The 60,948-nt window shown below is 38.6% G+C and overlaps 1 protein-coding gene across 9 annotated transcripts; it reads left to right on the top strand.

The window, feature by feature from the left end:
* Positions 1-6,418: 6,418 nt before the first annotated feature.
* CAPRIN2 (caprin family member 2) lies at positions 6,419-55,917 on the top strand. 9 transcript variants are annotated; one of them, XM_080809944.1, is made up of 19 exons: positions 6,419-6,620; positions 7,748-8,013; positions 10,177-10,239; positions 22,375-22,461; positions 26,998-27,236; positions 28,768-28,850; positions 30,604-30,771; positions 32,114-32,157; positions 33,042-33,716; positions 36,373-36,495; positions 37,672-37,753; positions 39,145-39,200; positions 41,783-41,887; positions 43,929-44,075; positions 47,167-47,335; positions 48,720-48,899; positions 49,617-49,717; positions 52,099-52,162; positions 53,458-55,917. In XM_080809944.1, the coding sequence occupies exons 2-19, from the start codon at positions 7,762-7,764 to the stop codon at positions 53,526-53,528; spliced, it is 2,709 nt and encodes a 902-aa protein (XP_080666070.1). In that variant the 5' UTR covers positions 6,419-6,620; positions 7,748-7,761; the 3' UTR covers positions 53,529-55,917. The 9 variants fall into 9 exon arrangements, with proteins under 9 accessions (XP_080666070.1, XP_080666071.1, XP_080666064.1 ...); XM_080809945.1 differs by having other exon boundaries at positions 48,777-48,899; XM_080809938.1 differs by having other exon boundaries at positions 53,502-55,911.
* The last annotated feature ends 5,031 nt before the right edge of the window (positions 55,918-60,948 follow it).

The raw sequence follows: 60,948 nt of genomic DNA on the forward strand, positions 1-60,948 counted from the left end.
CCCAATGTGGGACTCGATCCCGGAACCTCAGGATCATGACCTGAGCCAAAGGCAGTGGCCCAACCAACTGAGCCACCCAGGCATCCCTATTTTTTACTTTTTTAGAAGACTTTATTTATTCACAAGAGGGAGAGAGAGAGAGAGTGAGAGCGAGATAGGGCACGCAAGCAGGGGTAGAGGCAGTCAGGGAGAAGCAGGCTCCCTGCTGAGCAAGGCGCCCAATGCAGGACTGGATCCCAGGACCCTGGAACCATGACCTGAGCTGAAGGTAGCCGCTTAACCAACTGAGCCACCCAAGCAACCCAAGTTGTACTCTTTCAGGATAACTTTTTATTTCACTTAGGATTCTTGCCCTTTTATGAGAGAAAGAATTATGCAGATTACCATTTACTCAAATATTTACTATCATATATTATTATTGTGGTTCCCATTTGGATGATTAACATTTCTATTAAATAATGAGCTATCACCTAAAAGCTTATTTTTCTAATTTCTAATTTGTTCACAGGAAAGTAAAAAGAAGAGAATAAAAATCATATGAAATTCTATCTCCTAAAGCTAACTCAGAGTTAAAATTTGTGGGGCACCTGCCAGGTTCAGTAGATAGAGCATACAACTCTTGATCTCGGTCTTTAAAAAATTTTTTTTTATTATTTTAATTTTTTAAAAAGATTTTATTTATTTATTTGAGAGACAGAGATCATAAGTAGGCAGAGGCAGGCAGAGAGAGACAGAGAGAGAGAGAGGCAGGGTCTCTGCTCGGCTCGATCCCAGGACCCTGGGATCACGGCCTGAGCCAAAGGCAGAGGCTTTAACCCACTGAGCCACCCAGGCACCCCTATTTTTATTTTATTTTTTATTTTTTTTAATTTTATTTTTATATTTTTTAAAATTTTTATTTTATTTTATTTGACAGACAGAGATCACAAGTAGGCAGAGAGGCAGGCAGAGAGAGAGGGAAGCAGGCTCCCTGCCGAGCAGAGAGCTCGATGCGGGGCTCGATCCCAGGACCCTGAGATCATGACCTGAGCTGAAGGCAGAGGCTTAACCCACTGAGCCACCCAGGCACCCCTTTATTATTATTTTTTAAAGATTTTATTTGTTTATTTGACAGAGAGAGACAGAACACAAGCAGGGGGAGGGGCAGAAGGAGAAACAGGCTCCCCGCTGAGCAGAGAGCCTGACCTAGGACTTGATCCCAGGACCCTGGGATCATGACCTGAGCCAAAAGCAGAGGTTTAATGACTAAGTCACCCAAGCACCCTTTTTAAAAAATTTTAGAAAGGGGCACCTGGGTGGCTCAGTGGGTTAAGCCTCTGCCTTCGGCTCAGGTCATGATCTCAGGGTCCTGGTATCGAGTCCCACATCGGGCTCTCTCTTCAGCAGGGAGCCTGCTTCCCCATGCCTCTCTGCCTACTTGTGGTCTCTCTCTGTCAAATAAATAAATAAAATCTTTAAAAAAAATTTTTAGAAAGATTTTTATTTATTTGAGAGAGAGAGAGGGAGGGAGAGGGAGAAAGCACCAGCAGGGGGAGCAGCAGAGGGAGAAGTAGGTTCCCCCATGAGCAGGGAACTCAACTCAGGGCTGGATTCAGGCTCCATCCCAGGACCCTGGAATCACAACTGGGGCCGAAAGCAGACGCTCAACCTACTGAGCCACCCGGGTGACCCTGATCTTCAGGTCTTGAGTTCAAGCCCCATGTTGGGTGTACAGCTTACATTAAAAAATAAAAAGATAAAATTTGTTTTAATAGAAAAGTAGTTACTATATTTTAAGTGAAAATAGAATTTCTATATATGTTTAGTTCGTTCCCATTTTGTAAATAAAATTATACAGGTATTTGCTTGGAAATAAATCTGGAAGGTAAGCAAAAATTAATAGTGGTTACCTTTGGAGAGAAATTTTTGTCCCTTTTGATATCTAGAATAAACATATGCTATAAACAACAGGAAAATATCTTCTAGCCTTTTCTATGCATATTTAAAAATTAAGCATTTTACAAAATCACAATTGTACTATTTTTTTTTTTTTTAAGATTTTACTTATTTGACAGAGGGAGAGAGACAGAATGCACCAGCAGGGGGAGTGGCAGGCAGGCAGGCAGAGGGAGAGGCAGGGTCCTAGATGAGCAAGGAGCCCAGTGCAAGACTTGATCCTAGGACCCTGGGACCATGACCTGAGCTGAAGGCAGACACCTGACTGAGCCACCCAAGGGTCCCTGTACTAAATAATGTTTTATGTCATGTTATTATCCTGTCTTTTAAAAAAAAAACTTCATATAATACCATGTTGTTGAATATTCTTTAAAAAGGTTATTTGTATTGCTGGAATTATAATTCATGCATCAGAGTCATCTTATTTAGCTATTACTCTATCACTGAATGCCTAGGTTATCATTTTTCATCACTAAAAAATGCTATAATTAACATTTTAATAAATAAACTATTGGCTACATCTCTGCTTATTTCCGTAAGGGAGGTTCCTAAAATAAGGACTATGGGGTCAAAAGAGAAGACTGTTTTAGTTAAGTCTTACTGACTGAATTCCTTTGAAGAAGTAGTAATACTGAATTGTTTACTCCTTTCAGCTTCAATTCTGCCAGTGTATTTAATTGCCTACTTCTGTATTTCCTATGGAAGTAGCAAGGAAAAAGGGTGAAAAACTTGGGATGCCCATTGCACTAGTAGGCAGAGACCTAGATTTTTTAGGTCCTGGAAAACTCCCAGAAGTCCAGAAGCTTTATTGGTCTTATCTTCAAGATAAGGGAGGGATTTCACAGTCCTAAAATTCTCTAGTTCTCCTCAGGCTACCAGGAGAAATGTGGGGCTCTGCACTGTCAGAAGAGCAGCAAATGGAAGATACCCCAGTGAAGGGTATGTTTTCGTGGTCCCTTACAAAGAGATACGGTTTTCTTTCTTTCTTTTTTTTTTTTAAAGATTTTATTTTGAAGTAATCTCTATACCCAACGTGAGGCTTAAACCCACAACCCCAAGATCAAGTCGCATGCTTCAAGGACTCAGCCAGCCAGCCCTCCCCAAGATATGTTTGTTCATAAGTTAAATGAAGTCTTTAAAAACACTGTTAAGCAGGTATTATTATGTCTGTCTTATAGCTCAAGGATCTGAGGCCCAGAGAATTTGAGTAATTTGCCCAAGGTCACTCAAGTAAGGGGCAGAGGTTGAAATGAAACCAGTTTTGTGTGGCTCCAAAGTCTGTGTTGTTGACACTTTACAATATTTGGAAGTTGGACAGAAATTGTTTATTTATGGGACTGATATCATTGACTACACACACATTTGCAAATTCTACACTGATCCTTTCTCTCCCAAGAATTTTTATTCATACGTATATATAAAGTTTATTTTTTTCATTATCTCCACACTCAACGTGGGAATCAAACTCATGACCCCAAGATCAAGAGTTGCATGCTCCTCCAACTGTGCCAGCCAGGTGCCCCAAGAATTTTTATTTCAAAGGGCTTAAAAGGTGAAGCATTATTAGTACATTAATTCCAATACCAGAAAAACAGTATAAACTGAACCACTGGGAATGTGGTTTTATAATTTTATGAAAAAATAAGCCCGTATGAATATTAACTTTAGAAGCTAAAGGAATTCTCTCAAAAATGCCTGAAACTATTATGGCAATCTTTTTTCTGCCTGAAGTCTATATTGGCCAGTTCTTTACTTTCCTAAGTTTCTCTCCTCAGATATTTGAAGACACCTTATGAAACTGAAAGCATGTGAAAGTGCAATATTTTAAACAGTTTTACTTGGTTAAATATTTCCTGAGAATCTCTGTCTTTCCCAGCCTTCTTGTTATTTTTCTTGGTCTCTCTCTCTCTTTTTTTTTTCACGTTAACACTTTGCAAAGCCTTGTAGAGCCACCTTGAGAGGCGGATTTCTATCACCCATAACAAAAAAATTTTAAGATCATTTCTTGTATCTCTACTCATATGCTTCCAGCTTCAGCATCCTTTGGTGAATTAATCTTTCTAGTTTCAGTAACATGAAGCTACATTAATTTTAAGTGACTACAGGATAACCAGCCCTGCAGGAACCACACGTTTGACAATGCATATTTAACCCCTTCACATTTTCAAGGATTGTAAAATTCAGCTGTTTTTATAGAAATCAAACAAACCATTATAAGTCTTTAGTATTTTTGTTTTTCTATTTTATTGACTTGGTTGTTTTTGCTATTTATTCCTGCAGTTTTTTTTTTTTAAAGATTTTATTTACTTATTTGATAGAGACACAGTGAGAGAGAGAGAGAACACAAGCAGCTCGAGTAGGAGAGGGAGGCTTCCCACTGAACAGGGAGCTGGGACTCTATCCCAGGACGTTGGGATCATGACCCAAGCCCAAGGCAGAGGCTTAACAACTGAGCCATTCAGGCGCCCCATTCCTGCAACTTTTACTGAATTCCCACTCAGCTCCAAAGAGAGCAGGGGCTACGTGTGTCTCACTCACCATTAGATCCCTATCACCCAGCACATAACATATGCACAATAAATATTTGTCTCCCCCGGGTTTACTGAGATGTAACATATAATGATAAATATTTGTTGAATGAATAAATGTTGTGTTCTTTCCCTATGGATTGGAAATGACACTTTAAAAAAAATCGTATTTTAAATGTAGTATTTCTTTGCTAAGCTTGGACATGACTTTCCACAAACATTTGCCTCATAGTTGTCAACACAAATCATGGCGCTGTAGAAAACAGGGAATGGGGGAGAGAAAAACAGGCGATAAATTTTTGCTTTGGGCTTGTCGTTCTAAAATAAGCCAGATTCACTGGCTTAAAAGATTTTCTCTAGCAGGAAAGCTTTTTTTTTCTGAATTACTTTTTTCTTTTTTTCTGAAGACATCACTGCAACATTATCTACTTCTACTGAGTTACAATCTCCTGCAAATGGTACGTTATGCCGTACCTTACTGGACTTGAAATTTAATTAGTTCTGTTTTTGCATTCTTTCACAATTCATTTTCTGAATCCATTTTGGGAAATAAACCCATACAGATTTACTGCAAATTGTTCCATTTAATGGAATATTTAGGACATATGGCCAGATCTATATGATGCAAGAAATAGTTTTTTCCTGGTCAATTACAAGGCAAATATATCATGATTAATATGACTGAAATACCATTCTTAATTATTAGTTCAGGCTACAACAGTCATAACCTGTGCTGTAACTTTGTGCCTTCTCATTGATCCAAAAGTGTGTCCTTCACATCTTTTTTAAAACCATGTCCAGTTTTTTGTTTCATGTTCAGCAGCTTCTGTTCTCTCTAGTTACAATGAAACAAATGGACAGTTTAATATTTGTCTTACCCTCAAGGTCACATATGGGATTCAGGGATTCAAAGCCAAAAATGCAACATTCAGGTACATTACTTCAGGAGGGAGTGAAGAGAACACAGATAGTAGTAAGTGGCAAAATACTGTATCAAGAAAATCACGGTAATTTTTGTGTGGGCTTGGCTGACACTTTTTAAACTGAACCACTGTTTCCTTGATTGTATTTTTGATGTTTCTTTCTTCTTTTCTTGCTGGTCTCAGAAAATTTTATCAGAGCCTCAGGGACAGGACCTAAATAAATTCTATGTGGTATAATAGAGGGACACAATTTGGGGCCCAGATGTTGCTGGGTGGTCCCACCCCCTTATCTGTTTGGTATGAGAAACGCCTGTGTATTTCCAGCTTTTTCCGTTAACTTTATGCAACCTTACCAGGATTTTTAATCAGTCTTTTCTCTGAGCGCCAAAAGATCCAAAGCAGCAAATGACATAGCCTAAATAAACATAATCTTATATCGAGGACTGCGCGGAGTCTCATTCCGTTCTTACAGCAGTGCTGATTCGAGGCATTCTGCTCTCACAGGCTGAGTCCTTTCGGAAGAAACAGTGATTTTTTTTTCCCCATTCTACTGCGAAGGATGGAATCTGGGAGGGCAAAGGCACGCCAGCATTTCAAGAATGCGCACCTAAACCCCCAGAGGCTCAAGCTCGTTTCACTGGCAATTCCACGAAGGGCGTGCTGCCCTTTTCCGAAGACCGAAATCACCTGTGCAAGGTGCAAGGTCGCACATCCACTAGTTACCGCATGCAATCAGCAAGGTCGGGCAGGGCTGCTGGGTCTATGGCCGCTTGGCTCTCGGCGACACACCGGGCCCACCGGGGGCCCCCCGCAATCTGCGCAATCGCGGGGAGAACGCGCCCTCTCGCGACCGAGTTCACGCCGCAGCCGGGACTAGAACAAACGCCCTCCCCGGCTGAGCGAAACCCGCGGCGGCGGCGGGGACTGGGGCACCGGAAAGAGGCGGTGCCGGGGCGGCCCGAGGATGCGCGTGCGGGCGGATGGGGGCGGGGCGCGCCTATATAAGCCCCGCGCGGCGGAAAGGGCGGGCCTGGGCGAGAGCGGCTGAGTCGGCGGAGCGCCCGGCGCCGCAGACGCAGCCAGCGAGGACAGGGAGGGGAGAGGGAGGAGGCGGGAGGAGGAGACGCAAGTGCGGGGTGGCGCCGGTCCACCTCCGCAGCTCTCCTGGCTCCCGCCGGCTTTCGAAGGCGGGCCCGGGCTGCGGCAGCGGCAGCGGCCTCGGCGGCCTGCGGAGGTGAAGCCGAGCTGCGGCGGCCTGGGTCGACTCGGCGTGGGGAGGCGGCACCCCCGCCCCCTCCCCGGCCAGGGTGGGCAGAGCTGGGTGGCCGCGGCGGCGGTGAGGTGGAAGGGCGGCTCGGCATCCTCGGGGCGGGGCCGTCGAGGGCAGGTGGCCAGTGCGTTTTCTTCCAGGTCGACCTCCCCAGAGGCACCTGCAGAAGGGGTCCCAGCCTGGTGCCTCGGCGTCCGGAAGGCTGAGGGAAGGGCGGGGGTCGGTGCCCTCGGGGCGCTGAAGTGGCGCCTCGTAGAGGCGACTGTCACGCCGGCCCCTGCGGGGACTGAGGACCAGCGCTGGCCTGCGTGGGGCCTGTCACGCCCTTGGTTTGGGGGTGCTCCGGAAGGGGATGCGCGGGGGTGGGGGGTGTGTGAGGACCACTGACCAGGGCGGTGTAAGGCTCGCGAGGAGGAGCCTTTAAACTGGTGTGGTGTGAATGGTTATGGCTTAGTCCAAACGGAACAGAAAACCAACCCGGGGCCCTTGCAAGTACCTCGCTACAAATGTCCAGTGGTGACGGACTTGCCTTGTAGGCCCCAGAGCAAGTGAAAGGAAGTTAGGGGTCTTGTTCAAGAAGCCACTCTTGAGTTAGTGAATGAGACTTTAAAAGAATTGAGTGTTCGGGATGTTCTCTTAAATGGCGTTCTGATTGGGCTTGGGGCTAGGGGTGAGGGGTAATGTAAAGAGATTTGAAAGGCTGCCTTACGGTTCTAATGGGGAAAACTTATTTTTTGTGTGTCATCATTTGACTCTAGAAATTATTCAGAATGTGGATTGCCCTTACGAGAAAAGAGGAGCTCTGAAGCCATTGCTTGATTAGCAGTTCTTCCTCTGTGGAAAGTTGAATTTCTGGAAACATCCTCTGTATTGTAGATTTTGCCTACGTAAAGGCACTAGTGCCTGGCCTAATCGCCTGAAAAGTAGTGAAATGGAGACACAGTACCTAATGCATAACTGGGTTTTGAGCTCACTTCTGTGGAAAAGAATTTTGAGGGATTGGGTCTAGACTTCACAGGGAAGTTCAAGCTTCTTTGTATTCCTCTGCTCTGAATTTACTTTATATCTGACTTTTTTCCTCCTTTCTTCAGCTTCATCTGTTTCAATGGTGCAACTCTCTTCATCTCCTTTTGGTTACCAGTCACCTTCAGGCCGTTCAGAGGAGGGAAGAGAGGGGAATATGAAGTCAGCCAAGCCTCAAGTGAACCACAGTCAGCATGGGGAAAGCCAGCGGGCCATGAGCCCCTTGCAGTCTGCTCTCAGTTCTGCTGCTTCTCCTTCCCAAGCATATGAGACATATATTGATAATGGACTCATATGCCTTAAACACAAAATTAGAAACATCGAGAAAAAGAAGGTAACTTTCTCCACCTCCCATCCCCATATATGTACTATCTTTAATAAGGGTCAGGGAACTGACGTTTTTGCTTTCTGTCAGGGCTCATAGATACTCTTTCATAAAAGATGTAACTAACCTTGGGATTTAGCTGGCTGAAAACATAAAAGCAGGTTAAATATTAGGTATATTAAACATTTTCTGTTTGATTTTTCAGCATAACTAAATACAGATATTCTTCATAGTAAAATTATGATGTATGCTGCTCTTGAAATACTTGAAGAGCTAGCAACTTGATGTCAGATTAATTCTTTGAGTGTAGTATTAATGTTTCTTTTCATAGATAAGTAATAGCCTGATTTTTTTTTTTAGCTTGTTTTCCCTGTGACTTTCTGCAGCAGTTGATATTGCAGTAGAGCTGCTGCAGTCTTTGGAAGCTTCAGCGATGGTAGCGCCAGAAAATGTTTTAGCACTAGTTTTTGTGTTGCTAGGTGATCCTTCAAGATTGGTAGGTGAAACATTGTAGAAAGCCTTATAAAGAGACTCCTTGTAATCAGTCTAACGTTACAGCAAATGCTGATGTAAAGAATCCAACTCATTGCTTGTTTCCTGAGTCATGTAGCCTGTGAAACAGTACTGCACGTTGCTTTGTTGTGTCATGATTCTCTTTTGCTTATGATAGTAAGGTGAGTGAGTGACTATCTGAACCTGGGAACTCTTACATATTTTTATTCTATGACCTAGTTCAACCTTAGGAAAGTTGCTTTAATGGAGTGTGGAGAGATTAAGTCTAGTTGACGTTTTTTTTCCTTCCCCCACCCCAAGGTAGTGAAGATAGTGAGGAAGGCCAATTACTAATGGTTTCTCTGTAGCCCTAGCTCTCACCAGTTGTCTTTTGAATGCACGCAGTTGCAGTTACGCAGTTGATTGCAAGTGTGATAAGGTGAGCTTGCCTGGGTCAGCACAAATTCCCTGCCACTATGGGAAACTAGTCAAAGCAGGATCTATTCAAAGCAGGATGTGTTGATGGAGACTCATTAATGTCTTCCTCCCCAGGCAGAGAAACTACGTGAATACTAATTCATACTCTCTAGCTTAACTATAGTACTTCTTATTAATTTGAATACTTATCTGGTCAGTACTAATGCTTTCATTTCGAGCTTCTGGGAAAGTACTTTAAAGCTGTAAAGCCAGTATGGGAGGAGCCTAAATATTGCTTTTAGAATACCATAAGTGGCTCGTGTCATTATTATGGGACAATAAATGCCATTTGTCATGTGCTGAAATAATCAAATTTAATATGAAAAATAGCTTTGAGTTAAGGCTATTATAATGCTAGAGAAAATACCTTTTACATTTCTATACTCCATTAAGAAGTTTGCTATTGGAGGGGCGTGGTGGTGCAGTGGGTTGAAGCCTCTGCCTTGGGCTCAGGTCATGATCCCAGGGTCCTGGGATTGAGCCCTGCGTTGGGCTCTCTGCTCAGCGGGGAGACTGCTTCCCGCCCCCCCCCCCCCCCCCCCCGCCTTCTTGTGATCTCTGTCAAATAAGGAAATAAAATCTTAAAAAAAAAAAAAAGTTTGCTATTAGACAAATGCCACATAATTCAACAAGTAACTAATACTTCAAGCATGAGGTTGGAGCAGAATTTCTCAGCTTAAATGCCATCGACATTTTGTGCCAGATAATTTTGTTGGTCGGGGGAGGGGCTATCCTCTGGATTGTAGGATGATTAGCAGCATCCCTGGCTTCTACCCACAAGATGCCAGTAGCACTCTCCACCTCCTTTCCATCCTCCAAGTAGTGAGGACCAAAAATAATCTCTAGACATTTCTGTAGATACCTGAGGGTCAAAATTGTCCCTGATTGAGCACCACTGGGTTAGGGGCATAGGATTGACTAGTTAAGTCCTCTGTGTTAAGTAGTCTGATTATAAATAGGGGCCATGAAGAGAAGAGTTTTGTTATTGCTTAACCTTTTAATTCCAGATTAATGTTGATTGTATTAATATATTTTCTGTGACGAACCTTACCTACAATTGCTACTTGCCTTACATATAGTAAACCATATTTTTACAGATTAATAACTTACTTCAAGAACTTTGTTTTCATTAGAAGCAGTCTGTTATTTCATTCTTCAGAGTTTTATATCAGACTATAATAGATACAAGTTTCTCTTTTGTAGCTCAAACTAGAAGACTATAAGGATCGCCTGAAAAATGGGGAGCAACTTAATCCAGACCAGTTGGTAAGTGGTTTATGATCCTTCAGTCACACTTGCTGGTTTTGTTTTTTGTTATTTGTTTTTTTTTCTGAATAAAACTTTAAATGGGTTTGGTGAGACCAAATATTTGATAAGACCAGTGAAGAAAATCAACTAGATTTTTCAAAAGACTGTTCTTGGGGCGCCTGGGTGGCTCAGTGGGTTAAGCCTCTGCCTTCGGCTCAGGTCATGATCCCAGGGTCCTGGGATCGAGCCTCACATTGGGCTCTCTGCTCAGCAGGGAGCCTGCTTCCCCCTCTCTCTCTGTCTGTTGCTCTGCCTACTTGCGGTCTCTCTCTGTCAAATGAATAAATAAAATATTAAAAAAAAAAAAAAGACTGTTCTTATGAGATCTTACAGACTTCTTTTGCACTAGCAGATGGTATGAATGGGGGTGTGGATTGTTAATTTAAGAGTGAAATGTAGACCATCACTAAGATCACTAAGATCACAAGCCTATAGATTTAAACTTTCGCTGGTGTGGACTGAAGGAGAAGTTGGAGGGAAGACTAATTTTCCACTCTTTACTGATTTATTCTAAAGTGGTCGTCTTTCTGCTGTAAAATGTTAAAGAATATTTATTCTAGCTTGCATAGGTTTTCTCCGTTTGCTTCACCTTAAGCCCTTTTGTGTTTCCTCCCTACTTTTCTAGATTGCCATGTCACCTCTCAGGAGGCATGTTTATCTGATACCTGGCCTTTTTCTTTTTTAAACCTTACTATAAAATATTTGCAACTTTTAAAAATATTGTTTATGGTATACCTGGTAACTGCAAGTTTATCTAATGTTATAAAAGTTTGTGCAATATGGAATTTTTTTAAAAGTGCTTAATTGATGTTTGCCTGTTCATATCTCTTGGCTAAGAAGGGACAAATTTAAGTTATTTGATCTAGTCTGTAGATCTGTTGTCTTCATCTTTTTTAATTAAAATTTTTGGTTGTGTATCACGGATACTGGCATTGAAGGTCTTTTCCCTTGCCATCTTGACTCCTCTTCACTGGCCTAGAATTTTTGTAATGTGGTAAATTATAATTTCGCTGAGGTACAGATTTGAATTGTGTGAGCTCCGAGAATGATGTGCTCACATAGCTGGTGAGAGGACTTAGCTGGACATCCAGCATTTCAACATAGCTTTGTTTTCAAGTAGTAATGGTATGTTCAATAATTTTTAAAGTGATAATACTCTTCTTTGTGTAAATATCCTTGAAGGAAGTGTTCTGTTAGAGTAGTATGTAATTTTTGGGAAGTAGAGGGTTAGGGTTAGGGAAGTAGGTGGTCCTCTTGGTAGCTCTATATGTCAAGGATAAGCTATATTTCTGACTTCCAGCCAGGCAAATTCTGATCTCAGTCTTTTATTACTGTCTTCATAGCTACATGTTGCTTCTCTAGTAGTCACTTTGGTTTTTTTAATAGTACTTTTTTTTTTTTTTTTTTTGGTCAGAGAGAGAGAGAGAGGGAGCAGGCAGGCACAAGCAGGGGGAGAGACTGTCAGAGGGAGAAGCAGACTCCCCGCTGAGCAGGGAGCCTGATGTGGGTCTTAATCCCAGGACCCTGGGATCATGACCGGCGCTGAAGGCAGCTGCTTAACCGACTGAGCCACCCAGGTGTCCCTATAGTATTCGCTTTGAATTCTCGAGTTGAATGCTAATAACTGCCAAATTTACACTGCCAATAGATAAGTCCTCAGATTCCTATGTTCAGTTGCCTATTTGGCATCTCCTGACTTCACCCTGACCTGTTCCTCCTCTAATCTTAGTGATGTTGGTTAATGGCTTGAGGAACTAGAAGGACGGAGTTGGCCAGAAACCTTGGGGAATTTCTCATCTTTCTCCTGATACCACACATGTAGCCTATTAGCAAGGTCAGTTCTACCTTCAAGGTAAATCCAGAAACCGGCCATTTCTCAAATTTCACTTCTGCCATCCGGTCCAAGCCACATCATCTTTCATCTACATTACTGTAATAGCTTCCTCACAGGTTTTTCTATTTCTGCTCTTTCTCTAAGTCTGTTCTCAACATGGTAACTTCAGTAATCCTCTTCAGATGCAAGTCAGTTGGACATTCCTCTGTTCTGGCCGCCATTGGTTCCATGGCATGGTGGCAAAATGTCCTTCCTGTGGCCGACAAAGTCCTATGAAAGATGCTCCCTATTTCCTTTCACGTCTTTATTGTCTTTCTTGTGTCCCTTATTAACTTCATTCCAGCTACACTGGCTTTCTTACTGTTCCTCAAACATCCAGGCACGCTTCTGCTTCAGGGCTTTTGCACATGCCGTTCCTAGTGCCTGGTGTGCTTTTCCCCCAGATGTCTAAATGGCTCAGTTTTCACCTCCTTCACCTTTTTATTTGAAGGTCATCTCTGTAAGGCTTGTCCTGACAACATAATACCTTCATTCCCCCATTCAGACTCATTAGCGCTTTGTTTTTTTAAGATTGTTTATTTATTTGAGAGAGAGAAAATGAGCGTTAGAGTTGGGGGGAGGGACAGAAGGAAAGGGGGAGAGAGACTCAAGCAGACCCTGCACTGTAGTGTAGCGCCTACTCGGGGCTCCATCCCATGACCTTGAGATCATGACCTGACTCAAAATCAGGAGTCAGATGCTTACCTGACTGAGCCACCCAGGCGCCCTGCCCTGCCTTGCTTCTCTGACCAACTGTAAAGTTTATTTTGTTTCTCTTTCTCTGAAAATATAGGTCCATTAAGGTAGAGATTCTGTCTGTTGCTGTTTTCCTAATACTTAGGATAGTTTAGAGCATAAAGTAGACATGTAAAATACTTATTACGTCTAGATTTACTAAATATAAAATGATTGAATGTTAGGTTTTTAGATATAATTAACCATATAGTTTGCAGTACTTTTGAGAACTAATATCTCATACAAGCAATGTATATTTGAGGTAGAAATTTAGAAAATGTGGATAAATGGGAAGAAGAAAAATTTGTAATCTGACTCCTCAGAAAACTACCATCAGTAGTGTAGTATTTAAAAAGTTCTAAGTTTTTGTTTCGTTTTGTTTTTTTGTGTGTGTGAGTAAAGTGATAGAAGTTTATTAAGTGAAGATAGAGAAAAAGCTCTAAGTAAGAGGGGTCCCAACAGGGTTGCCAAATGTGTGCCTTTAGGGTTGGTCTTCTATATAGAAAGCTAACCCAGGAACTTAAAGCCTTTTAACATCTCTATTGGTAACACCTTCAATGGCTTACTTCCTTTTTAAGGGGCTGATTATTCTTTGTTGGTTACAGGTGATTATCATAAAGACACCCACCCACACACCTAAGGCTGGGTGGTCAGATTTGTCCCCTTACCTCTGGATTCGCCACACCTCCATATTTTGGGGTTTCAGTGAGCCTGATCACATAGCCCCCTCTGTATATCTCCCTACCTAGCCTCACCTGTCCCTCGCTGATCCTCTCCCTGAAATAGTAACCTTCACTGCGTGTTAGGCAATGGGACCATGACCCCTCTGGCTGCTTCCTGCTGAAATGGAGCAGTGAGCTGTGTGGCAGTTCCAACATATCTATGGGCCGGTCCAGGAGCTTGTGGTTTGGCTTCAGGGTTTCACGATGAGCAGCAAACAGTATATGCATCAGCACGTGCAAAAGGATGAACATAAAGTATTGGGCTCAGAGTTATGATCACATCCCTTAGATAAGATTACCAATTTCCATTTTTGTCAAATAGATCAGTGGATATCTTGATCTTATTTAATTGATCACAAATTCCTTTATTAACTAAGTTTTAAAGTTGGTAATAATTCACATAGTTCAGAAATTAGGAAATATTTTTTATCTGTTTTTTTTGAAGGTTCTATTTACTTGTGAGTGTGTGTGCAAGCATGAGTAGGAGGGAAGGGTGGAGGGAGAAGCAGACTCACCACTGAGCACAGAGCCAGATGTGGGACTTGATCCTGGGACTCCAGGATCATGATCTGAGCTGAGGGCAGTTGCTTAACTGACTGAGCCACCCAGTTACTGTAACACCTTGTTACTGTATATTGTTATAATTGTCCTATTTTATTGTTGTTAATTTTTACTGTGCTTGATTTATAAATAAACTTCATTGTAGGAATGTATGTATAGGGAAAGAAAAAGTATATGTGAGGTTCAATACTGGAGGGCCTGGGTGGCTTATCAGGCTCTCTGCTCAGCGGGGAGCCTGCTAACCCCCCCCCCCTACTTCTGATCTCTCTGTCAAATAAATAAATAAATAAAATAAAATAAAATAAAATAAAATGTATAAGGTTCAGTACAGTCTGGTTTCAGGCATCTGTTGGGGTCTTGGAACACATCCCCGGTGGATAAGGGGGAACTATTGTAATGATTCCTAGTAGATTATGTATCTTTCCAGACTTTGTCTCTATAAGCAAGCAAATATTCTTTTCCTTGCCTCCTTCTCTTCCTTCATTTTCTATACAATTTAGCTTAGCTATAGATGCTTTGGGGGACTTTATTCTTGCCCTTTCCTTTTTTTTTAATAGACTATTTTTTGAGTGGTTATGGGTTTATAGCAACCCTGAACAGAAATTTAGAGTTACAGCCGCTGATCCCATATGTGTACTGCCTCCTCTGCCATCAACATTCCTTACGAGAGTAGTAACGTATGTTGTAATTGAACTTACATTGACACATCTCAAGTCCATAATTTACGTTAGGGTTTAGCTCATAGTTTTGTACATTCTGTGGGTTTTTGACAAATGTATAATGGCATGTATCCACCATTATAATATTATGTAAAATAGTTTCACTGCTCTAAAAGTTTGCCCTGCTCTGGCTGTTCATCCACTGTTTCCTTTTTTAATACCATGTCAGTGTTTCCATGATACATTGTCTTTAAGGACTGAATTGTTCTCTGAAACTCTCTGAGCCTGGTTCTTTTTCTGAGTGGGAGATTTTTGAAAATATTCTCTATTTCTCTCTCTCTCTCTCTTTTTTTGAAATTGATAAGCTTTTTTCTTTTTTTTGGAGTCACCTTCTCAAAACTTTTCTTTGGAAATCACTTATTTCATCCAGTTTAAAAAATTTTTTTGCACAGTTTGGGGCAAAGTAATTTTTGGTATAAGTCTATGTTACTTTCTGTTTATTTCTAGTTTTGTGTGGTTCTTTTTTAAGTTAGCTAGTTTTTTGTTGTTTTTTTTTTAAGCTGGAGTCTGGATTTAGTTTTTCTCTTCTACTCCTTTTATCTTTCTGCTTTTCTTTGGTTTAGCTTTTGCTTTATTTCCTAACTTTGAATTGAGTGCTCAATTCCTTTGTTTCCTTTTTTCCCCCATTGGCCTGCATTTAAGGCTGGGAATTTTCCTTCAAGCATTGCTTCAGCTATAAGTTGGATACTGTTTTTTCAGTATTATAGGTTAGAAATTTGTAATTTAAATTTGTATTTCTTCTTTAACCCAATATATGTTTTTAATGTTGTAAATAAAGCTGTCTATGATCTGCATGGCTATTATAACATTTTTTGGTAGTAACTTTGAAGTAACCTGTCAAGACTAAGCTAAAGGCTAAAAAGATTTCATTCAGATTTTTAGCATAAACCTAGATTTTTCCTTTGAAACAGTGAGAAGATTGTGGTGGTGGTTTTTTTTTTTTTTTGTAAGGTTTTTTTATTTGACAGAGATCACAAGCAGGCAGAGGCAGGCAGAGAGGAGGAAGCAGGCTCCCGCTGAGCAGAGAGCCCGATGCAGGGCTTGATCCCAGGACCCTGGGATCATGACCTGAGCTGAAGGCAGAGGCTTTAACCCACTGAGCCACCCAGGCGCCCCGAAGACTGTGTTTTTAAGATTTTATTTATTTAAAACCAGGAGAGGGAGCTGACGAGGGCAGCAGCGCTTGAGCAGGGGGGAGGGGCAGAAGCTGACTCCCTGCTGAGCAAGGAGCAGCCTGTGGGTCTCAGTCCCCGACCATAAGATCATGACCTGAGCTGAAGGTCGGGGTTTAACTGACTGAGCCACCCAGGCACCTAGTAAGAAGATCGTCTTTTTTTTTTTTTTTAAAGATTTTATTTATTCATTTGACAGACAGATCACAAGTAGGCAGAGAAGCAGGCAGGGGGCAGTGGGGAGCAGGATCCCTGCGGAGCAGAGAGCGCAATGCGGGGCTTGATCCCAGGACCCTGAGACCATGACCTGAGCCAAAGGCAGAGGCTTAACCCACTGAGCCACCCAGGCGCCCCGAGAAGATCGTCTTAATGAGGTTTTTTAAAGTCCCACTTAACAACTTTAATGTCTATTTTGATTCAGCCTGGATTTGAAATGGGGAACTGAGATTCAAGTGAGTGAGTGAGCAAATAGCAAGGGGCACTTTCAGCTTCATTTAAGTTTTTATTTTTAAAGAATTAGGGTTTGGTACTCCTCTCTAGTTGCTAAACTCTGACCCTGTGTTATATTTACTACATAATGCAAAACTCATTAAATAATATGGAATCTCTTCTGCTTTGTAGTCCCATAGCAACTGGCCTAGTCCAGGCACACCTATGTAGCCTTCCTAATTAATATCCTTGTCTTGAGACCTTCCTTTTCAGTTCACCAGTCCTATTCCCACTAGTGTCCTTCTCTTTTTTTGGTTTTGAAACCAAAGTCTCAGAATATAATACTGTTCAAAAATTTTAAAATTCTGTTTAGAATCTTTAGCATATTTGAGGCTATAATCATGTTCTGAACTTCATTTTATTATTTCAACAATAATACATTAAGTATTTATGCTGGGAGGTTCTGTGCTTAATGTGAGGGTTATAACCTAAGGGGCAAATGTGATCCTTGTCTTCATGGATATAGTGTGCTGGAAAAGAGAGGTGGGGAATAAGTAAATACAAATGTGATGGATGTTAGGGTGAAGTACAGAGTGATAATGGATTATAATGAGGAATCTAACCTAGTTTGGAGAATTGAGGACAGCTTCCTTGAGAAAGAAGTGCTTTAGTTAAGACCTAAAAAATGAATAGGACTTAGCAAATTAAAATGGGGAAGGAGGAAGAGCAGGCTAGGCAGATGCCAGGATGTGTTGAGGGCCTGAGTAGGAAAAGAATATTTTTACAAAGAGCCTTTCTAGGAAACTGGAAAGAAAGACAGTATGGATAGAGTAATGTAGTTAGAGGGGGGAGGCCACATGCACATCTTTGTTTGCCATTTAAAGACTTTGTGCTTTTTCTTAAGGTTATCAGAAATGATATGGATAGGTTTTAAGCAGAGTATGACTACAGATTTATAATTAAAGAAAATAACTTTGTAGCATGAGTAATGGTTTAGAGATGGTAAGTGTGGGTATAAGGAGACCAGATAAAGGTTGACTATAGTCTGGGTCTGAGGCTATAGGTATCTTGCTGGTACCAAGGCAGCAGCAGAGGGGTTTGAGTAAGGTAGCTGGATTTGAGACGTAGAATTAACATAGCTTGGGGACAGGGTGTAGGAGTAGAGGGAAGAGCCAAGAATGGTTTCCAGGTTTCTGGCTCGAACACTTGGATGGATGGCAAAAACCATTTTTTGGGCCTGGAAACGGTGGGGGAGAAGAACACTGGCCTGGAAACACTGGGAGGCTAGGATAAAGAGCTCAATTTTGGACGGTTGATTTTAATGTGCCTGTGAAACATTAAGGGTTGATGTGTAGTATTTAAGATACAGGTCTGAAGCACAGAGGATTTTTTTTTTTTTTTAAGATTTTATTTATTTATGACAGAGACACAGTGAGAGAGGGAACTCAAGCAGGGGGAGTGGGAGGGGGAAGAGCAGGCTTCCCGGTGAGCAGGGCTGGGATCCCCAGGACCCTGGGCTTATGACCTCAGCCGAAGGCAGGCGCTTAACAGCTGAGCCACCCAGGTGCCCTGGAGCAGAGAGTTTAGTCTACAGATTTGTCATCTGTATGGCTGCTAATTAAAACCATGAGAAAAGATGAGACTGTCTTGGGTGAGAATGTAGAAAGGAAAAGAGCCTAGGATTATTGATACTTGATGTTTGAATAATAAAGGCTAAAATACTTCTAGTGAACTTACCTTAGGGGTCAGGCATCATTTTGAGTGATTTATAAATTATGAAATCATTTGAGTTGCCCAACGTCTCTCTGTTGTAGGTCCTGTTTATTTCATAAATGCTAAAAACTGAGGTGATAGAAGATAATGGAAAAATTACTGGTAAATAGCTGGAGAAATGCGAGAAGAATGGAAGTGTAGTGTTATTAAAAACAGATGTTTGTAAAGCCAGAGGATGCCTTCATCTTCAAGTCTTCTGAGAAGTAAACCAAAACAAGATCTGTGGGTTTGAAAGGTGGTATTGACATTGCTGATTTCGGCCAAGACAATTCTGGTAGAATGGTAGAAACAGAGTCCAGGTTGATTAGGGCTGAAGAGGAAATGGACTGTGTAGACGTTTTTGAAATTTTTCTGAGACTGGAAGGAGGTGGTTGCCAAAAAGGCACTTTTTATTTTTCTATTTTAAGCTGGGGGAGACTTGAACTGGTTTAAGCAGTAGGAAAAGAAGGAAAAACTCAAAGATTTTTAAGCGGGAATCACAGAGTAAGATTTCTTATGAAAGCATAATTGAAAAGCATCCAGGGCACATGTAGAAGGATATGTCCTCCAGTAAACAAAGAAAGGGAGGACGAAAGGATGGATCCACATTGGATAATGGAAAGTTGAGGTAGTTCCATCTGATAGTGCTTTTCTTGAATCAAAGTTAATACCATTTGGGATAAATATTGTGGGGGTGGGGGGCGGGGAATGTATTCCCTTCTGGTTTTAACATACCTCTGAGGGATGTATACTGATTGTGTTGTCTGTGCATTCTTGGCTCAGTAGTTGGAACGCTTCTTCATTGTTTTTATTATGAAACATGATCCCAACGAAGTGCTGCATTTAGGTTATATTGCATCATAAAGCAAACATCAGAATGCACCACTCAACTCCAGCAGTATGTTACCAGCACCACTGAAGCTCCTTCCAGTCCTTTATCTTTGCTGTAGGCTGACTCTAAACTCCCCACCACCATTTCCTTGGTTTATTTATTTATTTATTTATTTTTAAAGATTTTATTTATTTATTTGACAGATCAGAAGTAGGCAGAGAGGCAGGCAGAGAGAGAGAGAAGCAGGCTCCCCGCTGAGCAAAGAACCGGATGCGGGACTCGAATCCAGGACCCCGAGATCGTGACCTGAGCCAAAGGCAGAGGCTTAACCCACTGAGCCACCCAGGCACCCCTCCTTGGTTTATTTTAATATTTTAATAGCACTTGTTTGTTGCCCTGAAATCTGTTAGAATTGCTCTCTTCTATCTTTTATTTACTTATTTATTTTTTAAAGAGTTGATTTATTTGACAGAGAGAGAGACAGCGAGAGAGGGGACATGAGCAGGGGGAGTAGGAGAGGGAGAAGCGGGCTTCCCGCTGAGTAAGGAGCCTGATGTGGGACTCGATCCCAGGACCTCGGGACATGACCTGAGCGGAAGGCAGATGCCTAATGACCGAGCCACCCAGGCACCCTCTTGTATCTTTTAATAAATGTTACCTTATTATATGTTCTGCAGTTTGCCTTTTTCATTCATTAAGTTTAGGATTTTTATATTAATGAAAGTAATTAAATTGCTTTACTCAGTAGTAGTTTTGTAAGTAGACGACCTTCTACTTCGAGCAGTCTTAGCACTTGTTACTGAAACACAAGGGCAAGGTTTTTTCAGGTTTTATACCTATCATGGGCTGCAGAGTATGCCCGTAGTTAACTTCATAACGTAAAAATGCCATACTCTTCCAAAATGATTTTACTAATTTGTGCTAATACTGGTAGTATCATAGGAGTTCTTACTGTTCTGTATCTGTAAAGATCAGGGCACCTGGGTGATTCATTTGGTTAAGCATCTGCATTCGGCTCAGGTCATGATCCCAGGGCCCTGGGATGGAGCCTCGGGGGAGGGCGGGTGCTCCCTGCTCAGTGGGGAGTCTGCTCCTCCCTCTCCTCTTGTTCCTCCCCTCTGTTCATGCTCCCTCTCTCTGTCAAATAAATAAAAATCTTAAAAGATTTAGTATTATCAGACTATGTTAAAACAGGTTTTTGGAGTATCATGTACATAAAATTAACCCATTTTAATTGTGTATGTGAATGATTTCTAGTAAATTTGTAGAGTATGCAATTTCATGACAGTCCAGTTTTCAAACACTTCTGTAACCCCTCCAAGTTCCTTTTTGTGTCCTTACTTGCTTTCTAACTCTGTAAGTTTCTTTTCTGGATCTTTCTATAAGATAGTCTTTCCCACATGGTTTCTTTGACTTAGCCTTGTTTTTGAGTTTCACCTTTGGTATAGCATGTATCAGTAATTCGTTTCTTCTTATTGCTGATGAGTGTTCCTTTGAATGGTTATACCACATTTTGTTTATCTGTTTACCATTTGCTGGGTATTTGGATTGTTTTTATTTGGGGCCATCAGGAATATGCTGCTATACAAATTTGCATGTAAGTCTTTATGTGGACAAATGTTTTCATTTCTTTTGGGTAGATAGCTATAAGTGGAATACTGTATTTATGAAGACTTAAAAAAATTTTAAGGATTATTTATTTGACAGAGACACTGTGAGAGAGGGAACACAGGCGGGGAAGGGGAGGGGGAGAAGCAGGCTTCCTGCTGAGCAGGGAGCCCGATGTGGAACTCAGTCCCAGGACCCTGGGACCATGACCTGAGCCGAAGGCAGACACTTAATGACTGAGCCACCCAGGCGCCCTTAAAATATATCTTTTATGTGGCTAGATAATTTCCCTATCTTCTTCTGTTTCATATTATTGTTCTTCCATATAGATTTCAGTTAAAGTCCCATTAAAAAAATCTGCACTTTTTCTAATTACCAACTTTGTTCACCAGTGAAATCTTTTTTTGTTCATCTATGAAGTCTTAAAAAAAACCCTTAAATTTACAGTATTTCTGTTACAGTACTTAGTTTTGTCTGTTACAGGTAATTGTTTACAAATCTTTTCTACCATAGTATAAATTTCTTTTTTTTTCCTTGGGAAACTATTTGAGAGAGAGGGAGAGTGCCTGCATTTGGCAACGGGTAGAGGAAGAGAATCTTCAAGCAGATTCCCTGCTGAGCATGGAGCCCAACATGGGGCTTAATCCCATGACCCATGAGATCATGACCTGAGCCAAAACTGAGAGTTGGATGATCAACTGACTGAGCCACCCAGGTGCCTCAGATTTTTTGAAGTTGCTTATTCATCTGTGTGATCCTCACTATACTTCTTGTGTACTGTATTTGAGTAGTGAATCAGTATTGACAGGAATTCTCTTGGCTTATTGCTCCTAAGAACAACAGGTCTCTGTGACTTTATACCTTATAGATAGGAACTCAGCTTCAGCTCTGTTATTATAGCTCAGATTTCTAGTATAAAAATTGAATTTTTAGAGCACCTGGGTAGCTCAGTCAGTTAAGCCTCTGCCTTTGGCTCAGGTTGTGATCCCATGGTCCTGGGGTCAAGCCCCATGTCAGGCTCTCTGCTCAGCAGGGAACCTGCTTCTCCCTGTCCCTCTGCATGTTCCACCTGCTTGTGCTTTCTCTCTCTGTGTCAAATAAATGGATAAAATCTTTTTAAAAATTGAATTTTTATATTTAGTTTTTAGATTCTTTATTTGGAGGGGGTGGGGGCAGAGTGGGAGAGAGAATCTCAAGCAGGGGCTCAGTCTGACAACCCTGAGGCCATGACCTGAGCCAAAACCAAGAGTTAGACACTTAACTGATGGAGCCACATAGGCACCCCTAAAAACTGAATTTTTTTTTAAAGATTTTATTTATTTATTTGACAGACAGAGATCACAAGTAGGCAGAGAGGCAGGCAGAGATAGAGGAGGAAGCAGTCTCCCTGCCAGGCAGAGAGCCCGATGTGGGGCTCGATCCCAGGACCCTGGAATCATGACCTGAGCCGAAGGCAGAGGCTTAACCCACTGAGCCACCCAGGCACCCCTAAAAACTGAATTTTTAAATTTAACTTTATATAACTTCTATTAAATGCTCTATCTCCTTCCTGCTTTTTTGAGTATGTATAGTAAATGACTAGTTCATAAAGTTTTAAGTCTTCTCTATTATTTTTATAGGAACACTTAGATTCTGACATATTGGTACTTAGAAGTTAACAGAATTGATGTTTTCTTACCCTATTTGGTAGGAAGCGGTAGAAAAATATGAAGAAGTACTACATAACTTAGAATTTGCCAAGGAACTTCAGAAAACCTTTTCTGGACTGAGCCAAGATGTGAGTATGTTTTCTTTGCTTTTTCTGAAACCACTTTATTGATCTTGAGGAAAATGTTAGTGTCCATTATTGATGTTCAGTTATCATCCATCTAATGCCTGCTAATATTTTATTGGGATTGACAATAGCTAATGAAGAATTACTGTTTCCAGATTTCTGGAATCTCAAGAAAACACAAATGGTATCTGAATATGAGATACCATGAATAAATTAGTTCTCTAAATGTGTATTCACTGTGGTGTTACAGCGACCATTGAGAAGGGTAATAAAAGCTATTTAATGAATACATTTATGAGCAAGATTTTATTTATTTTTTTTAAGCAGTCCTTTTTTATTTTTATTCATTTATTTTTTAGAAAGGTAAGAGGGAGAGGGAGGGGCAGAGGAAGAGAGATAATATAAACAGGCTTGAGATCATGACCTGAGCTGAAGTCAGGAGTTAGACACTTAGCCGACTGAGCCACCCAGTCAGTTCTTTGGAAGAGATTTTAGAATATAGGTTTATAAATTTATGTAGCATAGGCTTATAAGTTTAGCATTATTTAACATATTAGGAAACACAATTGGTAAACTTTTTCTTGAGAACATGATAGTTAATACCAGGAAGATTTGTGATTGTTGTTAGAGTTGAGTCTGGTTTCACAGCTTGTTATATTCTTTGTGTTGGCAGTTGAAATTTTTATCTCTGACATATTTAGTTAGTAATTAATATGAAGACTTAAGCATTCATTAATGAAGTATTCTTAGCTGCTTTAGAATTGTATTAAAAGGCTCTTTAGAGATCATGTTTTAACAATTAAGGAAATTTTTTTTTTGTAAATTCGTTTCTGGGGTGGGGAGCATACTTCCTAAGATAGTGTCTCACTTTTTGGATATTTTTTTCTTTTTCTCCCCTCCCCTCTGGTTTTTATTTATTTTGAGAGAGAGACAGAGACAATATGAGCAGGGAGAGAAATAAGCAGATTCCTGGAAGAGTGCAGAGCTTAATGCAGGGCTGGATCCCAGGACCCTGAGGTCATGACCCGAGCCGAAGTCAGATGCTTAACTGATGGAGCCACCTGGGTGCCCCTGGATATTTTCTTCTTGTATGGTGAACTAAAATTCCCTTTTTTATCCTCTGGCATCAAAAAAACCTCCAAAAACAAAAAAAGCTAACATAATAATTTCTAGGCTGAAGACATCTACCATCTCAATCCTTGTAATATCCTTGCTTTCTCTGGATGTTTGACTTAACTTTCAGAAGGTAGTGTATAAATGTAAAGTAGCTGGATACAGAGCTATTACCTTCTGTTTTCTGGATAATTCTGTTAATGCAAGTTTAAGATTGGGGCACATAGGTGGCTCAGTTGAGAAGAGCCTCTGACTTGATCACAGGGTGGTGAGTTCAAGCCCCACATTGGGGGAGGACCCTACTTTAAAAAAAAAGTCTAACGGGCGCCTACATGGCTCAGTTGGTTAAGTGACTGTCTTCGGCTCAGGTCATGATCCTGGAGTCCTGGGATCCAGTCCCGCATCAGGCTCTCTGTTCAGCAGGGAGTCTGCTTCTCCCTTTGACCCTCCCATTCTCGTGTTCTCTCTCTCGATCTCATTCTCTCTCTCAAAATCTTTAAACAAAAGATAAAAACATAAAAAATAAATTAAAAAAAGTCTAAGGTGATACTAGTTCTTTTTGCCAACCATAGTGTATTTTAACTCAAGTTTACTCATATATCACTTAATTTTAGTACTTTCTGTGAATTCCACAGTTACTTAAATATTTGTAGGCTATTTTACATACTACTTTTAAATCAAGTTTTTTCTTATACATGTATGATTACCCCTCCCATGTTAGGTTTATTTGGTTTTGACCCACTTCACTGTAAGTAAATATTTCATCTCTTTCCTCTGGTTGGATGTTTGGAAGTTTACTTTTGTAATACTTAAAAAAAAATACTTTTTTTTCTATTACCTCTCTTTACTTGAAGTTATTTGATAATTTTAGTTTTTTATTCAGGTGTTTATTTTTTCAAAGTATGGTGGTTTTTTAAAATTTTTAGATTTAAATTTTTTTAAAAACACTTCCATGTACCAGGTACTTAATGTAAGTTCACTTGATTTTTACAGCAACCTAGGAAATAGATACATATATAGTGCCATTTTATAGATAAGAAATGTGATGCTCAGAACAAAAGGAAAAAATCACATTGCCAGTTAATGGTAGAGTGACTATAGGGCCCTATTTTTTGCTTCTAAGTACTGTGTTCTTTATACTAGGATATAGAATCTTTCTATATACATGTTCTTCCACTGCTCTTGTCTACAGGTAGTTACCAGTTCACCAAATTTTACTGATAACCATTAGGTTATTTTTTTTCTCATTTATACTGTGGGTTTACTTTCACTTTAGGTGAGGTGTTAAAGTACATTGGAACATACCTTAAAGCTGCTTGCCAGTTACCTTCTAGCATAGTAATTTTTGGACTTTCCTTTTACTAGAGTTTTTCTTTTGTCATATCTCTTTTTATGGGAGTCAGTTTTGCAGTGTATAACATTTTCTATCCCTTCAAACTAAATTTGGAAGCCTTTCTTTTCTTCCTAGCTGTATCTGTCTTCATGACATGAGCTCTGTCCATTGGTGATTTATCATTCTAAGAGGAATCAGAAGATAAATTTTATTATTCCATATGATTTGTTGATAGTGGTTTACTTCATGTCATCTTCCTTCTTTACAAATCAGTCCTCAGCTGAAAGAAGAGAAGAAAATGTAACCCAATATCTTAGTTTTTATAGAAATAAGGAGAAATAGGCTGTTGTCCGTAGTTTCCTGATTATGGTGTAGGAAACAACATACTTTCTTAGCACTTGATTGGTTCAGTAAATATTTGAGGTTCTGTCATCTGTCAGGCTCTCTGCTGGGCACTATTGATACATATTGGTAAACAACAGAGATATAGTCCCTGTCATCACAGATCTGAAACCTAATGGAGATACATCTAAATAAAAAGGTAACCATTTAATGTAATAGGTACTTTGATAGGGGAAGTTCAGGGTATCCTGAGCCTGTAAGAACATTTACTCTAGCCTTGGGAATGGCTAAGAAGAGTTCTGAGGTAATCATAGGATATAAACTTGAAGATGCCCTCTGTGTCAGTTGCTTTTCCTTGTACCATCATGAAATTGTCCCAGAAGAATCCCACTGTCTTGGAGAACTGGAATTGCCACCTCTATTCTCTTTCCTCCTCTCAAGCAGAAATTGGGAATCCTGTAGTTGTGGTAAATGTTATTGGCGTAAGTCCATATTGAGGTCTTGGAAAAAGCATTTCTGAGCCTTTGCCATCCTGAAAATATCCTAGCCCACATAACGCCAACCAGTCCATTTCTCATTCTCAGAATTTTACCTTCACTTTCTGTCTCTTGTCCTTGGTAGTAGCACAAGTTAAATTTATTAAGTGACTTTCATACACCCCAGAAAGGAATTAATAATGCCATAATGAATCTTTCCCCGAGGTTTCCTCCCATCTTAATCTGTTAGGATTTATGAACATGTCTTTTGTAGAGTTTTAAATATGATGATATACCAAATGCCTATATGCCTGCATATAGGCAAAATGTTCTTTTAGATTGTTGTTTTGTTCTCTTAATCTTCATAACTTGGAAAATATCCAGTATGATGGATATTAGAGGAACAACTGGGGAGAAGAGACCTTCTAGGTTTCTTACTGGAAATAGATGATACTTTTTATTAATTGGTAGTTTATAAATGGGAAGTGACTTCTGGGGCCCATGTGTTATGTCAGACTTTAAGGGATTATGGTTCTGAGCTTTAGAGTAGACTCAGTGCTGCTCTGTCTGCATATATATTTGTTTGATGGAAAATTTATGTTCTGCTAACTGACCGTATATGTTTGGTTAGCTAAATAATGAAAAATACAGCTCCATCCAGACTGATGAGCTATTATGAAAATATCTCAGTTTAACCTAAAAACTATTTGGCATGGATGTTTTAGCATTATGCTTATAAGACATTTTATTTCTGTTTGGTTTTCAATTCCTTATGCTTTGGCCAGTCACCTTCAGATTGTTGAAAATTGACCATTTCAGTTGGAAATATTTTCCTAGAATGAGAAATTTAAAAAAACCCAGAACTTTAAAACTGAAGCATTTTCTTAAAATCCTTGGCCTAAAAAAGGTTTGATATACATAAATAGGGAAAAGCTACATTTTGGGATTATTGTGTGTATCAGTGATAGGTACTTTGTTTCTTATCATGGTGGTGTCAGAGGTACTAAATACAACCTGGAATTTGGAGATGTTTGAACATTCTCAGCTCTGGTTACCCGAGGCATACCACCTTAATACTCTGTCCCTTCCTCAACTGAAAAGGAAAGGGGTTAAATGAACCTGTCAGTTTCACTGTGTGTGTGTGTGTGTGTGTGTGTGTTTGTATGGCATTTATCATCTGATCTCAACCCTTTGGAATTAGACTTTTGTGGGCTGTGAACTGCTAATATGGGGTGGTAGAGAGCTGTCAACTTTAATGAGCATTTGTTTTAACAGCTACTTAAAGCTCAGAAGAAGGCCCAGAGAAGGGAGCACATGCTAAAACTTGAGGCTGAGAAGAAAAAACTTCGTACTATACTTCAAGTTCAGTATGTATTACAGAACCTGACACAGGAACATGTACAGAAGGATTTCAAAGGGGGCTTGAATGGTGCAGTGTATTTGCCTTTAAAAGAACTTGACTACCTCATTAAATTTTCAAAACTGACCTGCCCTGAAAGAAATGAAAGTCTGAGGTAAGCTAATGAAAATATTTTCCTAAAAGAAAACATAACAATATTTTAGCCTATTTTTAAATTTTTTATTTTTATAGTATTTTTATATATATATACACATACAGATGTATGTATTAACAGTATATATGTATAGAGAGATTGAGAGAGAGAAATTAAGAAAATATTCATTTCATTTACCCTGGAAACATTGGCCAGACCAGACTGTGACAGGGTTGATATTGACGGGCTAGAAGGAAAGTCAGTTTGAATGATCTCACTAACGTGCTTTTTTAATTGTAACTTTGATTTAAAAAATGATACAAGTTTGCCTCTGTACAAGTATTAATTATAAGACTGATTATATGTTATACTTAAAGTTTTTTTTTTTCTTTTTTTTTTGTAATTACCTCGGGCACTTGTATTACCTGAGAGTCTTTGCCTTCTTACTACTGCTGTACTTAAGTGGAGGTAAATGGAATTTAACTTGGCCAGTATCACTAAACTTTCAAAGTGAGAATTATTTGGTGGTTGTCTTATGCTGTGAATAAGTACTGAGAAACAAATCTGATAATTTAAGAGACAAAGTCAGCAAATTGAGGCTACCCAATTTTTCCCCCTATGGCTATCCATTTGCTGTTTCTGGTTTGATGGAGGAAATCAGCTAATGAGTAGATCTCTGTGCTTCTGCTTTGTTAGATGCAGGTCCTTCCCGTGTTGTGTCTGTTGGCCATGCTAACGCACAGTCAGATTTCAGTTGTTACTGGAAATCAGTCCTGTATCGGGAGAAAAAAAACCTAATAAAACTTAATTTTAACCTATATATAGCCATATTTTTTTTATTTCCATTCTGATCGTCTAGTCCATCTATCTATTTGGTTGTTTCCTTCTCTTCACTTTAATGGATTTAGGGAGCGTGGCTTACTTTAATATGTATAAGTGAAATATAATTTGGAAAATGAACTGCTGTCTTTATTTTTTTATTTTTTTAAAAGATTTTATTTACTTATTTGACAGAGATCACAAGTAGGCAGAGAGGCAGGCAGAGAGAGAGAGAGGGGGAAGGAGGCTCCCTGCTGAACAGAGAGCCTGATGCAGGGCTCGATCCCAGGACCCTGAGATCATGACCTGAGCCCAAAACAGCGGCTTTAACCCACTGAGCCACCAATGCGCCCCTAAACTGCTGTCTTTAAAGTCAAATGTAGCTCTTAATATTGCCATTCCACTGTTCTTTCATCTAGGACATATGGTTGATAATTAATGACACTGCACTGACAGCCTTAAACTCTGCTTTGTCTATTCCTTAATAGATCTATTTGGTAAAATATTTTGTTTTAAGGGAAAATGTTTACATCTGAAATTCCTCACTGGGTATTTAGTCATCTTCTATAAAATTTGAACTTTTTCATTTTGAGAGAGTAAAAAGACAAAATTAACATTGAATGTCTTGACTGTTGATGAGCTATACTGTATAAATTGTATTGCTCCATAGATATGTATATATATGTATATATCTTTAAAACTACTTTGTGCTTCTGCTGCTTTTCCTTGTCAGTGTTGAAGACCAGATGGAGCAGTCATCCTTGTACTTTTGGGACCTTTTGGAAGGTAGCGAGAAAGCAGTGGTAGGAACGACATGTGAGTTTTCTCCTCTCTGGACTTATGCAGTAAATACTAGACTTCGTTTCGAAGTTTAGGGCTGTTTTGTTTGTTTTGATATTGAGGGCTGAAACTGTCAGTCCATTAGAATTTATATGTCAGGCAATACTACCTTCATTTGGAGAATGATCTCTGTTTAGTTCTCTTAAAAGCAGCTATTGTAAAAAAAAAAAAAAAAAAAAAGGCCGCTATTGTGCAGTTACACTCACTAGAATGGAACCTAAGTAGAGTTTTGAAGTGACAAGTCACTATGATTTGGGAACAAGAGCTAAAGACTCATACTGGCTTAACCATTTTGGGGTTCAGTTCTCTGCATGGTAGTACCTTTTCTGTTTAGGAATCTTAAATCCACACATTGTTAATAGTAAGGCTTATCTACCAGATCTAAGAAAATATGAATGGTATGGGTACATGGTTTATTGAAACATTGTTGTCTATCGATCTGGAAATGATCTAGAGAGAAAGAGTCCTTTTGGCTTCCTAATAGACTTTGGCCAAATGACCAAGTACAAATAGACATGAAGTGCATAGGGGTTTTTTTTTTGTTTTTTTGTTTTTTTTAATAAGATTTTATTTATTTGACAGAGAGAGAGGGAACACAAGCAGGGAGAGTGGGGAGGGAGAAACTGGCTTCCTGCTGAGCAGAGCGCCCAATGCTGGGCTCCATCCCAGGATCCTGGGATCATGACGTGAGCCGAGGGCAGACGCTTAATGTCTGAGCCACCTGGGCACCCCGAAGTACATAGTTTTGTGTACTAGCTTAGGATAATGAAAATGCTAGAAGTGAGTAAACATTTTTGTTACTAGCGATTGCTTCCTTTTAAAAAATAAGTATGCAGTATAACTATTCAAAATTCCTAAGTCCTTCCAAGTTTAAATCATAGAAATTTTTTTCTTGGTTACAATGCAAAATGATACGAATAACTTTGGGGGACATAGTTTGGTGGTTTCTTATAAAATGCTTACCATGTGACCAAGCAGTTACACTCATAGTACCCAAGAGAATTGTCAACGTACATTCACATAAGTACTTGTACATGAATGTCCATATCAGCTTTATTAATGATAGCACCAGACTGAATGCAGCCTAGATGTACATCAGTTGATAATTGACAAACAAAATGTGGTATGTCCATACGGTAGGATGTGCTCAGTAATAAAGGAATGAAATGTTGATACATGCGACAACATGGATGTGAATCTCAATAATTATGCTGAGTGAAAGAAGCCAGACCAAAAAATGAGTACATAGTGTATGATTCCATTTATATGGAATTCTAGAAAGGATATAACTAGAATGATAGCAGGTCCGTGGTTCCCCAGGGTGTAGGTGGAGGGGATTGATATAAAAGGGGCATGAGGGAACTTTTGAATTGATGAAAATGTTTTATATCCTGGTTCTGGTGGGAGTAACGTCCTATGTTGTATCTGTTAAAACTGTACACTTAAAATGACTGAACCCATTTCAAATGGTGGAAATGGAGGCCCAGAGAAACTTAAGTGACTGCTAAACTTTGAAATTCTGATCTTTAAAATTTCTTGGGGTTCAGCATAAAACAAAGATGTACTGCGTATTTACTCTTCATGGTACTGACCAGTTCTTTGAATTCCCCCAGTGTAGGATATTATGGCATACTATAACTAGGATAAAATTATGTTAGGATTTCTGTCCAAATAATTTTCACGAATTGTTAGGTTATGTGATAACTAAGTCTTAATCACTCTTTCTTAGACAAACACATGAAAGATCTGCTGTCTAAATTGCTGAACTCAGGCTATTTTGAGAGTATCCCAGTCCCAAAAAATGCTAAGGAAAAAGAAGTATCATTGGAGGAAGAAATGCTAATAAAATCAGAGAAGAAAAAACAGTTATTGAAAACTGAATCTGTCAAAGAGTCAGGTTTGTTGTGATCTCCGAAATTCTTTAAAGTGGTTGCTTTTTTAATACTTAACACAAAATGAGTCAAATCATTGTAAAAAGATTGCCTTATTTTGATTTGTCAGTTTCTATATGCATGGAAATACCTATTTGCAGCAGGATAAACTTAGGTTTAGAATATGTCTGTAGGCTTTATTACCATATTTACAGATTGAACATTAGCAGAAACATAAGGTTATTCTTTGTTATAAGAGAATATACTGTTCAAATGAGGCCTTTATAGAATTTGAATGGATTTCTTTATTAAACTCTTAGTAAGATAATTCAATTTAAAATTGTGTAAAATGCTCATAGTAGAATCCAGAATGGTGGTAGAATGAGAACAGAAATAAAGTTAACATATTTGGAAAAAATGTGTCAAAGTCAGTGAAGGGAATAAACTTTTCAAAATTCCACTTTTCTGGGGGGGAAGAGATACTTTGAATCAGTGTCACTCTTGTTCTTGTTTGTTGGGACTCCATTTATTTAGAAAATTCCACTTCTGTGTAAGTAGTCCAGGGCAGGGTTCCAGTAGCCTCTACTAGCACGGTTCACGTTATTTCTCATGTTTATTTTCTCTTAGTTCTCTCTCTCTTTTTTTTTTTTTTTTAAAGATTTTATTTATTTATTTGACAGAGAGAGATCACAAGTAGGCAGAGAGGCAGGCAGAGAGAGAGGAGGAAGCAGGCTTCCCGCTGAGCAGAGAGCCCGATGCGGGGCTCGATCCCAGGACCCTGGGATCATGACCTGAGCCGAAGGCAGAGGCTTTAACACACTGAGCCACCCAGGCGCCCCTATTTTCTCTTAGTTCTTAACACTAAGTCTGATGCTTTATTGTCTCCATTCCCTTACCACCTTCTATCCTTAAACTGGCTTTTAGGAGGCCTTTAAGGGCCTCTAAGAGGCTTTTAAGGCCTGTATTTCAAGCTGAGATGACTAATTTTTACCCCATGGCTTGGAGCTATAGTTTCAACTTGAAAGGAGTTGTATTTATGCATAAGAAGTGATAGCCTTATTTTCTTTCTTTCTTTCTTTCTTTTTTTTTTTTTTTTTGACAGTCTTACTTTCAATCAAAAATCAGTTTATAGCTGGAACTTGACTTTAGAAAAGTGGCATTTAAGGAGAGTTACTACCTTCAGCTAGCTTCAGACCACATGCTTTTGACCAACAAGCAATAGTGGGGATTACTCCCGCTGTAAATATATTTCATTGTACTATCCTTTTCTTCTTACTCTTCTGAAATATGTCACTAGAATGACTATAGTTGTAATCAGTCTAAAAACATTTGGTTTATTTAGTACTCAAGGGAGTATTATCTTTCCAGAGTCTCTTATGGAACTTGCACAGCCAGAGATACAACCTCAGGAGGTAAGTTTCTGAAAGGTAATTTGCTGATTTTGGTTTTTGAGACTTTTGTATAGTGTGTTTAGGAGCTGAGGCTCTGACACTAGATTTCTTAAGCTTGAATACCAGCTTGCAGCTTACTTAGCTTAGTGACTTTGGGTAAGATGTTAAGCCCAACTGTGTCTGTTGTCCTCATATATAAAATGGGGATACTAATAATGCCTGCGTCATGTTACTGTGAGGATTAAAGGAGTTCAGTTCTAAATTGCTTAGAATTTGGCCTGGTACACAATAACTGCTCAAGTGTTAGCTGCTGTGCTTGGCCCTTGTGTTAGAATTTAAGATGGGTAGGATTTTGCATTTGTCAGAATTTACTCACATTGGTAATTGAATATTTGTTCTCTTTCTGAAGTGACATTAAAATTTTTGGAAGCTGAAAAGAATGGAAGAGTCAGAGTCAAAGTACAATTGATATGTAATAGAAATAAAAGGCTGGTAATTCAGGAAACGTAACACTTAAGTTTAAATAGTGTAAATGTGTATACTTGAACTATCCTCTGCCTTAACATTTTAGGGAGTCAGGTGGGTAGAGTGGTCTAAGGTTGGCAGAGGCAGAACAACCATGGTAAAAGAGCCTGAATCAAGCAAACTTGGCACTGTGATGTATAGTTTTAGGTGAGTCAGGTATAGATTGCTACTTTTGAAGTATTGAAGGTGGTATTTCTGTTAATTGATAGAAAAGGAATGGACAAAAAAGTAGGATGGTCTTTTCAAGTATGATAGGGACGGAAATTTCCCATTAGCATAGTGACTCAGACCAATGGACATAGGAATACTAACAGAATTCAGTGTTTCCCTCAAGGTCTTTTACACATTTTGTGACTCAAGCACGTTTTTTTCTCTGCTAGTTTCTTAACAGACGCTACATGACAGAAGTAGATTATTCAAGCAAACAAGATGAAGAGCAATCCTGGGAAGCAGATTATGCTAGAAAACCAAATCTCCCCAAATGCTGGGATATGCTTACTGAACCAGATGGTCAGGAAAAGAAACAGGAATCCTTTAAATCCTGGGAGCCTTCTGTTAAGCACCAGGAGGTATCAAAGCCTGCAGTTTCCTTAGAACAGAGGAAACAAGATCCAAAACTCAGGTCCACTCTGCAGGAAGAGCAGAAGAAGCAGGATGTCTCCAAACCCAAGCCAGCTCCTAGCCAGTGGAAGCAAGAAGCTCCTAAATCCAAAACAGGATATATTCAAGAAGAACAGAAGAAGCAGGAGACACCAAAGCCTTGGCCAGTTCAGCTGCAGAAAGAACAGGATCCAAAGAAGCAATCTCCAAAGTCTTGGACACCTTCTGTGCAGAATGACCAAGACATCACCAAGTCATGGACCACTACCGTGTGTGAAGACCAGGATTCAAGGCAGCCAGAGACTCCAAAATCCTGGGAAAACAATGTTGAGAGTCAAAAACACCCCTTAACACCGCAATCACAGATTTCTCCAAAGTCCTGGGGGGTAGCTCCAGCAAGCCTCATACCAAATGACCAGCTCCTGCCCAGGAAGTTTAATACAGAACCCAAAGATGTGAGTTTGTTCTTATCAGTCTGCTTTGGTCAATGTAGGCATAAATAAAAACTTGTAATAATTTTTTAGTCCTCTTAAAAAAAAATCTGTGAGACCCATGTTAAATATATAAATTATTTCACTTAATTCTTTAATGCATAGTTTATTGTTTTTCCTAGAAAATTGGAAGTAGACCTAGTTTGTGTTTTGAGCCTAACCTGAGATGAAATTTCCACAGTTAGAACATACTGTTTGAATGCCATAATTTTAATGACATGGTATGACATAAAAATAGTGGATGGTTTGGACAAGATCATAATACGAACAAGTCAGAAAAATAAAAGCATGTCATAGGATGAGGGGCTTTTTTTTTTTCTTCCATTTTTTTTTTTTTTTTTTTACTATATTTCATTCATTATCTTCCACCTGGCACACAGATGACTTCTTCTGACAGAAGTTACACTTTTCTGTATTTTCTTGTTTCTCTTTCACTCATTTGTAATCATTCAGATTAGTCTGTATTCTTTGGTGGTTTTGTGGTTGCAGATATTCCAGAAGGTGGGGTAGGACCTGAATTAGTTTTGTTTCTGTTTTGAAATGAGAATTTTCTGGAGATGGAAACTATAGATTTTAGTATTCTGTAACTAGATTTTGGAGTATGAGATTTAGTTCAAATATAAGACCTTATTCTATTAATGATAAATAACCCATTTCAGGAAGATAAGACTTATAATGAATAATCCTTGGATGTACTGCTACTTAGTTTATTAAATTACAAGGTATTTACTCCTATTGAAATGTAAAGTTATTTCAAGCTTGCTTGCTAAGAAATGTGAACTTCTCATCTTCCCAGTGTTTTCAGTCTCTAGTCTCTTTTTCGTAATGTTCCCTGTACTTCCATGTCGTTTTACCCAGAGGCTTTCTGATAAATCTTTGGTCCTCTAACAGTAGGAAGAACATTTATGTGGAGAAATCAAAGCATTGCATTTTATAAATAAATTGTCCCTACCTTTTGGCAAGAGAATTTTAGTGTTGTCTCCTTTTGCTTGCCTTTCTTCCTCTTTTCTTCAAATGCTGGTATCAATTTTAACTTCTTTCTGACCCTGTAGAAGATTGATAGTCTTGTTTCATTAACCAGACATCACATAACAGTAATTGTGATATGATAACTATTTTGAGAAACTTATTTTAGAAACCAGTTTAGTATTTTAGTAAAGCTGTTATAAAAAACCTAATTTAGGGGCGCCTGGGTGGCTCAGAGGGTTAAGCCTCTGCCTTCGAGCCCTGCATTGGGCTCTGTGCTCAGCGGGGAACCTGCTTCCCCCACACCCCTACCTGCCTCCCTGCCTACTTGTGATATCTCTCTCTCTGTCAAATAAATAAAACCTTAAAAAAAATTAAAATAAAAAACCCAATTTAAAATTCCATTGGGGGGGGTGCCTGGGTGGCTCAGTGGGTTAAAGCCTCTGCTTTCAGCTCAGGTCATGATCCCAGGGTCCTGGGATCGAGCCCCACATCAGGTTCTCTGCTCAGCAGGGAGCCTGCTTCCCCCTCTGCCTCTCTGCCTGCCTCTCTGCCTACTTGTGATCTCTGTCAAATAAATAAATAAAATCTTAAAAAAAAAATTCCATTAGGTATTGCAGTGCTGAGCCTTTACCATACCAGAATATTATGCTATTTGTTGAATAACGTTTAAAATCAGTGCTTTGTTGGAAAGGCCGAAACTCATTTAGTTTGCTTTTAATGGTACAGACGGCATTATATTGAAGTTGCAGGGCCTTTTCAGTGACTGAGAGGACACTTTTCTGTACAGTCTGTCTCTCTGTCTTGCAATCTCAGCTGTCTAGAACATGAATAAGTACAGTCAAAGGCAAAATAGAGTTCCAAGTTAAGAGACTAGATAGATAATGTGAAATGAATCACTAAAGCTTGTACTTTCCTCTTAAGAGTCTTTCATACCTTCACTTAGGGTCTCTTAACTCTTATGACGGTTTGGACAGACAACTGTGTGACTTCCTGGTGAATTAGAAGGTGAAGAGCTGGTCCGGTAGGGGGAGGCACACTGGCAGCTGTAAGAAGTTAACTCTACAAGCATTAGGTCTAATTCAGGGTATACAGCATTGTAAGTGATTTAGTGTAAAGGCTAGCCTCTTTATAAACATAAGTAGCCCCCCAAAGTATACTTACTTGGTAACAAAATGTAATAGCATATTTCCTCAATTTTAGGATGTATATGTACATATTTTTACACCTTAATGTTTCTGAAATCAGATGTTTAACAATGGGGTGTATATTTAACGTGGTAGTAATTTTTCCTCTGGGAAAGAATCATTTATGTGTCTTACAGTTAGTGGCATCTTAAAAGGACATAAGCTGATTATCTACAATGAAAAAATTTTGGCAAGGAAGTTCTGTTATTTTCGTTCTTCCCTTTAAAAAAGGGTGTTTTAGAAATATTCCATTAAAGGTGTTCTGAAGAGGAAAAAAGTGTTTAAAGTTGGCTTAAATTATTTAGAGAATGCATTTATGTGGAAATTCTTCATCTAAGATAAATCTGATAAATGGATTTTGCTATGTGTCTTGATTTCATTAAGATGCAGCGATAGCTAGCTGAGTTTACTGAATTAGGATGTTGGATGTGAATTTCACTCTTACACATTATGGATTTATTTTGTAGGTGCCTAAGCCTATGCATCAGCCTGTAGGTTCTTCCTCGACCCTTCCAAAGGATCCAGTATTGAGGAAAGAAAAACTGCAGGATCTGATGACCCAGATTCAAGGAACTTGTAACTTTATGCAAGTATGAGTCATTCTTAAATGAATCTTGATTGATATTCCTGGGCCTACTGGTTTCTGATCTTAAGCATTACAATGAAATTGTTAAGAGCATAGATTTTGGTGTTCAGAATATGGGTGAATCCTGGCTCTGCCGCTTCCTAGCTCACACAGCTCAGGAAGGCTACTTCACTGTTTCAGTGTCTTTTGAAAAATGAGTTCTTATTCCTAAGTTTGTTGTGAGCAATGAACTAAACATTTAAAAAGTATAAGTGCTTAAATAATTTCTGCTGTAGATCATTGGTAATTTCCACTCAGACTATGAGGACCTGCTCTGCTTGGTATCTGGTAGGTGCTGTTGTGTGTAGAAAATCCCAAGACATTTATTGCCTTCAAGAAGTTGTTACTCCAGTTGTAGAAGATTGTAGTGTTATGGCAGTAGTTAGGTGCTAAATTGTGTTGTACTGAGTCTTACAGAATTTCAGAATAGTATGGTAATTACTGAGGGAAGAAGTAGACAAATAAGATATTTTTGTGTAGTAAAAAGATCCTGAATTCTGGAAGTAGACCTGTGTTTAATCTCAGTTCTGCTATTTACTAGTAGTAAAATCTGTGGCAAGGTATTTAGCCTGTAACCCTCTACTTGTAAAATGATGGAATTCCTTGCTTACTTAGGTTACTTGAAGATAAAGGAAAAAACTAAAGTGGTTACTACAAGGGTAGCTTAAGTATTCAAAATGTTGGAAACATTTCTGGGAGCACCAGGATAGGCAGATGGGAGAAGAGAATGGTTTCTCATTAGGAAAGGTTTAATAACAGCATGAGCTAGTTTAGTGGTTGAGATAAGATAATTAAACCCTCATTGGTTGGGCATAATAAAAGTGAGGTTATAGGATTAATGCTTATGTTTAAGAACTCAGGTCAAGTGGGGTTTTTTTTGTTTTTTTCCCCTCAAGGTAAGCCTTGGTATTACTTGACATAATTTTAAGGTTTTACAGTTACTTAGATTTTATTTTTAACTCTTTTTTTTCCTCTTAATGAAGACTAAGTTATTAACATTTTGTGATAGTTACTAGCTAGATTCTTTATAGCTAATAGCTATGGATGACATCATGAATAATTTAATGGTATTAGCTTTTTTTTTGTATTAGCTTTTAAATGAATAATTGTTTCTAGTTATGATTTAAAATCTTGTCTTTAGGAATCTATTCTGGATTTTGACAAACCTTCAAGTGCAATTCCATCGTCACAGCCGCCTTCAACTACTCCAGGTAGCCCTGTAGGTATGTACTCATCCTTAATATTCAGAATAAACATGCATAGGTTTAATAGTTGTTTTCTTTTACAAATAATTTTATAAGCGTTAGACTATGTCTTTGTGCTAATTTATTCTAAATGTATCTATATCTCATCAGTTATGTAAGGGTAAATTACCATTAAGATACTAGTATACTCATCTGATCTGTTTACATTTCATTTTATTTATTTATTTTTTAGAATAGTTTTTTTAAAGATTTATTTATTTGTAAGAGAGAGAGAACATGAACAGGGGGGAGAGGCAGGCAGAGTGGGAAGCAGGCTCCCTGCTGATCAAGGAGCCTGATGCGGGACTTGATTCCAGGACTCTAGAACCCAGGTGTCCCTCTGTTTGCATTTTAGGGAAAGTCTCCAGATGTTTGAATGGAGATGTGCAATGGCTGTTTTTGCAATATATGTTTTTTTGAAGTGACTGGAGTCCTTTCCACTCCGTAAATCTAGTGCGGAAACTTTTCAGTCCTCATTATGAGTGAAATTGCCTCATATTAACTAATGATGCAGCTTAGAATTGAATCTGATCTGTTGTTCAAACTTCAGACTTCTTGCTCTATACTCATTTATCTCAGGGGAGGAATGAGGTAATTAAAGCCATAGTCCAGTTTGTAGTGAGGAGCAGACACCAACTAGAAGATTGGTATAGTAATTCATGGGTGAAGTAAGGAGAATAGAGAGTAATTAACAAAAGTGATGGACATTAACAAGAAGAAACTAAACCAAAACTGTATAATTGAAAATTAATATACATGATCAAAGAGGGGCTCCTGGGTGGCTCAGTGGGTTAAAGCCTCTGCCTTCGGATCAGGTCATGATCCCAGGGTCCTGGGATCAAGCCCCACATCGGGCTCTCTGCTCAGCAGGAAGCCTGCTTCCTCCTCTCTCTCTTGCCTGCTTCTCTGCCTACTTGTGAACTGTCTGTCAAATAATAAAATCTTTTTTTAAAAAAATATACATGATCAAAGAGAAAAAAATCTGGAAAGACCTACGACTCAGCTAAGACTTACTTTGAAACTTGGAACTTGACTGTAAGTAGTTGATTACTATTCATGATAGCTCAGATTTTATCTTCCAGATTACTATTACTAGTTAGTTTTTAGAGTAGTAGTTCTTTTGGGAGACTTGGAATGCTGCTTTTGCCCCTCTAACCTTAAAGCATCATTATATATTATAGAAGGGACTAGTATTCTGTTCATCACTGATCCTCTGACTTTTTAAAGCTCTAATAGAAAATTCATGGTGAATTTGGGATCTAGTTCTTCCAGCACTGCTTTTTTGGTAAAGTGATAACTTTACTTTCCACTCAGTTGATATGCATAAACTTTTCTCCTCAGTAGTTTACTGTTGATTTCACTCTTCGCAGCGTCTACAGAACAAAATCTATCCAGTCAAAGTGATTTTCTTCAAGAGCCATTACAGGTAACTTTTCTAAAGTAATCTTTTTTGGCTATTCAGGGAGGAAACTCTTGGTTGGGTAAGAATGATTAGACTTGCTGATTTCTAATATACTCTACTAAAATACTGAAAATAATGTTCTAGGGATATCTAGTTTTTTAAATTAAGTACAACTAGTCCTCGAAAGGTTACCTAACGACCATGGGGAAGAAGATATCTGTTAGAAAAGAGAAGGCTAGCTGACTCTAGTAAGGAAAAAACAAGTCTGAAGAATACAGAGGTTCTTTGGGAATCTTTCTTTGCCATTGAGCTCCCTAAGTCACTTGGTATAGCAGCATTTAAAGGATCTAAAGAAAGTTACTCATTTTGATTAACCCATGGTTAGCTAATCTCCTACCTCCCTCCATACATAAGAGTTAACCTGAGGGACCAGATCTTTGAGATCCCTGATGCCACATTGCATTTCCATCATTAGTAAGTTTGAGGTTTGCTGCTTTTCTGCTTATTACTTAAAAAAAAAAAAAGAAAGAAGAAAAAGAAAACCAAACAAACTTCTCATGATCTGTCTGAAAACCTTATGGCAATTTTCTTAACAGTAACAGCTCTGACAGGTTAAATATTTTGACCAGATGGCTCAACAGTTGTTGCCTTCCTGTCCAAAAACTTCTGAGTAAATACCATTTGTTTATAGTGGTTTATATTTAGTTTGATAAGGTGTGGCTCAGCTTTCAAAATGGATTTGTTGAGTTGAGTCCCTCACCCCACTGATTGCTTTAAGGGTTCCATTTTATTTTGTTTTAGCTGTTAGGTTCTACATGAGGCTTTCATTTGACAAGTTAAATTTTTTTGAAAAGCCACTGGTCTCGTGTAGCAGTTCTCAGGGGCAGGTCTGTGGGTGGCTGCATCAGAAGCCCTTGATCACTTCTGTTTCTAGATATCACCTTAGACCTGTCAGATCAGAATTTCCAGGGGTGTTTTCTAGTCATCTGAATTGGTAATAAGCTTCCTGGGTGAATCTGCACACCCATTTTTTTGGGAGCCACTGGTCTCCAGCTCATGTTTACTCCCTAATACCTAAAACTACCTTCAGCTGGTCTGCTTAACAATAATTTGTAAGCAAGAACTACCATAACTTCTGAATAATACTGATGTGAAGAATGTGTCTCTATTTTGTTGGTAAGTGAATCTTTTAACGAAAATTGAACAGCTTAAGTATCAAGTGCCTTGAGTTGCCTTAACAACTCTCTCGGGCAAGAGAGAGTTATGTCCCCACAACAGCCAGGCCCAATTCTTGTTACTTTAGTGAGAGGGCCAGAAGAAAGACCTAATTTTAGAAACACTATAGCCTGTAATAGTTCGGATATTTTGGTCAGATCTAGATTATTCCTATTTATTTAGGTATATAAAGTGTTCCAAAGGATTTAAAAATGATTTTTCTTAAGACCTTTTTAAAGTTGGTCTCCATTTCCTTCCCAGGAAGTGGCTTTTCTGGTGACCACCTCTAGAAGGTCACTGATACATAACTGCTCCAGATATTTGATAGCCATTCATTAGTTTCCAGTGTACCCATTATGTTACTTGGGCTTCTGAGAATCACATCTCAAAGCATTTAGATAAAAGGAGTAGATTCATTGATACTTCAGACTGTGCAATTGCTAGACTTTTGTAGATCTCTCTATGTTATGTTCTAATATCTTTGTGCCACAGAATTCTAGCCACTTCAGGTATTTTTTATTTTTTAAGATTTTTATTTATTTATTTGACAGATCACAAGTAGGCAGAGAGGCAGGCAGAGAGAGAGGAGGAAGCAGGCTGCCTGCTGAGCAGAGAGCCCGATGTGGGGCTCGATCCCAGGACCCTGGGATCATAACCTAGCCGAAGGCAGAGGCTTTAACCCACTGAGCCAACCAGGCACCCCTTACTTCAGGTTTTTATTGGTGATAGGTGTCAAAACCTTAGTTCTGCTGTGCTCTCAATTTTTGTTTTATAAATATTAGCTTTAATTTTTGTTTCACAAATATTATTAGCTTTAATTTTTTGTTAGAATTTTGATGCCACTGTGATTTATTTATCCTTTCTATTTGTACTTCTACCTATCTCTTTAAGACATTGGGAGCACTGAGCGAAAGCATAGTTAGTAAGGTCCCTGGCAGAGCTGTGCCTGGAGTGTTACATGTACGCTGTGCTGCTTCTGGTGAACTGCTGTTGAGTGCCAGATGGAAAATCTGGCCCAGGTTTCCAGGGCCAAGAATCTTGACCAGTGAGAATGGGATTAGATGTGTAGCTTTGGTGACCATCCCTGGAAAGGCAATTTAGCTAACTTCTTGGGTTTAACTCTTAGCTCTAACAGTTAATTTTTGTGTGATCTTGGGTAAATTACCTAACCTTTCTTTGCCTCTTCCTTTTTGTCAATAAAATAGGGATAGTTGTATCTACCTCACAGCGTTATTGTTAGGATTCAGTGTGTTAGTATGTATAAAGTGTTTGGTATAGTATTTGGCACTAGTGAGTGCTTGGTAAGAGTAACAGGAAGCCTAAGGCCCAAGAAGTAAAAAGTGAACAAAACATGTGTTTTACAATGCCTTACTATATTTTCCTGTGTCTAGGCTGCTGCTTCTTCAGTTACTTGTAGCTCAAATGCTTGCTTGGTTGCTACCGATCAGGCTTCTTCGGGATCTGAAACAGAATTTATGACCTCAGAGACTCCTGAGGTAATAAGAGACCAATTGTTTAATTTCTTTTTCTGTCTTAAAGAATAGCAGAACCAGCTTACCTTATGCATTGCAAGCACAGTCAGTTGAATGATTTAACATTTATACTTTACTCAAGTATTGCTTTCTGTAGATATTGTGGTTTTGGAGCTTATACAGGTAACTTTGTTGTGACTTTGCCATATAAATAGACTTAATAGTGGTTGCCTTATCAGATAAAATAAATATGTCTGAATTGCTGATGTCAAAAAAGGTGAAAAGTTCTAGGTAGGATTAGTTCAAGTTTCTCACTGTATTTATATCGAAGGAATCCTTAGTGGAAAAATCTACTGTAACTGAAGGCTTAGTAAGTTTCTAGTGTTAGTATTAGCACTGCCTCAGTTGGAAAGAGTTGTATTCTCTTTTTGGGTAATTTTCTCAAGAGCATTTTGACAGTACAGTTGACCCTTCAACAACATGGGTTTGGGCTGCGCGTTTGTTGTTTTTTTTTTAATGAATATAGTATAGTATTGTAATTGTATTTTCCTTATGATTTTCTTTTTTTTAAGTTTTTAATTCCAATTAGTTAACATACAGTGTACAATTTAGTGATTCAGCACTTCTTAAATCACCTGGTACTTATCACAGTAAGTGCCCTCCTTAATACCCATCACTCACTCAACCCATCTCCCCACTCCTTCCCCTCTGGTAACCATCAGTTTGTTCTCTACAATTAAGAGTCTGTTTATGGTTTATTGCTCTTTTTTTCCTCCACCCTTGCCCGTTTGTTTTGTTTCTTAAATTCCACATATGAATGAAATCACATGGCATTTGTCTTCTCTGGTCAACTTATTTTGCTTGGCATTACACTCTCTAGCTACATCCATGTTGTTGGAAATAGCAAGATTTCATTCCTTTTTTATGGCTGAATAGTATTTCATTGTGTGTGTGTACGCACACATAACTACATAACACATTTTCTTTACCCATTCATCAATTGATGGGCCTTATGATTTTCTTGACATTTTTCTCTAGGTTACCTTATTGTAAGAACACAGTATATAATACATACAGCTTACAAAATATGTATTAATAGACTTTTTATGTTACTGGTAAGGCTGCCTGTCACTATAGGCTATTAATAGTTAAGTTTTGGGGGAGTCAAAAGTTCTATGCAGATTTGACTGTGGTAGGGGGTGGTCAGCACTCCTAACACCTGTGTTTTGCAGGGGTCAGCTATATCAAGTTTGTGCTTTCAATTCTAAAGTGATAGTTTTTGCTAAGTTTGAACAAAACCTTGAAGTAGATACAGCAAGATACCATGAATTTTTGGATTAATTTAGCAACTCTTAGGTTTTATTATTTTTGGTTAACCATTACACAAGAGAATGTGCTCATTATAGAATATAAGAAAATACACATTACACATTAAGTTTTATGGTGCATACTTGGTCTAAATTAAAATTACTTGGTTCCTCATGTTAAGAGGAAAGTATGACCAAGTGAGTCACAGCGCTCTGCTTCATAATCTGATTGGGATTGGTTTTTGGTAATCTTTTTAAGCCTTTGGATTTGTAATCTGTTATATCAAGGACTTGCTTATTACTATAGGCAAGGATTATTTAAGTTAGATCAGGTTTGGTTTTCTTTTTTAGGCAGCTGATTTTCTTGAAAATCAAGAAAAATTAACACTGACTAAGCAACTAACCTAAGATTTTTCTTAATTCTTCTATAGGTTTGAAATAATATTCGATTCTTAGCTGGAAAATACCATTTCAGGGTTTGGAAAGGACTAAGTAGTCATAAAAAGTTGAGCACCTCATTTGTTAGACTGATTAATAGTAAGACTCGTTCACCTAGTCAGCAAGCTGTGGAAAGCAAATGCTAGTGTGCATCCTCAGCAGTTGGGATTTGAAATTGTAAGCAAAGCCATTCTTCTGCATTCCTGTGTCCAAATGTCATCCTATAGAACTTGCTGACTTATGCCAGTCTGGGGTTTAGTGTAAGTTAACTGCTTGTTATGTGGCAGGTGATTGGCTGATGCTGCATTTCTTCTCCCTAGGCAGCAGTGCCCCCAAGCAAGCAACCGTCTTCACTAGCTTCTCCAAATCCTCCCATGTCAAAGGGCTCTGAACAGGGCTTCCAGTCACCTCCAGCAAGTAGTAGTTCAGTAACCATTAACACAGCGCCCTTTCAAGCCATGCAGACAGTGAGTATGAAACGTGAATGTTGACTGCAGTTCATTATTCCTGTTAAAAAAGGCATTATTTCTCTTATATCCATTACTGGGTACTCAGTATGTGAAGAACTTGGCCTTTGTATTACTCTTATTTGGGTTGATAATTTACTTTTGTCCAATGCAAATATTATTTGTAGTGGAAGAGTATTAAATCCAAAGCTTTGAGCATTTTTAATGGGTATTTTATCAGAACATTTTCCCCTCTCAGAAAATGAGTCGCAGGCAAAGCTGAGGATCCATATTAATTAAATGAATTGTGTGGCTGAGAAACAATTTTTTTCCCTCCCACCCGCCCGCTTGCTTGCTTGCTTGCTTGCTTGCTTGCTTTCTTAAGATTTATTTGAGAGAGAGCACAAGTGGAGGGGAGAGGGTGAAACCTAAGCAGACTGAGCTTGGAGTCTGACACAGGGCTTGATCTCATGAACCTGAGATCAGACCTGAGTGGAAACCAAGAGTTGGATGCTTTAACTGACTGTGCCACCCAGGCGCCCCGAGAAACACAATTTTCTGTGAACAGCTTAATAATACTAACCATTACTAATATCACACTAGTGGTGTTCCGTAGCATCATACCTGAAATATAGGACACATACTTGAGTGTTCTGTCATTCCTGAAACTTATTTTGATTTCATCTTGGTCTTCTGCTGGTTTTTAGAGAATTGTTCCAATTTGGTATTCTGAATTACATATTCCTCTACAAATTGTTTAAACCTTTTTTAAAGGTAATAATACAACTGTGTTTATATGTTTATTCTGTGAAACAGAATAGTATAAAACAGCTCTTTAGGGGAAAAAAATCTTAGCCAATAAGTATCTGACGATGCTTTAATGCCCCACTTAGGGTACTTTTGAGTGGTGGAGGGGTGGAGCTGGTGGAGTGGCCATGGAAAGCAGGTACAATGCAGAGAGATAGATTGATAAATTCAGACACCTGAATTCACTGATCTTATCACTTCCTGCTTAGGCACTTGGGTCTCTCAGTTTTTGTTTTCCCTCTTACCCTGTCAGTCCACCCTGTACAGTATTGTCACATTTGTTTTACTAACTTTTTCCTCGTTCCTAATTAAAAGCAAACGGTGATCTATTACAGAATGCAATTGAAAAGTCCTTTGCTTGACACTTAGTAACTTTCGAAGTCTGGTATGACCTTCCAGGCAAGTTTCGTGTACTTGCCTTGTATATTCTTGTCCCAGTACCTTTTTTGCTCATGCCAGTCTGTCTTCTGTACCTGTTTGAATCCTATCCAGTATGAATTGGTTCTCATTTGTTCCTATATTTGTTCATTCATTCAACAAACAGGTAGTAATGAAATCAGACACGGTTCTTAATCACTGGGATTGGGTTTTAGCAATGAAAACGAGACAGATCTTTGTGCTCAAGAACCTTATATTTCATAGTAGAGAGCTTGAGAGAAAAATATTCATACATATAATACTGTCAAGTGCTGTGTGTTATAGGAAAACATGGAGCAGGGTAAGGGGACTAGAGAGTAATGAAAGTGCTGTTTTATAGACAATGGCCAGAGTCTGGACAGGTCTTTGCCTGCCATATAGTAGAAACTTGGGAGATTTTTTCCATTCATTTTTAATTTTTGAGAAAATAATCTTGCCCTGTGTAGCTTTCATTCTCAGTATGCATTATAAGATATTCTAGCAGTGGAAGATTAATTTTTTATTAGGAAGATTAATTTTTGGATTTATTTATTTATTTATTTATTTGACAGACAAAGATCACAAGTAGGCAGAGAGGCAGACAGAGAGAGAGGGAGAGGAAGGGAAGCAGGCTCCCTGCTGAGCAGAGTGCGGTATGCAGGGCTAGATTCCAGGACCCTGGGATCATGACCTGAGCTCAGGGCAGAGGCTTTAACCCACTGAGCCACCCAGGTGCCCCAAGGAAGATTAATTTTTGTACTTGAGTTTATATCTGTTAGAAACCAAATAGAAGTGTTTTCTTTGCCATAGTAAAATATGCATGACATAAAATTCAGTGTTTTACCATTTTTAAGTGTATAATACAGTGGCATTCAGTACAGCCACAGGGTTATATAGCCACTTCCACTATTTCCAAAATGTTTCCATCATCCAAAACAGAAACTGTACTCATTAAGCTGTCACTCTTCATTCCCCCCTCTCTCCAGCTCTGGTAGCTTCTTCTACTTTTTGCCTCTATGACTTTCACCTATTCTAAGTACTCATATGAATGGGATCACAGTATTTGTCCTTTTTGTGTCTAACTTGTTTCACTTAACATAATGTTCTCAGGGTTTTCCGTGTTGTATCATGGATCAGAATTTCATTCTTTTTTCATGGTTATACTGCCCTTTTTTTTTTTTTTTTAAAGTAGGCTCCTCACACTAGAGCCCAGTATGAGGCTTGAACTTACAACCCTGAGATCAAGACCTGAGCTGAGATAAAGAGTTGGATGCTTAACCGACTGAGCTACCCAAGCACCCCTGTACTGCATTTTGATTATCCATTTAGCCATTGATGGACACTTGGATTGTTTCCACCTTTTGCCTGTCATGAATAATATTTTGTGCTTATGTGTAATAAATATCTAAACTATATAGATTAGAACCAAACTATAGATGTTTTAATCTTAGCATACAAAACCTGAGTCTCTGCTTTTAATTCTTTTGCGTGTATGTCAGAAGTGTGATCTCTGGATCATACAGTATTGCTATGCTTAACTTATTGAGGAATCATGATACTCTTTTCTCAGTTGGTTTCATCATTTTACATTTCCACCAGTAACGCAAGAAGTTCTATTTACACCACATCTTGGCCAAAGCTTAGGTTTTCTGTTTGTTTTGTTTTTGGTAATACCCATTTTAATGGGTATGACATGGTATCTCTATGTGGTTTTGATTTGTATTTCCCTAATGACTAATGTTAAGCATCTTTTCATGTACTTATGGACCATTTCTCTTTGGAGAAATGTCAGTTCAAGTCCTTTGCCCATCAAATAGAAGTTTTTGAAAGTTGCAGTTTTGTTAGCTGTCAACCTTAATAATTTTCTATGAAACTTTGCAAATGACTCGGCATACCCTTGTCTTTTAAGGTATTTAATGTTAATGCACCTCTGCCTCCACGGAAGGAACAAGAAATAAAAGAATCCCCTTATTCATCTGGCTACAATCAAAGTTTTACTACAGCAAGTACACAAACACCACCCCAGTGCCAACTGCCAGCTATACATGTAGAACAAACTGTCCTTTCTCAAGAGACTGGTAAGATCTTTGCATAGGATATTTTGAAGACGTAGATGACAGCTAATTGAATGGAAGGCGGGACAGTAGTGATGGTTGAGGGGTTCTTTCTTGACTAGTTAAGCATTATTTCTTCACATGTTCAAGTGTTGAGAAACACTTAAATGCTTTTTCTTCTATTTAGTTAAGTTCACCTCTTAATTTTTACTGTTGTGGAGGTAGCACCTAGTTGGTTGATTTAACCTTGAAGTATGCTCGCATTTTTAAATCTGATTGCTTTGATTGTCGTGGACAGTGATAGGTACGTAGGGCACTGTATAGCTGCTCTTAGGAAGGTTTTGAAACCATCCTGTTAAATCTTTTAGTGCAGACAGCTGTTTGGTCTTTCCTCCCTTTGCCCCTCTTAAATAAAGCATTGATCAAGGTGAAGATACAATTTAGTGTACTTATTCCACTGTTTGCTTGGAGATGAAAAACTGTTTTGCTCTTTCATGCTAGTCTAATACATGAAAGGATAGGCAACTTTGTAGTTATTTCCTAATTTAATAAGCACCTGTAGATTTTTAGTGTTGGTATTTCAGACCCCTTTTGAGTTTTCTAAAACTTAAGCCTGAGCAAATGAATTGGGCATTCTGGGTACTTGGTTAATCTAACAAGAGGTACTAAATGTAAATCCTTGGACCTAGACACCCATGACCTTGTTTTCTTCTCATCTGTACTTCAGTGAAAACATAGGGCAGATGATTTACATAAGGTATACTTGTCACGTGCTTTCTCAGTCACAGTATTAATTAAAATTCATTGTCTTTTACTTCTTGGTCTGGAATATTTAGCCTTTTTTCTCTTGAATTGTGATAGAATATACATAACAAAATTTACTGTTTTAACCCTTTAAGTGTATAGCGCTGTGACAGCCAGATTGTTTTACAGCTGGTGTTGTACACCAACATTTCTCTAGGCTTTGTCATCTTCCCCAACTGAAACTCTACCCATTTAACACCAACTCTCCATCTCCTCTCCCTGTAGCCCCCTGGAAACCTCCATTCTACTCTATGAATTGGTCTAGGTGCTTAACCTAGAGTAAGTGCAGTTATACAGTATTAGTCCTTTTGTGACTGGCCTGTTTGACTCAGCATAATGTCTTCAAGTTCATCCATGTTGTAGAACGTGTCAGAATTTCCTTGCCTTGTAAAGCTGAATAATACTCTGTTACCTAAGTATATATATGTATAGCTTCCAGGATCTCTATAAACATACATACATATAGTAACTGTAGTTTTTTAAAGGAGAAAATTGTATTGAAGGTTTTGATATACAATGACTTACCTATAAAGAATACATATAAAGAATATTAAATCTTTGTTACCATTTAACTCTTGGACTCTAAAACTGTTTCTTTAAGCAGCAAGTTATCCTGATGGAACTATTCAAGTAAGCAATGGTAGCCTTGCCTTTTACCCAGCACAGACGAATGTATTTCCCAGACCCTCTCAACCATTTGTCAATAGCCGGGGATCTGTTAGAGGATGTACTCGTGGTGGGAGATTACTAACCAATTCGTATCGGTCCCCTGGTGGTTATAAAGGTATGCTCTGAACAAAATTTCATTATACTGAATTATTTTGTTTATGTATTTAACTAGTTTTACTTTATCTTATTCCTTTTTTAGTTGCCCTCCATACTGTGGTAGAGAATTCCCTATTCCTGCAAAATGCAGTATTTCTAATATACCTGTTGTCTGTACAACAGAGGAACTTTTTGTATGAAAAGCAGTTTGATCTTGTGACTTACTGAAGTGAAAAGTGGAGCATCTTGTTTTTCCAGTGATGAATTTTGGTTTTCATATTTAAGTACTTTCCTTTGTTAATTAACTTGAGTGTTCAAAATATGTCATAACTAGGCAATGCCCACTTTCTAGTTGTTTGTCTAACAGAGGGTACTGTAGATAAAAACATAAACTTTGAGACTATAATAGTGATATTCTCCTAAGTCTTTGAGGTGGTTCCATGTGTTCTGTCACTGCTTGGTATTAGCAGAAGTGCTCTAGACAGGCCTTAGCTACCCCACTTTCTGAACCCCACGTGTATTCAAACAGTAGTAAATTTCTACAGTTGGCTTATTTGAAGTCATCGATTATTTTATAAATATGTGTTTTATTGTGGAAGCAATGTCAGAGTTTGCTTAAGGAGTAAATCTATGGTATTATAGGATCAGTTTAACTTCTAAAGCGGTATAGAATTAGACTATTTGAAACTTCATTATAATTTTGCCCATAATTTTATTTAAGTTGTTTATTTATTAGGTTTTGATACTTATAGAGGACCACCTTCAATTACCAATGGAAATTATAGCCAGCTACAGTTCCAAGCTAGAGAATATCCTGGAACACCTTATTCCCAAAGGGTAAGAATAGTTGTTGTAGTTGAATAGTTGTACAGCTGTTGATGTTTAGTGGGTGATTAAACTAGAGCAGAGTCACAGTTTATTTTGTATAAGGTGCTCTTTGTTTTAGAACTACTTGTCAGGACTGTGGAGAGTAGTTGAGTTGGAAGCTTTTCCAGTAACCCATAGAGGATGAATGATAATTGCCTGTTACACAGAACTTGGAAGATCTTAAGGACTTTATCACGTTGTTTGTATTAACTCATTTACTCCTCCACCTTTCAAGAGAGACTGGGGTTCAGAAACAAGTAACTTGTCTAAGGTCACTCAACAAGCTGGTGGTAGAAAGGAGATGAGAATCCAAGTTTCCTAACTCTAGATCCTGTGAGCTTTACTTCATTGTATTGCTTTCAATTTAACTTTTCTAGGTACCAGGTGTAGGAAAGTCCTTTTTGATATGTTTACTTTTTTTTTTTTTTAAGATTTTATTTATTTATTTGACAGACAGAAATCACAGGTAGGCAGAGAGGCAGGCAGAGAGAGAGGAAGGGAAGTAGGCTCCCTGCTGAGCAGAGATTCCCGATGCGGGGCGTGATCCAGGACCCTGGGATCACGACCTGAGCCGAAGGCAGAGGCTTTAACCCACTGAGCCACCCAGGTGCCCCTTTTTTGGTTTATTTTTATTGGAATAACTCAGCAGATCTTCTTTACAACTAAAATAAAAGACTGATAATAAAGGAAGATCTTGGGCTCTCCCTGTTATTGGTCATATATTGATATGACTGTATGCATCAGGATTTTCAGTTTTGAAGTTTTACAAACCTTTAAGTATTTGGTACCAAACTGAGTTCTGTTGTAATATATAAAGTATTTGAAGAGCTTACAGTTATAGGTAAGTAGATGTTTATACGGAGGCAGTATTGAAAGGGGGTTAAGAACACACTTCAAAGAACACAAAAAATCACCTAAATGACTTGGGTATGATCCCTGATTTCATTACTTCCTTCGTTGTGTGACCTTGGGTATGGTGCTTAAACTTTCTGAGCTCTCTAGTTTTCTTCACCCGTTAGATGAAGACTCCTCTGCGAGTTACTCATCTTACTCTAAGCTGTTGTGAGGATTAAGTGAATTAATACATATAAATGCTTAGCACCACAATGCCAGATGTATATCAGGCATGCAAATATTAGTGCTAATAACATGTATGTGAAGGGAACGTGTTGATTAATACAGACTTCAGTAATGGAGCTTTTCTTTTTTTAATTTCAAATGAGACTGAAGGATTGTTTCGTTTTGTTTTTTTAAGATTTTATTTATTTGTCAGAGAGCACATGCGCACACAAATAGGGGAGCGACAGACAGAGGGAGCAGCAGTCTCCCTGCTGAGCAAGGAGCCTGGTGTGGGACTCAAGCCTAGAACTCTGGGACCATGACCTGAGCTGAAGGCAGACGCTTAACTGACTGAGCCACCCAGGAATCCCATTGGAGCTGTTCTTAACATCAATATTGTAGAATTCTTTCCTGGAGCACCTGGCTGGCTCAGTAGAGTGTGCATGACTTTTTGTCTCAGAATCGTGAGTTCAAGCCCCATGTTAGGTGTAGAGCTTTACATTAAAAATAAATAAATCTATACATAAATTTCTTCCTGAGGAAACATAAGACAGTAGTAGTGGTTGCTATAGGGAAGATGAGGAGTTTGGAGTAGGAGACTTAACTATTTATTGTGTACCTTCTTGTTTGATTTTTTTATTGCGTGTATTAATCTAATCATACCATTAAATATTCTTTTCATGAATTGTATGGAGGCTGACTTTCACCGTATTTGGGAGGCTGTTTGAAATGTTGCCTCCTGAACATTTTTTTTTTTTTTTTTTGGTGAGGATATTAAATTATTTTTCAGGCAATAATACATTCAGACAATATAATTCTTATTGACTCCTGTATTGAAACTGAACAAAACCCAAACGTAGTTCATAATTGTCTTCACAGTTTGATTTATAAATAGGGCAAGATTGAAATAGTCTGTTCTTGCCTTATTATTTCTTTTTATCTTGAGATAAGGGATAGAAGACCATGCCATATTTCGGAATTTCCCTCATTATTTAGCACTGTATCTTTTACATAGTGTTTCCCAGATGCCTTACCATTTTTGCAAATATTAGCATACCTGGTTGGTCAGGTGAATTAATAGATGAAGCAAGTATTGCCATTGTGGCCCTTGCTTTTGTTTGTTTTTCTTGGTGTTTGAAAACATCTGAGCCACTGTGGTTGCTGGGGAAGGCCAGATAAAAGGCTAAGGGGACTTTTGATCTTATAGTTTTACCAGCCAGTAACACTGGGAAATAACTAATTATCGTCTTGCATTTTTGGTGCCAAGGTTAAATATTACGTGTTCATTTCAGGATAATTTCCAGCAGTGTTACAAGCGAGGAGGGACATCTGGCGGTCCTCGGACAAATTCAAGAGGTAAGGATAATTAACTGGGTTACCCGAAACATACCTCTAGATCTTTATCTTCTGTGAATTTCTCCCGAAAGTGCATTGTTTCACCATTTATCTTTTAAAGTTTTCATTTTGTGTAAGTGCAGTACTAAAGACCTTTGGGAGATTCTAGACTACTGGAATGGCTGTGGCAATCAGTTGTCCATTTAATTAAAAGTCTGTGTGTGTGCTCCTTTCAGTTTGCCTGACACCATAGCATATTTCAGCTTTTGGTACATATTCACTATGCATACTTCAGATAGTTTCATGGGATGATTCAGGATAATGGTTCTTGTAATAATGGGAACTTCTAGATACTCTAATGTCACTACATTGAAGGATAGGAATAAACAAAATTAAGACATCATGACTTGGGCACGTGAATGGCTCAGTTAAGCATCTGCCTTCAGCTCAGGTCAAATTCTGGGGTCCTGGGATTGAGTCCTGCATCAGGCTCCGGGCTCATGAGGAGTCTGCTTCTCCCTCTGCCTGCCATTCCCCCCAGCTTGTGTGCGTGTGCTCTCTGTCAAATAAATAAATAAAATCTTAAGGAAAAAAAAAAAGATACCATGACTTGAAATTTCAACGGCAGGATATTATAATATTTCTTAAAATGTAACGGTACTATTAAAAGATTCAGTATAACTGAGAAAATTAAGAACTACTGAAGATTAACTATCACAAGAAAACAGAATCTTACCCTTTTAAGAAAGTAGTCGATACTCACACTGCCTTGGCCTTATATCTGAGCTGTGTTTTTGTATGGCACTTAAAGCATTAAAATTTCATGATACCACATTAACTTGGAAATGTAGAACGAACATTCATTGTGGGTCTTAGTACCATAACAAAATATCTTTGACTGGCTAACAGCTCTAAAAGTTGGTTCTTTTATGTAATCTCAGTTTTCTTGAGTCCTCATACATTAGATATTTGGGAGTGGGTTTGAGGAAAGAAGAATGGAGTGATAATTTCATAGAAAAGTAAAAAGAATGCTCAAACTTGGGTTTTAGACTTTGCTAATCTTAACTAGTAAGGTAGCTAACGTTTTCAGGAGGCTCATTTTCTTAAAAAAAAAAAAAGACTTAAAAAATGAGGCTACTAGATAAGATCATCTTATGTCCTTTTTGGCTTTAGAATAGTATACAAGTGTATTGCTAGAAAAATCTAGAAATTATACTGTAGCTATACTTTGTTGCTTTTGTTTTAGAATTTACTATATAAAATGTATCTTTATCTGTGTTTCAGTAGCCGACTAATGTTAAATATTGTGTTCAAAGCTAACTGCTTCATTATGAGAAACTCACTGTTGCTAATAAAACAGCAGGGTGGAGTGATTCTTCTCAGGTGAGCAGCCCAGAAAGAGACAACGAAACCTTTAACAGTGGTGACTCTGGACAAGGAGACTCCCGTAGCATGACCCCTGTGGATGTGCCCGTGACAAATCCAGCAGCCACCATACTGCCAGTACACGTCTATCCCCTGCCTCAGCAGATGCGAGTTGCCTTCTCAGCAGCCAGAACCTCTAATCTCGCCCCTGGAACTCTAGACCAACCTATTGTGTTTGATCTTCTTCTGAACAACTTGGGAGAAACTTTTGATCTTCAGCTTGGTAGATTTAATTGCCCGGTGAATGGCACTTATGTTTTCATTTTTCACATGCTAAAGCTGGCAGTGAATGTGCCACTGTATGTCAACCTCATGAAGAATGAAGAGGTCTTGGTATCTGCCTATGCCAATGATGGTGCTCCAGACCATGAAACTGCTAGCAATCATGCAATTCTGCAGCTCTTCCAGGGAGACCAGATATGGTTACGTTTGCACAGGGGAGCAATTTATGGAAGTAGTTGGAAATACTCTACATTTTCAGGCTACCTTCTTTATCAAGATTGAAAGTCAGTGCAGAATTGACAGTAAAAGGCTGGTGTTCTAATTAGTGGGGTTAAAGGAGAAGTAGTCTTTGCCCTTGTGACTGATAGATTTAGGAAGATGGTTTCATTTCTAGAGGAAGGAGGAGGTCCTACTTTTTTTGTTTTCCTCCCCAAGGTGAAAAATTTCAAGCTGAATGACAATTAGCACTAATCTGGCACTTTATAAATTGTGATGTAGCCTCGCTAGTCAAGCTGTGAATGTATATTGTTTGCACTTAATCCTTAACTGTATTAACGTTCAGCTTACTAAACTGACTGCCTCAAGTTCAGGCAAGTTATAATGCCTTGTTGTGCCTCAATAAAAAAGTTACATGCACCTTCAGTGTTCTTATTTGATTAAACATTTAGCTGAGAGGTAAAATACTTCATTTTTACTATTCATCACTGATAACTTTTGAATGGGTATTTATTCATGGGTTCATTCTATTTTAAAATAAAACTATAACAGTTCTTTTTACTTTGATATTATACATGTCATTCATCAAAAGATTTCCTGTCTCCCATTGGCTATTATGTAACATATTTCTCCTTGAAGCTGGACATGTTACTTGTTTGCTAGTACCTACTAAATGTACAAGATACAATAGGAGATACACAGGTAATACTACTGGTCTGCCATCAGTAAGACTTTCACTTTCTGTGGAGTCTCAATTTGAGGAGGCAGAATGTTCAGTTGTCAGAAAGCGTAAATCTCTGGTCAGGTAATGTGGTGTTTGAGTCCTGATTTTGCCACTTGGTTATTGATCTTGGGCAAGTTATTTTACCTTTAAGGTCTCTATTTTTTTCTTTCTCTTCTCTCTCTCTCTCTTTTTTTTTTGTTTTTGGTAATAGACCATTTCCACAACGTCATAGGGCAAACGTGAAGTTCAACTAAGAATATACCTAAAAAACTTAACACGTATGTCTGGCACATAAGCATTTAATAAGTGTTAGGTGGTATAATTTTTTTTTATTCCAAAAATTTCCAGAATTCTGTGCATGTTTATATTGTCTTACGTAGTATTAGTGTAGCAGGCACTGCCTGAGTTTAGTATTCATTCTAGACACACATTGTCACACTTCACAGTTTGCTTATGTATCTCATGAATAAGAGCTTACATAACTTACTAAACTGGAAAAAATTATACTAACATTTAACACCATGAGAGTTAAATGTGGCTTAAGAGTTTAACTGATGAGCCCATGCCCAGCTCAAGAAATATTAACTGTAATAATTTAACGCTGACTCCTTGAGAGTGTTTAAAACCACAGGGTAAGAGGTGTTAATAACTTTAAAAACAAGATCAAAACAACTTTCTGCCTTAGCAAGTTGGTTGCAGTAAACAGCCCTTCTCCAACCCTTCCCTATATTCAGAATACTGCAATCAAAATACTTACTTTAAAAAACTAATTTATAAAATGCTTTATATACCAAATTCCCCCTGAAGTTTTCTTCTTTCACTTTAAATTTTTTAGTCTCTCCCCCAACAATTGTGAGCTTCAGTTTTTGCCTGTATAATGATTTAGTGCATAAATGCAGATACTTAAAGCAGGACATGTTTTTGAGAGATTTGTTCACTCCTGTAGCAATGATTTGTCAACCACCTCATGGTTTTAACTTTCTCAACTCCATAAGAGCTATATTTTCACACTGCTTTCACATCACTGTTTTTACACTATGATCTTTCCTGTTTGCAAATTTTAATTCTTTAGCTTTAATGGCTGATATTCTCTTGTGATTCTCGTGATAACTAGGATGATAGTTTATGTATTGTATAAGGTGGAGTAATTGTTGACATAGAGACATTAAAGTTTCTCCTTATAAATTCCACTCTGCTTGCCTGCCACATACTTTGTTTTGATGAAAAATTTAGATTTGTTACACTTGGTACTCGACTTGCTAATTTACTTCAGGGGTATTCTTAATCACCCCTTTAATGACTTTAGCTTTTTGGCAACTGTTGACAACTGATAAACACAGCACAATTGTTATTGGTGCAAGATGGTGAATGCCAGAGTATAAAATACTGTTATACCCATTATCAATACCAGGACGCCTGAGGCGCTCTAATTCTAAGATTTTGCAAGGATTATTTTTCTCTATTCATTTAATTTCAAGGGCTTCATTCCTTCAAATAAATGATTAATTTATTCTTAAATATGTGGCTTATCTAGTTTGTACCTGGCTCTGGGGCTGCAAAGATAACATGACGTTCAGATGTTCAGGCACATCAGGTATGTCCATTTCATCCATTTCATTTGTTGAGAGCAAATCACTTTTCCATTTTGCTGTGCTCACCACAGGTATAGCTGCCATCTGTCACCATATAGTGCTGTCAAAATAGCATTGACCATACTCCCTATGTTGTACCTTTCTCATGACTTACTCCACAACTGGAAGCCTGTACCTCCCACTCTTTCACTACTTTCATCCTTCCACCCCTTCCCTTCAGGCCACCACTAGTTAGTTCTCTCTATAGATGGGTACGTTTCTGTTTTTGCTCCCACATGTAAGTGCAGTGATATGGCATTTGTCTTTCTGTGACTTAACTCCATTTAGCATAATGCCTTCTAGGTTCATCCATGCTTTTGAAAATTGTAAGATTGAATTCCTTTTTTTATGGCTGAGTAATAGTCCCCTGTATATATGCACCACATCTTTGTACACTCATTTACCTTGGGTTGCTTCCATGTCATGGCTATTGTAACTAATGCTGAAGGACAGTCTCTTCTTGAATTATTTCTTTGATATCCACCCCCTGCAATTCTACATCTGGAACTCCTACTTTTAGAAGCTAGACCTTCTTGGACCAGTTCTCTAATCTTTTGTCTCTACATTTCACTTTTTGAGAGATTCCCTTAGTTTTATCAGTATAGTATAATAGTAAAATCTGGAGAAGCAGTGTAGATGCCTGCCAGCAGGGAACCGGTTAAGTCAGAAGGGAAGATACAGAATAGAGCAGAGTGTGCAATATTGTTTGTAGAAACATTTCCAAATGTATGTGTATATGATTACTTGGATAATTTTTTTCTGGTAGTTTGTAACAAATTTGATAATATTGGCTCTAGGGAAAGGGGGTTGTAGGAGGGAGGAGGAAGACTTTTTATTCTGAATCTTACTGTAGAACTTGAAATGGACATACCAATTTTTTGTTAAAAATTTTAACTTAGAATGGTAGGTTTTATGGTTCACACCACCTTATCTTCTCTTGGATGGAGTTTGAGGATTTGTTTTCATTATCATTAAGCCTGGGGTAACACATGGAAGAGTTTTACCATAAAAACCTAACTTGTGGCACACCTAGATGGCTTGGTCAGTTAAGTGTCTGCTTTTGGCTCAGGTCATGATTCCCGGGGTCCTGGGATCCAGTCCTGCATCAGGCTCCCCTCTCAGCGGGGAGTTTGCTTCTCCCTCTCTGCTGCTCCTCCTACTTGTTTTCTCACTCTTGCTGTCTCTCTCTCTCTCAAATAAATAAAATCTTTAAAAAACAAAACCAAACCTAACTGCTTTCCCCCTTTCACTTATATTTGCATTTCCACCTCATTTACAGAACACCCTTAACCTTTGTGATCTTACTGGATCCTCACTGTGGCCCTAGTGAGGTAGATACTGTTTGACATAAGATGGAGACTCGGAGACTGACTTTCTGAGGCCACTAGCAGAAGTGTCTGGGCCAGACTTCACTCTTTCAAGCGCAAATACAGCCTACCATTTTCTACAGTAGATTTTCCTCTTCTTAGTTCTCAGGTGCTGTTGCTTTTACCATATTTCCCATTGTTTTGCCCACACAGATGTTTTTGGTTCACTACTCAGTTTTGCTCTGGTTAACTCAACACTTTGTGAACTGGATAAACTGCACTCGGAGCTGTTGTCACAAGGTGTAGTTGCAGTAGAGCCTAAAGTTGAGTTGGAGGACTCCTCCAGTGTAGGATGTGGAAAGCCTGAGGAAATAAACAACATTTTGAGGATGGAAAAAAAAAAGGGATCTGAAAAGAAGTATTTCTCCTTTAGTCCTAGTTAATACTACTCTCTTTAGGTTCTATCCCTTTCCACCACCACTACTATTTTAGTCTCTTGGAGAAGAGACCGTAGTCAGAAACTTCCTAATCTCCTGTTACTTTAGCTTATTGATCACTGGTTTTTAATTTTTATTTATTTTTATTTTTTTAAAAGATTTTATTTATTTGACAGAGACAGCACAAGTGGGCAGGCAGGCAGAGAAAGAGGGGGAAGCAGGCTCCCTGCTGAGCAGAAATCCTGATGCTGGGCTTGATCCCAGGACCCTGAGATCGTGACGTGAGTGGAAGGCAAGACTTAACCCACTGACCCACCCAGGTGCCCCCCTACATGTGTCATTTTAAAGGAGACTATCATTGACTTACATTAACAAAATACTTAAGATCTTATATTTATAAGATGTGTGTATATACTCTTGCATATATTTCAGATGTTATGATGTAGAGCCTTGGCAATATGACACTTTTGGGGTAGAGGTATTCACTTGCAGATTATTGATCATGGTTTAAAAAAATGTATTATTAACCTTGGATTTTAACTCCCATTTTCTCTTTACTGTGTGGACTACATTCAAGCTTACTAACACAGGCCAGCAGGTGAGCTGCTGCCAACAGGTGGGGAGGACAGCTGTGTGATACTCCATTTAGACGACTAAAATGTTAAATCTCAAAGGCCACAGTGGCAGTGCTTGGAGGAAAAACTACTTCCTGTAATTGGAGTTGTAATCATGCCAGTTATTCTCACTCTGTGCTGTGTTTCTTGGGTAATGTCCATGTCTGTGTGCCAGCTAACCTATATATAGATGACTCATAGTTCTCTAACAGCATCCCTGTGTTCCTTCCTGTAACCCCTGCCATAGCTCTTTTGGGAGTGCCAGATATGAATTTCCAATTGTCACTGGAAACCTTTAGCAATCTAATACTTAAGCACTTTTAGTTCAGTATGTTCAAAGGCAAACTGATCTTCTCTCCAAACTTTAATACTCCTTCATGTTGCCCTGTTTACTGACTTCCATAGGTCATCAAAGCTTAGACCTTCAGAATCATTGTTGACTTCCCTTTACTACTTTATATATTGTATAAGTCACAAGTTCCTGTTGATTCAACCTGTGAAATGTCTCACATCTGTCTTACCTTCTTAATTTCTATTGTGGATATTCTGTTTCAGACCCCTTATCTCTTTCACATGCATTCATGTATTCATTCAGCGAGTATTTATTGATTGCTTTTTATGTACCAGGCATAGTGTGAGACTAGATCTCACTAGGTCTCATTCAGTAAAGGTTGAACAAGGTATGTCCTCTCTCTTAAATAGAATACAAAGATAGTTAATGCTGAGCATGTACCCTGGACAATGTGCTTACCTCATTTAGTCCTCACAACAGCTTTTGGAAGCAGATGAGGAGACAGAGGTACAAAGAGGTGAGGCATATGCATACCGTGATAGTACAATAAGTCAAGTAGCTGGCTCACATTCTACCATAAATAATGTAAGTGCATTAAGAAATAGACATCCTCAGGACACCTGGGTGGCTTAGTTGGTTGAGTGGCTGCCTTCGGCTCAGATCATGATTTCAGGATCCTTGGATGAGTCCCACATCGGGCTCCTTCCTCAGCAGCGAGCCTGCCTCTTCCTCTACCTCTGCCTGCCACTCCCCTGCTTGTGCTCTCTTGCTGACAAATAAATAAATAAAATCTTAAAAAAAAATAGACATCCTCTCATGTAAAGTAATTAAAAAGCAGGACTCAATGAGCCATATATAAGTTAAACCTAAGTTATAGTTTAGGGACAGCTATTTTAAAACACTTGCAAAGAAATCTGAGAGCAGAATCATAGATGCTTATGGGTTTTTTTTCCCTGTTGCCTTAGACACTGCTAACTTGACAGCATTGTTTTTTTAGTAATTTATCTTCAGAGTCTTTCCAAAGCCCACAAAGTTTTAATGGGAGCATCAACTGTCTTTAATTAGACATTTTGTTGAAATATTTATCTAAGATAATTGTAGATTCTTATGTAGTTATAAGAAATAATACAGGTGGATCCTGTGTACCTTTTAATTTCCTTCAGTGACAACATTTTGTAAAACAAGATACATATTACAACCAGGATGTTGAGATTGGTACAGTCAAGATAGAGAACATATCCATCACCAGAAGGATCCCTCATTGTTGCCCTTTTATAGTACAGTAATGCCCATTTCCTTCTTGTCCCCATCCCCATTTAAGCCCTCACAACCACTGATCTGTTATTTCTGTGACTTGTTATTTTAAGAATGTTATTTATTTTTTTAAAGTAGGCTCCATGCCCTGCATATGAGCCCACAGCAGGGCTTGAACTCACAACCCTGAAATAAAGACTCAGATCAAGATCTGAGCTGAGATCAAGTCAGACACTAGACTGAGCTACAGTGGCGCCCCATTTAAGAATGTTATATTAGTAAAACTTATATAAATGGAATCAGGTATTATGTCAGCTTTTGGGATTGGCTTTTTTCACTTAGCTTAATTCTCTGAAGATTTATCCTGGTTGTTGAATATTTCACTCCTTTTTATTACTCAGCAGTATTCCATGGTATAGATGTGCCAGTGTGCTTAACCACTGTTTTCCAGAGAGGTGGTATTTTAAACCTCACCAAAATATATGAGTGATCCAGTTTCTCTGGTGTCACTTTTTTTTTTTTTTTTTTTGGTCTTTTTATGTTACTGAAATAACTGTATCAGGCCTCTCCCTACTCCCATCTTCCGTGTTATCACAGCTCAGTTTTAGATATGTGCTTTAAAGGATTTGGTTTAGAAACGTTTAGAAACAGGTAAAAACATTGAAGGCATTTGGATACATCTAGT

The sequence above is a fragment of the Martes martes genome (genome assembly GCF_963455335.1).
Source record: "Martes martes genome assembly, chromosome: 8".
Classification (NCBI taxonomy): domain Eukaryota; kingdom Metazoa; phylum Chordata; class Mammalia; order Carnivora; family Mustelidae; genus Martes; species Martes martes.

What these genes read in the sequence shown, in the direction of transcription:
- CAPRIN2 (XM_080809938.1), top strand. Translation starts at nt 7,762, where the DNA reads ATGGTGCAACTCTCTTCATCTCCTTTTGGTTACCAGTCACCTTCAGGC. An exon ending in TGAATCTGTCAAAGAGTCAG is followed by an intron (nt 30,772 to 32,113) that starts GTTTGTTGTGAT and finishes TTATCTTTCCAG; the next exon opens with AGTCTCTTATGGAACTTGCA. An exon ending in TACTCCAGGTAGCCCTGTAG is followed by an intron (nt 37,754 to 39,144) that starts GTATGTACTCAT and finishes CACTCTTCGCAG; the next exon opens with CGTCTACAGAACAAAATCTA.